General features: G+C 34.1%; 3 protein-coding genes across 5 annotated transcripts; 1 reads left to right on the forward strand and 2 right to left on the reverse strand.

Annotated features, from left to right (window-relative positions):
- The first annotated feature begins 17197 nt into the window (after positions 1-17197).
- On the forward strand, positions 17198-26246 carry LOC139871628 (uncharacterized). 2 transcript variants are annotated; one of them, XM_071859347.1, is made up of 18 exons: positions 17240-17322; positions 17461-17695; positions 18041-18172; positions 18683-18754; positions 18894-18964; positions 19049-19148; positions 19224-19322; positions 19408-19534; positions 19677-19810; positions 19938-19997; positions 20098-20315; positions 20657-21089; positions 21542-22453; positions 22918-23091; positions 23900-24417; positions 25095-25343; positions 25571-25693; positions 25790-26246. In XM_071859347.1, the coding sequence occupies exons 2-18, from the start codon at positions 17546-17548 to the stop codon at positions 25920-25922; spliced, it is 3705 nt and encodes a 1234-aa protein (XP_071715448.1). In that variant the 5' UTR covers positions 17240-17322; positions 17461-17545; the 3' UTR covers positions 25923-26246. The 2 variants fall into 2 exon arrangements, with proteins under 2 accessions (XP_071715447.1, XP_071715448.1); XM_071859346.1 differs by having other exon boundaries at positions 17198-17695.
- A 378-nt stretch (positions 26247-26624) lies between these two features.
- Positions 26625-29593, reverse strand: LOC139872391 (uncharacterized). 2 transcript variants are annotated; one of them, XM_071860255.1, is made up of 4 exons: positions 29038-29593; positions 28743-28910; positions 27218-27414; positions 26625-26852 (listed from the first exon to the last, which is right to left on the reverse strand). In XM_071860255.1, exons 1-3 carry the CDS (start codon positions 29500-29502, stop codon positions 27232-27234), a joined length of 816 nt encoding a protein of 271 aa, XP_071716356.1. In that variant the 5' UTR covers positions 29503-29593; the 3' UTR covers positions 26625-26852; positions 27218-27231. The 2 variants fall into 2 exon arrangements, with proteins under 2 accessions (XP_071716356.1, XP_071716355.1); XM_071860254.1 differs by lacking the exon at positions 26625-26852 and having other exon boundaries at positions 27029-27414; positions 29038-29592.
- A 1593-nt stretch (positions 29594-31186) lies between these two features.
- LOC139870010 (meiosis-specific protein ASY3-like) lies at positions 31187-39359 on the reverse strand. Its single transcript, XM_071857864.1, has 11 exons — positions 39221-39359; positions 38812-38877; positions 34675-36144; positions 34458-34581; positions 34266-34337; positions 33297-33348; positions 33060-33209; positions 32918-32976; positions 32374-32505; positions 31458-31549; positions 31187-31351 (listed from the first exon to the last, which is right to left on the reverse strand). Exons 2-11 carry the CDS (start codon positions 38842-38844, stop codon positions 31280-31282), a joined length of 2256 nt encoding a protein of 751 aa, XP_071713965.1. The 5' UTR covers positions 38845-38877; positions 39221-39359; the 3' UTR covers positions 31187-31279.
- Between the last annotated feature and the right edge of the window lie 32730 nt (positions 39360-72089).

Consider the following 72089-nt stretch of genomic DNA (forward strand, 5'->3'; position numbering starts at 1 on the left):
GGTTGAGGATTTTCTTTTACTTAACCGTTTTATTATTTCCCCCACCGGTTCTATTTCTTCATCCGGTTCCGATTCTTCTTCCGGTTCCGACTCTTCTTCCGGTTCCTCTTCGGGAACTTGTGAATCAGTCCACGAATCATTCCAATTTACATTTGACTCTTCATTATTATTAGGTGAGTCAATGGGACTTGTTCTAGAGGTAGACATCTATCACATAATATCAAACGCGTTAAGAGATTAATATATCACATAATATTCACATGTTAAAAATATATAGTTTCCAACAAAATTTGTTAAGCAATCATTTTTCAAGTAAACACGGTCGAAGTCCAGACTCACTAATGCATCCTAACAAACTCGATAAGACACACTAATGCAAAATTCTGGTTCTCTAAGACCAACGCTCGGATACCAACTGAAATGTCCCGTTCTTATTGATTAAAAACGTTCCATATTAATTGATTTCGTTGTGAGGTTTTGACCTCTATATGAGACGTTTTTCAAAGACTGCATTCATTTTAAAACAAACCATAACCTTTATTTCATCAATAAAGGTTTAAAAAGCTTTACGTAGATTATCAAATAATGATAATCTAAAATATCCTGTTTACACACGACCATTACATAATGGTTTACAATACAAATATGTTACAACAAAATAAGTTTCTTGAATGCAGTTTTTACACAATATCATACAAGCATGGACTCCAAATCTCGTCCTTATTTAAGTATGCGACAGTGGAAGCTCTTAATAATCACCTGAGAATAAACATACTTAAAACGTCAACAAAAAATGTTGGTGAGTTATAGGTTTAACCTATATATATCAAATCATAATAATAGACCACACGATTTCATATTTCAATACACATCCCATACATAGAGATAAAAATCATTCATATGGTGAACACTGTGATGACCCGGGAATTTCCGACCAAATTTAAACTTAATTCGTATTTGATTTCGACACGATAATCAAAGTCTATTAAACCGAGTCTCAAAATGTTGGAACTATTTTTCATGAATGCATTTCACCTTGACTTTTTCTGACGATTCACGAACAACTATTTATAAATAGGTATGTATATATTTAAATAAATATAAATATATATATGATTTGAAATATAATTTATGATGTAATTGTTAGAAAATAATTATGTAAAAAAAAATTATTATTTAAAATATATCTCTATATATAATTAAAGTATTTTAAAAATAAATACTTAAATAATTGTAATACTCATTTGATGTTTTGATTGATATTGAACAAGTTAAAATATAGTAGTTATTGTATAACTTCATTATTAAAATAAATATTAATATTAATATCTGTAATAATAATATTGTGTTATAAATATGCAATTTAATATTTTTAACTTATTATATTAACATTGTTATTAATATTATTATTATCATCTAATAATGTTAATATTGATAAAATTAGTATTTTTATTAGTATTATTAATAATATTATTATTATCATTATTATTAAATATCATTGTTATTAGTATTATCCTTAGTATCATTATGATATTATTTTTATTATTAATTCTATTATTATTATTATTAGTATTTTCATTAGTTTTAATATTATTAACTATATTAATATATTTATATTTATTTATTAATTAGATTAAAGGTTAAAAAGATTTATAGCAGATACATTGGATTCATTTCCTTTCACAATCAGATACTGTTTCCTTCCTCATGCTCTCGTGACTTGCTGTCGATCTCCACCTACTCTACAAAACATCTTATATCAATTCTTATTGTTACATTAATCGAGCACCTGCACGTTAATTATCCACTCCTGCTAATTCGAGAAATCAAAACTAAATTCAAAGAAACAAACCCTGTTCTTCTTTTTCGTAACCTGTTTTAATCAATCGATCGAATCCAAAACAATTGTCACAAACTAAGAATATAGGAAGGTCAGGAATCACGTATTTAAGTTATCTGTAAGTTTCCAGTTATCTATTCCTTCTATTGATTTTTAATTTCGAAGTCAAACCTGAAGAACAAAAAGTCAAACGATTCTTTTATGAACAAATTTGGGTAATCTGTTATGGTTTAGATTCAATTGATGATACGCGTGTATTATAATAGTGATTTAAAACAATTCTCAAGAAGACATTATGATCTAAAACTTCTTAGATTTTAAATTTGATTTTTTGTTCATATATATGAAGATAGGAACTGGGTACGATTAGTTTCAATAATTAAAGCTGTTAAGAATCAAATTTCTTCAATGATAAGGATAGATGTTACTTAAGGAAATTGTTTCAATCGAATCTGAGCAATAAACTGAATTATTCGATCGAGGTGTTCATCTCTGTTTGAATGGGATGAAGATGTATACAGAATTGGTTAAATAAATATGAATACGGGTTAAAAACAGAAATGTTTAAGTAGGGGAATGGTTAGGCAGTGGTGTCGGGTTTCGAGAGGTCACGGGTTCGAGTCCCTGGAGGGGCAGTTTTCTTTTTTAGACCGAATTTCATTGAAGGTAGCTTCATTTTTATTATTCTTATTATTATTATAATCATTATTATTAGTTTTATTATTATTAAGATTATAATTATTATTATTATTATAAATAAGTATTAGTAAGTAAAATCTATGAACATGGTTTTTAATAGAAAATAAGTATATAACTTGTTATATATAGATATTAGTAATAAATACAATATATATTGGTTATAATTTTCTGAATATATATATACATATTAGCATATATTTTTAAATGACATATTAACAAGCATATAAATATTTATTAATAATATAATACATTACGTTTTCATATAACTATATAATTTGTAATTACTTAAAATATTAACATATTTAAAATTTTGAATAATTAAACATATTAATATAATTATGTGTTAAAAATATTTTTACAGGTACTTACTATATTCTTATTAATAAATGTATTATGATAACTCAAGTATAAATATTCGTTATTAAAATTATTAATATAATGATATAATAAATATTATATAACCAAAACTTTTAATATGTAAATACTATGATATTAATATATAAACATATAAATTATTACTATAACATTTATATCACTAGTAATATATAAATATGCTCGGTTACGATTATATGTTTTAATATATATATATATATATATATATATATATATATATATATATATATATATATATATATATATATATACAAATGATATAGGTTCGTGAATCCGAGGCCAACCATATACTTGTTCAATGACGTTATATGTATTTTTACTACAAAATACAGTATAGTGAGTTCATTTAATCCTTTTTTACTCATTTCATTTTTGGGCTGAGAATACATGCAAATGCTTCATTAACTGTTTTACAATATTTATATGCGTGAGTTTCATTTGCTCCCTTTTTAAATGCTTTTGCAATATATATTTTTGGGACTGAGAATACATGCGATGCTTTTATAAATGTTTGACGAAATAGACACAAGTACTTAAAACTACATTCTATGGTTGGATTATTAAACCGAATATGCCCCTTTTTATTAAGTCTGGTAATCTAAGAATTAGGGAACAGACACCCTAATTGACGCGAACTCTAAAAATAGATCTATCGGGCCCAACAAGCCCCATCCAAAGTACCGGATGCTTTAGTACTTCGAAATTTATGTCATGTCCGAAGGAGGATCCCAGAATGATGGGGATATTCTATATGCATCTTGTTAAGGTCGGTTACCAGGTGTTCAATCCATATGAATGATTTTTGTCTCTATGCATGGGACGTATGTTTATGTGAAATGAAAATTTGAAATCTTGTGGTCTATTAAAATTATGAAATGATTATTTATGTTAAACTAATGAACTCACCAACCTTTTGGTTGACACTTTAAAGCATGTTTATTCTCAGGTATGAAAGAAATCTTCCGCTGTGCATTTGCTCACTTTAAAGATATTACTTGGAGTCATTCATGACATATTTCAAAAGACGTTGCATTCGAGTCGTCGAGTTCATCAAGATTATTATTAAGATAATTATAATTAGATATATTATGAAATGGTATGCATATCGTCAATTTTCGATGAAAGGAAGTTTGTCTTTTCAAAATGAATGCAATGTTTGTAAAATGTATCATATAGAGGTCAAGTACCTAGCGATGTAACCAATTATTGTGAATCGTTTGTAATCGATGTGGACTCTGTCCGGATGGATTAGGACGGGTCTTCACAAACACCTGGTAACCGACATTAACAAGATGCATATATAAGAATATCCCCATCATTCCGGGACACCCTTCGGATATGATATAAATTTCGAAGTACTAAAGCATCCGGTACTTTGGATGGGGTTTGTTAGGCCCAATAGATCTATCTTTAGGATTTGCGTCAATTAGGGTGTCTGTTCCCTAATTCTTAGATTACCAGACTTAATAAAAAGGGGCATATTCGATTTCGATAATTCAACCATAGAATGTAGTTTCACGTACTTGTGTCTATTTTGTAAATCATTTATAAAACTTGCATGTATTCTCATCCCAAAAATATTAGATTTTAAAAGTGGGACTATAACTCACTTTCACAGATTTTTACTTTGTCGGGAAGTAAGACTTGGCCACTGGTTGATTCATGAACCTATAACAATATATACATATATATCAAAGTATGTTCAAAATATATTTACAACACTTTTAATATATTTTGATGTTTTAAATTTATTAAGTCAGCTGTCCTCGTTAGTAACCTACAACTAGTTGTCCACAGTTAGATGTACATAAATAAATCGATAAATATTATCTTGAATCAATCCACGACCCAGTGTATACGTATCTCAGTATTGATCACAACTCAAACTATATATATTTTGGAATCAACCTCAACCCTGTATAGCTAACTCCAACATTCACATATAGAGTGTCTATGGTTGTTCCGAAATATATATAGATGTGTCGACATGATAGGTCGAAACATTGTATACGTGTCTATGGTATCTCAAGATTACATAATATACAATACAAGTTGATTAAGTTATGGTTGGAATAGATTTGTTACCAATTTTCACGTAGCTAAAATGAGAAAAATTATCCAATCTTGTTTTACCCATAACTTCTTCATTTTAAATCCGTTTTGAGTGAATCAAATTGCTATGGTTTCATATTGAACTCTATTTTATGAATCTAAACCTAAAAAGTATAGGTTTATAGTTGGAAAAATAAGTTACAAGTCGTTTTTGTAAAGGTAGTCATTTCAGTCGAAAGAACGACGTCTAGATGACCATTTTAGAAAACATACTTCCACTTTGAGTTTAACCATAATTTTTGGATATAGTTTCATGTTCATAATAAAAATCATTTTCTCAGAATAACAACTTTTAAATCAAAGTTTATCATAGTTTTTAATTAACTAACCCAAAACAGCCCGCGGTGTTACTACGACGGCGTAAATCCGGTTTTACGGTGTTTTTCGTGTTTCCAGGTTTTAAATCATTAAGTTAGCATATAATATAGATATAGAACATGTGTTTAGTTGATTTTAAAAGTCAAGTTAGAAGGATTAACTTTTGTTTGCGAACAAGTTTAGAATTAACTAAACTATGTTCTAGTGATTACAAGTTTAAACCTTCGAATAAGATAGCTTTATATGTATGAATCGAATGATGTTATGAACATCATTACTACCTTAAGTTCCTTGGATAAACCTACTGGAAAAGAGAAAAATGGATCTAGCTTCAACGGATCCTTGGATGGCTCGAAGTTCTTGAATCATGACACGAAAACAAGTTCAAGTAAGATCATCACTTGAAATAAGATTGTTATAGTTATAGAAATTGAACCAAAGTTTGAATATGATTATTACCTTGTATTAGAATGATAACCTACTGTAAGAAACAAATATTTCTTGAGGTTGGATGATCACCTTACAAGATTGGAAGTGAGCTAGCAAACTTGAAAGTATTTTTGATTTTATGTAACTAGAACTTGTAGAATTTATGAAGAACACTTAGAACTTGAAGATAGAACTTGAGAGAGATCAATTAGATGAAGAAAATTGAATAATGAAAGTGTTTGTAGGTGTTTTTGGTCGTTGGTGTATGGATTAGATATAAAGGATATGTAATTTTATTTTCATGTAAATAAGTCATGAATGATTACTCATATTTTTGTAATTTTATGAGATATTTCATGCTAGTTGCCAAATGATGGTTCCCACATGTGTTAGGTGACTCACATGGGCTGCTAAGAGCTGATCATTGTAGTGTATATACCAATAGTACATACATCTAAAAGCTGTGTATTGTACGAGTACGAATACGGGTGCATACGAGTAGAATTGTTGATGAAACTGAACGAGGATGTAATTGTAAGCATTTTTGTTAAGTAGAAGTATTTTGATAAGTGTATTGAAGTCTTTCAAAAGTGTATAAATACATATTAAAACACTACATGTATATACATTTTAACTGAGTCGTTAAGTTATCGTTAGTCGTTACATGTAAGTGTTGTTTTGAAACCTTTAGGTTAACGATCTTGTTAAATGTTGTTAACCCAATGTTTATAATATCAAATGAGATTTTAAATTATTATATTATCATGATATTATCATGTATGAATATCTCTTAATATGATATATATACATTAAATGTCTTTACAACGATAATCGTTACATATATGTCTCGTTTAAAAATCATTAAGTTAGTAGTCTTGTTTTTACATATGTAGTTCATTGTTAATATACTTAATGATATGTTTAATTATCATAGTATCATGTTAACTATATATATATCCATATATATGTCATCGTATAGTTTTTACAAGTTTTAACGTTCGTGAATCACCGGTCAACTTGGGTGGTCAATTGTCTATATGAAACATATTTCAATTAATCAAGTCTTAACAAGTTTGATTGCTTAACATGTTGGAAACATTTAATCATGTAAATATCAATCTCAATTAATATATATAAACATGGAAAAGTTCGGGTCACTACACTACATGCCTGTTGTATGGAGGCGGACTCGTGTGAACTTATATCTTCTTGGATTCTTTCCGGTAATCCTTTCACAAACGCGTCGATCTTCTCTTCCTCATCTTCGAACGCTCCCGGACACAATAGGCACAATTCTGTGAATCATCTTTCGTACGTGGTAATATCAAATCCTTGGGTTCGTAACCCTCTAAGTTCTGTCTTGAGCTTATTGACCTCGGTTCTGGGACGGTACTTCTCGTTCATCAAGTGCTTAAATGCTGACTACGGTAGTACATACACATCATCTTGTCCTACTTGCTCTAGATAGGTATTCCACCATGTTAACGCAGAACCTGTGAAGGTATGCGTAGCGTACTTCACTTTGTCCTCTTCGGTACACTTACTTATGGCAAACACCGATTCGACCTTCTCGGTCCACCGTTTCAATCTGATCGGTCCTTCGGTTCCATCAAATTCCAAAGGTTTGCAGGCAGTGAATTCTTTGTAGGTGCATCCTACACGATTTCCTGTACTGCTAGATCCAAGGTTATTGTTGGTATGTAGCGCAGCCTGTACTGCGGCTATGTTTGAAGCTAGAAAAGTACGGAATTCCTCTTCATTCATATTCACGGTGTGTCGAGTAGTCGGTGCCATTTTCTTCAAAATAGTCAAATGGAACAAGTTAATCATACAGAATATTAAGAGTAGTTAATAGTATTTCGTAGCATAATATGAACTCATTTATAAAAGCTTTTTCTTCATATTAGCGTTTTATAAGTTTAAATTCGGGTAGTACCTACCCGTTAAGTTCATACTTAGTAGCTAATATACAATTCAACTACTACAATTCTATATGAAAAACTGATTATAATAATATTTCGTGTTCAAACTTTTACACAATATTTTACAAACTTACAATACCGCTTATTTTACATATAGCATGAAATATAGCACACAATAAATTTGATACAAGATGGTTGTGAAGATAATTCTAGCTAGTACACAAGTCGTTCAGCAAATGCAATAAAGACACGTAATTCATACGTCCAGAAACAAGTCATGCATTCTGGTTTTACTAGGATTACTTCCCATCCTTGGTCTTGTGGAACATAACCGTTATGGCCGTTGATAAGACAGCGTGTTGTAACGTCGTCAAAGGGACAAGGGTTACGTAATGTCCAACAGTCCCGTAACAATCTAAAAACCTCATTTCTTACCCCAATTACCGACTCCGTCACTTGTGGGAACGTTTTGTTTAATAGTTGTAGCCCGATGTTCTTGTTCTCACTTTGGTGAGAAGCGAACATTACTAATCCGTAAGCATAGCATGCTTCTTTATGTTGCATGTTAGCCGCTTTTTCTAAATTATAAAGTCCTATATTCGGATACATTGAGTCAAAATAATTTCTTATCCCGTTGCATAAAATAGCATTTGGGTTCCCCGCAATATATGCGTCAAAGTAAACACATCGTAACTTATGGATTTCCCAATGTGATATCCCCCATTTTTCGAACGAAAGCCTTTTATAAACCAAGGCATTCTTGGAACGTTCTTCGAATGTCTTACAAACTGATCTCGCATTAAATAGTTGTGCCGAAGAATTCTGACCGACTCTAGATAAGATTTCATCAATCATGTCTCCGGGTAGGTCTCTTAAAATATTGGGTTGTCTATCCATTTTGTGTTTTTATACTGTAAAATAGACAAGATTTAGATTCATAAAAAAAATACTTATTAATACAAGCAATTTTTACATATATCATAAAGCATAAGCACACTATATTACATATATTACACCACACGAATACAACTATCTTATTCCGACTCGCTTGTTTCTTCTTCTTCGGTTTTGGTTCGTTTTGCCAAGTTTCTAGGGATATATGATGTTCCCCTAATACGAGCCGTCGTTTTCCACATTGGTTTACAAAAACCTGGTGGTTTAGAGGTTCCCGGGTCATTGTTACAACTTAAGGACTTCGGGGGTTGACGATACATATAAAGTTCATCGGGGTTGGAATTAGATTTCTCTATTTTTATGCCCTTTCCCTTATTATTTTCTTTTGCCTTTTTAAATTCAGTTGGGGTAATTTCTATAACATCATCGGAATTCTCGTCGGAATCCGATTCATCGGAGAATTGGTAATCCTCCCAATATTTTGCTTCCTTGGCGGAAACACCATTGACCATAATTAACCTTGGTCGGTTGGTTGAGGATTTTCTTTTACTTAACCGTTTTATTATTTCCCCCACCGGTTCTATTTCTTCATCCGGTTCCGATTCTTCTTCCGGTTCCAATTCTTCTTCCGGTTCCGACTCTTCTTCCGGTTCCTCTTCGGGAACTTGTGAATCAGTCAGCGAATCATTCCAATTTACATATGACTCTTCATTATTATTAGGTGAGTCAATGGGACTTGTTTTAGAGGTAGACATCTATCACATAATATCAAATGCGTTAAGAGATTAATATATCACATAATATTCACATGTTAAAAATATATAGTTTCCAACAAAATTTGTTAAGCAATCATTTTTCAAGTAAACACGGTCGAAGTCCAGACTCACTAATGCATCCTAACAAACTCGATAAGACACACTAATGCAAAATTCTGGTTCTCTAAGACCAACGCTCGGATACCAACTGAAATGTTCCGTTCTTATTGATTAAAAACGTTCCATATTAATTGATTTCGTTGCGAGGTTTTGACCTCTATATGAGACGTTTTTCAAAGACTGCATTCATTTTAAAACAAACCATAACCTTTATTTCATCAATAAAGGTTTAAAAAGCTTTACGTAGATTATCAAATAATGATAATCTAAAATATCCTGTTTACACACGACCATTACATAATGGTTTACAATACAAATATGTTACAACAAAATAAGTTTCTTGAATGCAGTTTTTACAAAATATCATACAAGCATGGACTCCAAATCTCGTCCTTATTTAAGTATGCGACAGCGGAAGCTCTTAATAATCACCTGAGAATAAACATGCTTAAAACGTCAACAAAAATGTTGGTGAGTTATAGGTTTAACCTATATATATCAAATCATAATAATAGACCACAAGATTTCATATTTCAATACACATCCCATACATAGAGATAAAAATCATTCATATGGTGAACACCTGGTAACCGACATTAACAAGATGCATATATAAGAATATCCCCATCATTCCGGGACACCCTTCGGATATGATATAAATTTCGAAGTACTAAAGCATCCGGTACTTTGGATGGGGTTTTTTAGGCCCAATAGATCTATCTTTAGGATTCGCGTCAATTAGGGGGTCTGTTCCCTAATTCTTAGATTACCAGACTTAATAAAAAGGGGCATATTCGATTTTGATAATTCAACCATAGAATGTAGTTTCACGTACTTGTGTCTATTTTGTAAATCATTTATAAAACCTGCATGTATTCTCATCCCAAAAATATTAGATTTTAAAAGTGGGACTATAACTCACTTTCACAGATTTTTACTTCGTCGGGAAGTAAGACTTGGCCACTGGTTGATTCAGAACCTATAACAATATATACATATATATCAAAGTATGTTCAAAATATATTTACAACACTTTTAATATATTTTGATGTTTTAAGTTTATTAAGTCAGCTGTCCTCGTTAGTAACCTACAACTAGTTGTCCACAGTTAGATGTACAGAAATAAATCGATAAATATTATCTTGAATCAATCCACGACCCAGTGTATACGTATCTCAGTATTGATCACAACTCAAACTATATATATTTTGGAATCAACCTCAACCCTGTATAGCTAACTCCAACATTCACATATAGAGTGTCTATGGTTGTTCCGAAATATATATAGATGTGTCGACATGATAGGTCGAAACATTGTATACGTGTCTATGGTATCTCAAGATTACATAATATACAATACAAGTTGATTAAGTTATGGTTGGAATAGATTTGTTACCAATTTTCACGTAGCTAAAACGAGAAAAATTATCCAATCTTGTTTTACACATAACTTCTTCATTTTAAATCCGTTTTGAGTGAATCAAATTGCTATGGTTTCATATTGAACTCTATTTTATGAATCTAAACAGAAAAAATATAGGTTTATAGTCGGAAAAATAAGTTACAAGTCGTTTTTGTAAAGGTAGTCATTTCAGTCGAAAGAACGACGTCTAGATGACCATTTTAGAAAACATACTTCCACTTTGAGTTTAACCATAATTTTTGGATATAGTTTCATGTTCATAATAAAAATAATTTTCCCAGAATAACAACTTTTAAATCAAAGTTTATCATAGTTTTTAATTAACTAACCCAAAACAGCCCGCGGTGTTACTACGACGGCGTAAATCCGGTTTTACGGTGTTTTTCGTGTTTCCAGGTTTTAAATCATTAAGTTAGCATATCATATAGATATAGAACATGTGTTTAGTTGATTTTAAAAGTCAAGTTAGAAGGATTAACTTTTATTTGTGAACAAGTTTAGAATTAACTAAACTATGTTCTAGTGATTACAAGTTTAAACCTTCGAATAAGATAGCTTTATATGTATGAATCGAATGATGTTATGAACATCATTACTACCTCAAGTTCCTTGGATAAACCTACTGGAAATGAGAAAAATAGATCTAGCTTCAAAGGATCCTTGGATGGCTTGAAAGTTCTTGAAGCAGAATCATGACACGAAACAATTTCAAGTAAGATTTCCACTCGAAATAAGATTGTTATAGTTATAGAAATTGAATTAAAGTTTGAATATGATTATTACCTTGTATTAGAAAGATAACCTACTGTAAGTAACAAAGGTTTCTTGATCTTGGATGATTACTTGGAATGGATTTAGAAAACTTGGAAGTAAACTTGCAATCTTGGAAGTATTCTTGATTTTATGAAACTAGAACTTTTGGAATTTATGAAGAACACTTAGAACTTGAAGATAGAACTTGAGAGAGATCAATTAGATGAAGAAAATTGAAGAATGAAAGTGTTTGTAGGTGTTTTTGGTCGTTGGTGTATGGATTAGATATAAAGGATATGTAATTTTGTTTTCATGTAAATAAGTCATGAATGATTACTCATATTTTTGTAATTTTATGAGATATTTCATGCTAGTTGCCAAATGATGGTTCCCAAATGTGTTAGGTGACTCACACGGGCTGCTAAGAGCTGATAATTGGAGTGTATATACCAATAGTACATACATCTAAAAGCTGTGTATTGTACGAGTACGAATACGGGTGCATACGAGTAGAATTGTTGATGAAACTGAACGAGGATGTAATTGTAAGCATTTTTGTTAAGTAGAAGTATTTTGATAAGTGTCTTGAAGTCTTTCAAAAGTGTATGAATACATATTAAAACACTACATGTATATACATTTTAACTGAGTCGTTAAGTCATCGTTAATCGTTACATGTAAGTGTTGTTTTGAAACCTTTAGGTTAACGATCTTGTTAAGTGTTGTTAACCCAATGTTTATAATATCAAATGAGATTTTAAATTATTATATTATCATGATATTATGATATATAATATATCTTAGTATGATGTATATACAGTTAAATGTCGTTACAACGATAATCGTTACATATATGTCTCGTTTCGAAATCATTAAGTTAGTAGTCTTATTTTTACATATGTATTTCATTGTTAATACACTTAATAATATATTTACTTATCATTTAATATAATTAACCAAGTGTATCAATATCTTAATATGATTCATATGTACCTAGTATGACGTTGTTATAACAATAATCGTTATATATATCGTTTTCGAGTTTCTTAAATTAATAGTCTCATTTTTATGTATATAACTCATTGTTAAAATACCTAATGAGATACATACTTATAATAAAATCATGTTAACTATATATATAACCATATATATGTCATTGTATAGTTTTTACAAGTTTTAACGTTCGTGAATCACCGGTCAACTTGGGTGGTCAATTGTCTATATGAAACCTATTTCAATTAATCAAGTCTTAACAAGTTTGATTGCTTAACATGTTGGAAACACTTAATCATGTAAATAACAATTTCATTTAATATATATATAAACATGGAAAAGTTCGGGTCACTACACACACACGAGAAGCACTTTCCCAGGAGGTCACCCATCCTGGTAGTGCTCTCGCCCAAGCACGCTTAACTACAACGTACTCGTACACCCGCTCTGCCTGTGGTCCCAAAATGCGCTGTGTCATTTAAGCTTGAGTATTACCTTATAATCCCATGATCACTCATGTCCATGGGCGATGTGGGATTTGCCTAGGGTGTTACACTGGAAGGGGTGCGCGGCGCGCTCTCATACATGTGTGCGTCGCACACAATGATCTGAACCGTCTCTGATCACAGTTTAATTACACACAACTTTCCACACTTCATGCACCTTATTTACACTTTTGTACAATAAATATTAGGGTGTTACAGGAGTATTCCTTGAAGTTCACTATCACGTTCATGTATGGGGTAACATGATACGAGGCACCCGAATCTAAAACCCAAGATTCGTCAAGAACCTCTTTTTGGTTCATCAACGCATCTTCGATCACCGTAGTCACATGCTCCCACCCGACTTATGACTCGGGCACTTTGACTTATAGTGACCAACTTGTTGACAATTCCAACACACCACGTTCTTGCTCCTTTATGGACTTCTTGACCCAACTCTTCTTCTACTAACACTTAAAACTAAACCCGAACTCCCATTCGAATCTTTCATACGAATATCTTCGCTAACATTCAAATCCTAGATTCCTTCAAAAGTAAGTTTAGTAGTTCCGGATGAACCACTAACTGACGTAACCGTACCGGCTCAACTATCGGACAATGAAGATAACAAAAACAACGCCTCAAGCTCATCACCGAATTTAATATTCACCGATTTCAACCGAGTTAAAATAGAATTAAATTCGTTAACATGATTCGCTGCCGAGGAACCCTCCATCATCTTATAATACACCAATTGCCGAATCAAGAAAACTTTGTTCAAAGCGGGTGACTTTTCATACATGTTGGATAACGCCGTAATCAATCCAACGGTTGTGGTTTGACCCACAATGTTGTAAGCAATGTTCTTGGCCAGAGAAAGTCGAACAACGCTTAGGGCTTGCCTATCCAACAACTCCCACTCGCCTTGAGTCATCTTTTCCGGTTTAACACCCTTCAACGGTTGGTAAAGCTTCTTTTGATAGAGCATATCTTCAATTCGCATCTTCTAAAAGCTAAAATCATTCCCATCAAATTTATTAATCTTCACATCACTTTTTCCCGCCATTGTTCCCATGAAATCAAACCGAGGCTCTGATACCACTTTTTAGGAATAAAACAGGTGAGCGCTAACAAGACTTGATAACCTTAGGTTATCAAACCCACTTACAATAAACGAATATTTGATGCATATGAAGAAACTAGCATAAACGATAAAGAAAAGGGAATTTAACGAGGTTATATGTAATCACGAATGATTACTTTAATCCTCGGCCACCAAAGAGAGTTATTTTATTGATAATTTTCGTGGATGCATGTATGGGTTACAATAAGATGTTTAAATAGGCAAAATTTAACAAGGAAACTACTTAACGAACGAGAAACAAGCTTCTAGACAATTCTGGCCCGTCTGCCACATTCTCGAGCCCACGACCATGCACCCCGTGGTCGCAAGGTGCTCTTCTCCTGACCTGATTAGAATTGCAATTTCGCGGCCACAATGTCTGTACTCGTGTTCGCGAGAATCAGTCATCAACACCTTTATTTATCGTTTTACGATTCCTTGTTTAACTAGCTTCGCACTCCTAACACATGATGCATGTTATTCTTCGAGCATTTTTTAGGGATTAGAAATTATGATTTAGGGGTTAGATTTAGAGTTTAGATTGAATTTTTAACACGAACGGTTTGGATTTAGGATTTGGGGTTTAGTGTTTTGGGTTTAAAGGCTTAATCCAAAACACTAAACATTAAACTCTAAATCGGGTTAAATTTTTTAAAAAAACTTCATAGAAGATGAATCAAAAAAACGTTCGAAGAATAACATGCATCACGATGAATGTTATTCGGAATAACATTTATTGATGAATGTTATTTTTTCGAGCGTGTTCTGGTTAAAATAATAACATTTATCACAATTTGTCTTTTTTAATTGTTCAGATTTTCACCTAATCTTTATGTTTGTAAAAATTTAAAAAAAGTGAAAAAATTAAATTTACTTCCCCCAAAAAAGTGCTTATCTCTTGATGACGACCCTATAGAAATGATATATGATATGATACGGAGTATATGATATAATCGATATAATTGTTTTGAATAATAATTAATTTTTAAACTTTATATATGGCTAAAGTTTTAAAACAAACTAATTTAGTAATTTGTAACTTCTTACTTAAATTAGCAATAATCATTAATAGAGTTACTTTTAGGTTTAATGTGACATGCTTCTAAAACACCCATTTGCCATTGTTTGCTTCTCCATATAATCCATATAAGGTATGTATGATAGAAGTATATGTATTTTTTCAAGAAAAACTGAAAAAGAAATATAATGAAGGAATTGCTTTCACATATTTGGCACATGACTTCATTTAACGAAAAAAGAGAGGGCAATTATACAGAAGGACGTCGAGCGTTTTTTCTGAAACTTCAGTGACGACTCAAGCAAAAAATAAGATTAAGGATGACATAAGTAATTTAGGTACAAGTTCAAGGACGATCGGTGTATAATTTTGTCCATTTTATATATGTCTTTTTTTAAAGGCAAAAGCACACACCAATCTAATACTAACACGAATATATACATCATGAAATGTTTTAAGCAGGACTCGAACTCTCAATCTCAAAATTGTAATGGTGACCTCAATACTGTCAAACTATTAGATGTTTGTTTTATGTGTGTCTTTTTAATTTATTACCAGATGTTTAAAACAAACTAATTTGGTAATTTGTGACGTCTTAATTAAATTAACAATAATCATTAATAGAGTTACTTCTAGGTTTAATTTGACATACTTCTAATTTCTTAAACACTTATCTTGGTATTGTTTTTTTCTCCACGTAAAGTATGTATGATATGAATCATATAGCATGTGGTACATGTATTCTTCTAAGAAAAACTGAACAAGAATTAAATGACGGAATTGTCCTCACATGTTTGGCACATGACTTCTTTTAACGAAAAAAGAGACGACAACTATACGGAAAGACGTCGAGCGCTATTTTATGAAAGTTCAGTGACGACCCAAATAAGAAAAAAAATTAAGAACGACGTGCGTCATTCGAGTACAAGTTCAATCACTTACAAAGGTAATAAGTACTATGTACTTTTGGTAGTACATACCCACTATTAATGAGTAGTACACTAATGGTAATAAGTACCATTTGTAAACTTATTTACTTTGGTAGTACATGGTAATAAGTACCATTTGTAATCTTATTTACTTTGGTAGTACATGGTAATAAGTACAATTTACATTTGGTAGTACAACTAAGGTAATCTTTCCACTCATATCTCTATAAATAGAGAGTTAGTCTCTTCATGAAAAATACACAAGTGATAGAGAATAATACACACATTAGAGAAACAAAATTTATGGTACTTGGCAAATCATTAAAGGAATTAGGTTGTGAAAACCTGAAAGCCTTCCATTCGTGATCGTTTTCCCCGACCGGTGATCTAAACGTCAATCCTAGTCGTTTCCGCTACTCGTATTCGGTATGTCTCGAATTTATATAACCGGAGTAGTTGTGTCCATTTTATATGTGTCTTTTTAATTAGGTATAAGCTTTAGCTAGTTCGTGAAACATCCCTATGTTCCCTACAATTAGACTATTTGTAGTGGTTAGGGGCGTGAGTTGCTTTTTATACTTTTTTAATGACTAAGACGTGTGGGTTGTTTTTGTAGAGTAGTGGTGGTGTGGGGTTTTGGTGTGTGTTATAAGTATTGTGATGATGTGTTAAAATATAATTGGGTTAAATATTAAAAAGAAGGTAAAAATAAGATTTTTAAAATAATAAAAATCAATAAAGTGGCAACTCACTCGGGTTGCCATACCCGTTGCAAGCAAGGAACGCCCCTAACAATGCCTTAATACACCACAAGTTGGTGTTGCTTGGATGCCACATAGGCAACCCACACCCTTTTTACAAACCGATACAACAAGTCTTATACAAATACAAATTCTACTTGTTAACTTAAAACCGAACGTAATGATTTTACTTTTTAATCAAGATTAAACTCAGATTTAGTTTAGATACCAGAAGTAATAAAAACATCTATCTAAAAAAGAATCTGGAATAATTCTGTACGTTTATCAGTTTATGCTTTTTTCCAGAAACAATATACACCACTAACAATTTATCCCAATCCCTCCAATTCCCATCTTCATCCTCCTCCTCACTGCTGTTTATCTCTGCCCTACTGTCGTTGATTCATCAATCAACCCCCCTCGTTTACAACGCCTCAATCACTTCTATTTTTCCTGCGTAATTTATAAAATTAGTGTTGATTAACATTAATCCATCGACTGTACGTTGTTACAGGTACCGATTTAAGTATCATCAGTTTCGATTTTGAATAATTGAAACAAAATTAGGTCAAAATCAGATATAAGATTCGGGTCGGATCATGTCGATACCGAAGGAACCGGAGCAGGTTATGAAACAAAGAGATGGATCCGTGTTAGGTAAAAAAACAATCCTCAAAAGCGATCATTTTCCTGGATGTCAAAATAAACGATTGCGTCCTCAAATTGACGGTGCTCCAAACTATCGTCAGGTAATATATATATCTATATTTCTATATCTGTATATAATATAATAATATGATATAATATAATGTACATGTAAATGTAAATGTAATGTAATTATCAGTTTCGTCTAAATTTATTTTATACTAATTTGGCAATCTGTCACACAGTTTTGATTGAATAAAATTGAAAATGAAAACACTGATAGTATAGGATGTGTAAATGAATTTTTGCAATTGTGTTCTCAATTCGAACAGTACTACTGAAAATTTGTAGTGATATTTGTCATGGTATTGTATGATATAGGCTATTTGTTTTGAATACGAGTTCAAGTGTTAGATGAGTTTCTAATGCATTTATTTTACGGTCATTAGGCTGATTCATTTCGTGTTCATGGTGTTGCGATACCGACTTTGGATGGGATTCGGAATGTTCTTAAGTATATTGGGGCCGAAATGGATGGGAAGCAAGCAAATGTTCTTTGGATTAACCTTCGGGAGGAACCGGTAATATGCTTATCTTTATAACAATGATATTTAAGCACTAATCTTTATTGTTGTTGTATGGTTCCTTTTGTTTATGGTAATGCAGTATATATGAACTACTATAGTAATCAGATGGAATATGAAGGATTATTAAAAATAAAAAGGTCGTGGATGTAAATGGTTGAATCTTGTTTTATTATTGCTATTATGTATGTATACATTGCTTAACAACCAAATATGTAAACATACATATTTATATGTATATTTATGTGTATATACTTGGTTATGTATGCACACACAGACACACATGCAGATTCACGTGCTTGTGTGTGTATTATGTAACATATACATATACATCTGTATAAGCGTCTACATCTTGATGCATACAGTGGATGTAAGTGCGTGTTTCCGTGTTTACGTCTGTAAATGTGCTGATATACACAGACATGTATATATAAGGGAGGACCTTTGCAATCTGCATCAATGTAGTCATTGTGACCTAAATTACAGTGCTAAAACTTCTTGAAACAGGTGGTTTATATCAATGGACGACCGTTTGTCTTGCGTGAGGTTGAGAGACCTTTCTCCAATCTTGAATACACGGTATGCTTATCTATTATCTCTGTTAACCATACCACAAGTTTGGACTTCACACACACATAATGGTACAACATATGTATATATAATACAATGCATGTACATGTCATTTGATTGTATGTCTACACTTTTATGTTATGAATAGGGTATCAACAGGGCAAGAGTGGAGCAAATGGAAGATCGACTGAGAGAAGACATATTACTAGAAGCTGCTAGGTATTGTTATTGTATATATATATTTTTTTAAATGTGTATTGACTTGTTTCCTTATGTTATCTGAATGGTTAACTGACTAAACAGATATGGAAATAAGATCCTAGTTACTGATGAATTACCAGATGGTCAGATGGTGGACCAGTGGGAACCGGTTACATCTGAGTCCGTGAAAACACCACTACAGGTTGGACCAGTTACTATTTTTTTCAACAGAAGCAATTGAAAATTCTATATCCATTTTTTAATTTCTTCATTGTAGGTGTATCTGGAACTACAAACTCAAAATTTTCTTGTTGACTATGAACGCGTCCCAATAACAGATGAAAAGTCACCCAAGGAGCAGGATTTTGATACGTTGGTAAGCTTGTATGTGTTAAAAATGTAAATAAATCTACATATTTTTATCTTGCTTACCATGTCGTTTATGTTATCATTTTTTATAGGTTGATCGAATTTCCAAAGCTGATCTCAAGACGGAGATCATTTTTAACTGCCAAATGGGGCGGGGACGTACTACCACAGGGATGGTGATTGCTACATTGATCTATTACAACCGAATTGGTGCTTCTGGTACTTTTTTTTATTTCTTTCAAGTACTTTCTCGATATCTTTCAAGTACATCTTATCATCCCTCAATCTTATAATTTCGAGTATAAAAGTAATAACTGCATATCTCGGTATACTTCATTTTTTGTTTATGTATTATTATTAGGCTTCCCAAGGATAAATTCAATTGGAAACGTGTCTTCGTGTGTCTCAAATGCTAGTGATAACATGCTAAGCACGGAGGAAGCACTTCTTAGAGGCGAATATACCGTCATAAGAAGCTTGATCCGTGTGTTAGAGGTAGTTGCTAAATAAAATTGCTTTTTTTTTTTTTTTTTTAAAGCTGCTAAATAAAATTATCCTTACAGTAGTTCTCTAGCTAAAACAGTTTCTTTGAATAATTTCTTGCTAATTGACATGCATTTAGGGCGGTGTTGAAGGCAAAAGACAAGTGGACAAAGTAATTGACAAGTGTGCCTCCATGCAGGTAACATATCTTATTGTTATTCTAGTATTTTAATCAATAACTCTTTGACAGTTAATTGTTGATTAGTAGTTTTAAGCCTGCATTTCTGGGTGTGTAACAGAATTTACGTGAAGCGATTGCTACATATCGGAATAATATTTTGCGTCAATCTGATGAGATGAAAAGGGAGGCGTTGCTATCTTTTTTCGTTGAGTACCTTGAACGATATTACTACCTTATTTGCTTTTCTGTATATCTCCATACAGCGAAGTCCAATGCTAATTATAATTTTTATCATTGGATGAAAGCAAGGCCCGAGTTATATACCATTATTCGCAGGTAATAATATATCTTTATGTAACATGTAAAGGTAACATACTTTAAGTCTTTTGATCAAGGTGACCAATTATTAAATGTTTTGATTTAGGGTAATCTGACCCGGTTACCTGGTCTAAACGATGACGTGGCAGCTGAAGTCATGGTAACTTTGACCATGTAAAACCTTTTTCCTCCTTTGATATGTCGTATTAAAACTGGTTAACTTACAAAGTAATCCTAAACTGGAACTTTAAAAGTTTGTTAAACAATACCCCAAATCAAAATAAAAGTGTGTTATCTTTCTAAGCAATATGAGCAAGTATTTGAAGTGTTGTATACTGAAAAGTAGTTGTGTATTGCAGGTTGTTGAGACGGGACCCAATGGGTGCGCTTGGTTATGCAAATTTAAAACCATTAAATAATATAAGAAGTAATAAATCTGGTGATCGTCACCCGTTTGAGATGGGCATTGTTGCTGTTTCAAGAACCGGGGAGGTTTTGGGAAGTCAAACCGTTCTAAAAAGCGATCATTGTCCTGGCTGTCAACAACCGAATTTACCTGAACGAGTAGAAGGTGCGCCCAATTTTAGAGAAATTCCTGGTTTTCCGGTTTATGGCGTTGCAAATCCAACCGTTGAAGGAATTAAATCCGTTATTCAACGAATCAGTAGCTCTAAGGAGGGTAGGCCTGTCCTTTGGCATAACATGAGAGAAGAACCAGTTATTTACATTAATGGAAAACCATTTGTGCTTCGCGAGGTTGAGAGACCTTACAAAAACATGCTTGAGTATACGGTATTGCGTTCGTCCTTATTACTGTATTAGTTAATTACAAATCTGCCCTGTGCTTTATTTTCCTCATTTAATTCTTGAAACTTAATATTTCAAAGTCAAAGTTCATAAATTTATAACTCGAAATCAAACTATCGTTTAGAATCATAAATATCAAACCCAAAATATACGAATACTAAATCGTTTAATTTTGTGCTCTTGATTATTATGAGTTCTATTGATATAGTTCTAAGGAAAATAAAATATTAAGAAAAAAGTAGAGATTAAAGATGACATTGGTATATTGTCAATGCTCAGTCATATTGAATTTGGACCAAAAGGGTTTGACTGTGATTATTTAACTGTAAAGTGACTAACTTCAGGATATTTGAAACCCTAGAGGCGATCTTTGGTAGTTTACTCCTTGATTTATATCACTTGTACTACAAGAATGTGATACTAAAATTTGTGTGTAGGGAATTGAACGTGAAAGAGTAGAGAGAATGGAGGCTCGATTAAAAGAAGATATTCTTAAAGAGTCCGAACGTTACGGTGGTGATATTATGGTTCTTCACGAAACCGAAGACGGAAAAATATACGATGCTTGGGAACACGTTACTACCAACGTAGTCCAAACCCCGTTAGAAGTGTTCAAATCCTTAGAAGCCGATGGTTTCCCTATTAAATATGCCCGTGTGCCTATAACAGATGGTAAAGCCCCTAAAAGTTCAGATTTTGACACTTTAGCCCTTAATATTTCATCAGCATCAAAAGATACCGCCTTTATATTTAACTGCCAAATGGGCCGAGGAAGAACAACTACCGGCACCGTAATCGCGTGTCTTGTGAAACTAAGAATTGATTACGGGAGACCGATTAGGTTTTTACTTGATGACATGGCATGTGGAGAAGAGTCGGATAATAATACATCAAGTGGCGATGAAAGTGGACCCGAGTGTGCATTGAAGGGTAGAAAACGGGTAGATGCAAGTCGTGTATTTGGTATAAACGACATTCTTTTATTGTGGAAGATAACGAGGTTTTTAGATAATGGCGTGGAATGCCGAGAAGCATTAGACGCGGTTATCGATAGATGTTCGGCATTGCAGAATATACGCCAAGCTGTACTAAAATATAGAAAATTATTTAACCAACAACATCACGAGCCACGAGAAAGAAGGGTGGCGTTGAATCGTGGGGCCGAGTATTTGGAACGTTATTTTCGGCTCATTGCTTTTGCAGCTTATCTTGGTAGTGAAGCGTTTGATGGTTTTTGTGAACAAGGTGCGTCGAAGATTACGTTTAAAACTTGGTTGCATCAGAGACCTGAAGTTCAGGCAATGAAATGGTCTATAAGATTGAGACCTGGACGATTTTTTTCAGTTCCAGTAAGTATATTCTGATTCAAGCATATTCTCAAGTAGTTTCCTAGTAAAGGCGGTATATTTGATGGGTTAGGTAATCTGGTATGAGTTCAAATGGGCTGAGTTGGTTACTTAGTTTGGGTTAATCCAACCACTTATCGTAAATTTCCAATATTTGCTCATAAACAATGTCATATATGATTGCACAAGTAATATGATTCTGATATTAATATACACTTGTTAAATATATGATGAATTTGGGGACATTATACTCGTTAAAATACATGTTGGGTGCCTTTTGGCCCTGTCAACTCTTTTGATATGTTTCCTTCTATGCCTGTCATATCGGGTTGTCTATTTGATCCTTAGAGAAAAAAACCCGACCCGAGTTGACCTGTCTAGAAGTGAATGGATTGAATTTGCCACCTCTTATCTCGGTAAGCTAACCATTGTACATCACTCTGAATATTTTTTTTTTTTATTTTCAGGAAGAACTGAGAGCTCCTCAAGAGGCTCAACACGGGGACGCCGTAATGGAGGCAATCGTCAAAGAACGCAATGGTTCGGTTTTGGGGAAGGGATCAATACTTAAGATGTACTTTTTCCCGGGTCAAAGAACTTCTAGCCATATTCAAATACATGGTGCTCCTCATGTTTACAAGGTAAATTGATTAGTTGAGATGTGATTGGACATATATAAATTAACTTGGAGAAATAAAGTTTGGAACCCAACATAAATCTCTAGTGTGTCCTAGATAGCCAGTTATAATTTTTTTTTTTGTGAAACATGTAATCCCACTGTTCACTCTCTTCGTAGCGAACAAAGCAGTGGCGGAGATTGGATTACTTTAGAGTTGGGTCACCATCATCTTAGTAATCAAACTAATGTAATGATTTTCTCCTGCGAGTCCACATTTGACTTTTGGGAGTCAAATAGGTCATTCATAGCTCCCAAGTTTGAAGCGTTAATATCTTTCGTTATATAGTTAAACCCTCTCAGATATATGGAACTTAACTTTACTAGTATGCTTAGCATTTGAGAGAAGTTTCGTTAGTAGGGTGCCTAGTTTAGGTAGCAAATAACAAACTTATATGCGAGTCCACTGGCTTTGATATTGCGTTTACTCGTCTATATCTGGCAAGATGGGCGGGGTTACATGAGAGGTTGGGTTAAACGGTATCATTTTTAGGAGGGGGTTATTTTGTTTATTTTTACTTATTAAAATTTACTAATTAACGCTATGTTTATGATTCGAAAAGAATTTCAATCTATATTTTTCAATACAACGATTAGGAGTTCGTATGCATTTACTATGGCTTAAGTTGACTTTCAACCTGTTCTTTTTCACTAATATATTTGATTTAACTTGTTAAACATATGTACCCATGCACTAGTAAGGTGGCTGATTATTTATTTATTTATTATTGTGTTTATTTATTATTTATGCATCGAAACTTGGTTGTTTTCAGGTGGATGGTTATCCAGTGTATAGCATGGCAACCCCAACAATTGCTGGTGCCAAGGAGATGCTAGCTTATTTAGGTGCCAAGCCCAAGTCGAATCCCGAAAACGGTCATCACAAAGTGATTGTAACCGATTTGCGTGAAGAAGCTGTTGTTTACATCAACGGCACACCTTTTGTTCTTAGAGAATTAAATAAACCTGTAGACACGCTCAAACACGTCGGGATCACTGGTTCAGTGGTCGAACACATGGAGGCTCGGCTAAAAGAGGATATTATTTCAGAGATTAAAAAATGTGGTGGCCGAATGCTTTTACACCGTGAAGAATATAATCCGGCATCAAACCAAGCGAGTGTTGTTGGATATTGGGAAAATATATTTGTAGGTGATGTGAAAACACCTACTGAAGTATATTCTGCTCTGAAAGATGATGAGTATGATATAGTGTACCACAGGATACCATTAACTCGAGAACGAGAACCCTTACCTTCTGATATCGACGCACTTCAATACCGTATTGACAAGTAAGTGTATTTTCAAACATTTTTTTGGTCCATAATAAATACCATACATAATACATACAGTATATAGAAAGAGTAACTGCAGAAAAATGCAATGTACCAACTTTTTAGCAATATATGCATTCTTTGAACCTCTAAATACAACATATGATTTGTTACCAAAGCTTGCGATATGTTGTACTCCCTCCGTCCCAAAAAGAATGTCACCTAAGAATTTTTGTTGAATTTAAGATAGGTTTCATAGATGTCAGTTTTGCCCTTATATTCAAACTTCAAAGTAAGTTTTGTCCTTATATTCAAAGTAAGTTTGACTGGATTTATTTGATAAATAAATGACTGAGAATAATAAATGAGAGTAAATTGGAGAGTTTAATGATATTTAGTAGTTAATTGTTGCAAGTGGACAATTATTTTGGGACAGATATAACTAGTAAGGTGGACGCTTATTATGGGACGAAGGGAGTATTAAATTTGTTATAATATGTTAAGTATAGTTGCATTATAACCATCACAAATTCTATATTTTGGTAAGACATGATAAATGATAAGGATGTTGCATTAGGCGGTTGAAAAAATACGATGCACGACTTTGTAAAAGCTGACTGGTAGCATTGTATCTTGTTGCAGTTTGCCAATCCTTGAAAAAAGTTTTCGTAACACTAAAGTGGCTTGTTTCGCAGTTGTGCAGGGTCTTATTTGTTTGTGTCACACACGGGATTTGGGGGTGTTGCGTATGCGATGGCTATCGTCTGTCTAAGACTTGAATCGGAAGGGAATTTAGCATCTGGTGATCATCATTTATTATCTTCTTCTGAAGATTCATATTTAGAGGCCCGTCAAAGGGGGGATTATCGTGACATACTTAGCCTTACCAGAGTTTTGGTGCATGGTCCTGAGAGCAAATCAGATGTTGACGTTGTTATAGAAAGGTATGTCTTAATAATTATATGGAGTTCCAGTTATCAGTATTTTATAAAAATATATATTTGGATAAATAGAGTTTTTACATTATTAAAGGGCAACATTATCAACCCCTTCATTCGACTCTCATTTTTTAAAAAGAAACATTTTTCGTTCACATAAAGGTTGGATTTGTTCATGTTATCTATCTATTGATGAGTCATTACAGTTTTTATATTTATTTTTGTAAAAAAAGGTGTGCTGGAGCTGGGCATCTTCGAGATGATATTTACTTCTACAGCAAGGAACTTGAGAAGTTTGAAGGTAAAGATGATGAGCATCATGCATACATCATGGATATGGGTATCAAAGCATTAAGGTCAGTTTTTAGAAGGGCAGAGTCGTAATTACCTCTTATATTTTCATCTGGAGCCTTTGAACATTTTCTTAACCTTTTTACGTTGTACATGTGCAGACGATACTTTTTGCTGATCATGTATAGATCGTACCTATACTGTACATCTGCTGCCGAGACAAAGTTCACAACTTGGATGGCGGGCAGGCCTGAACTAGGTCATCTTTGTAACAACCTCAGGATCGATAAATAATGTTGCATATGTAAATGTCTGTAACACACCTTTATTTGTGCATAGTGAGCGATGTTTATAGTCTACCAACCGAGTCGCTGGCCCAAATATTAATGATGCATCATTCATTTGGCAATATGCTGATGATATTGTATCTAGTGCTAAGGTCAGGTAGGACTTTTTATAGGTTATAGATGTGTAGGATTTGCACAAAATTTGTGTTTTCAAGATTCTTGTTGGTTTAGTAGCTTTGATTAGGTTAAATTATATCTGTAACTTATAAAATAAGAGTCCGTCGAGATGTTGCGGTTGCTCATTTGTTGGATATATTATTTTATTATTGCACTTGTTCAGAGTCAACAGTATTTTATCTTGTAAAACAATATATTCTTCATTCTGTTTATAATTTATTCACACGTTTTTTTTTTCAACAACTCTAAAAGGCTTTAAAATGTCGAAGAGGAGATTAGAGGTTAAAATTCTCATTGTTTTGCTATAACTCCATATGCAACTTACAATTTATTGCAAATCTCTTTGATCTAAATCAAGGGGATCTTATTTCGCCTAAAAGAAGCAATATATAAGAATTTTATTGATCTAATCAATATAGAGTATTTTTTTTAACGATAGCTATATAAGGTTATCATTAACACGTTTAGATCCTTCTACATAGCAGTTGCATATTTACTTTACTTTTAAGTGACAACTATATAAGGTTATCATTAGCACGTTTAGATCCTTTTACATAACAGTTGCATAGTTACTTTATAAAGTACTTTAAAGGGACAGTTATTAACATGTTTAGATCCTTTTACGTAGCAGGTGATCTTACATACTTTTTCAGAAACGGACGTCTGAGAAGTATCAATGGGCAAGGCTCAGCAGAGTCATGGTAAACAATGAGTTGCTCGTTGCGCCAGTTTTAAATGACTACACGAAAATCAACCAACTCTGCCACCGAAAAAGGAAAGTTTCGATGACCCGTTTAGGTCGTGTACATAATACATCTGAACAAAAATACTTGTCATTTGCAGGTAACATGAAAAGCGAAAAACTTTTCGGTTTACCATTTATACTTCAGTAAAATTATCTATTTGTCCTGGTTAACATATCAAAGAAACCACAGGATAAAGATTGTTCACAAAATTTCTTAATTTATTTGTCACTATCAAAAGAGACTGAAAAATTGGACCAACTGAAAAATAATTTTGTTAGTTACATACATAACATTACATCCAAGAGTAGCCGTGCAGCTTAACAAATGAATAGCTACTGACCCGTAAATTGAATTTAAAAGTACACAAAAAAGGACTAACCAGAACGGATAGTGTCATAGTTTTTGGGCTACTTCTCGAATGCAGAAAAGGTTCATTTTTATCTCTTTGGAAATCCGGCCTTCAACAAGTTGAACAGGCAGCCACATTTTTGGCTCCACTTCAACCATGTATGAAAGAGTCGTGATATATGGTTGACCAACTAAGGAACCACTCTGCTCAAGAGTACCGGCGGTGGACTGCACCATCAAAAGTCGAAACACATTTAAGTTTGTAACAGAAACATTAGCATATAAAATAAAAAAGAATCGCAGTTGATTACGTGCTATGGCCTATGGGTTCATAAAAAGCAGTCAAATGCTACATCCTCAAAATGCAGTAAAATAAAATTACATTAAATACAAAAGGGGGTTTAAATGAAAGATGTGGCCACCATGTATGAAGCTAATAGATGCGAATTCATCACTCCTAAGCTCCTGCTCCTTGAGCATGCAGTTTCAGAAGACAAAATGTCTACGGCTTCTACAATGTTTAATGAAATGACATCCTAGCCAATAAATTTATCAATCTAAGACATAAGAGTTTTCATGCCACATCTTATGTTACATAAAATATTGTAATTTCACAGATATTTAGATGCACATTTACTATTTGGAAAGAAATAAAACCAAACACTTTACCCCATATGACTTGTTTATCTATTATTCTTGTTTTAGTTACATTCTGTTCGATCGTGAAATATTCATCATCCTTACGAAGAGTTACAATTAGCAATTCGTAAAGGATCAAACCGGGTAGTTTTTTATACGCAACTACAACACTTGTGAATGAGAGTTCATCACTTGTTTGTTGGATCTTTCGTCTAACTATCCTAAGCCTAACAGTTCATCTTGCAGTCGAGTAAACTCTCTCTAACTTCCTTTGCTTATCTCCTATTCTTTATCACTATGTACATGAATTCATAATGGACCAAAACTTCCAACTTTTAGCTCTATACATAGTTTAATCATCTTTCAAGGGCTTCATATGACCCCAGTTCTTGCATCATAACTTATGGTCATCACTCTTGGTTATTTGTACCATTATACTTGATAAATATATCCCTCCTTTGAGCACAACAAAGATATGTCATCAAATTATTACATTTTCACCTCGATACATCACTTCATTGCATTCATATCTCTATCTTATTAGTTAGGGATAAGTATGCCTTTATACAATCTCTATCACGTTTTCATTCAACAGGCCTTTATATTAGCCTTACCTTGCCACTATTAATCAATAGGTTCTCTAATGTAATACACACTTTCAACCTTGAATATATTGATGTAATATATTCAAAATATGTTACATCATACGGTAGACTCGGTTAGAACATATACCTCAATAAATTTATGACAGAAGATGAAGGTAATCCAAAATCAACTAGATATGTGTAAATTTACTAAACACATCATGCCTGAACAGTAAAGTATTTATAGGATTTAATGAGGTATATAGTAATTATAGATTATAGATTATATACAGAGGGTGAAACGGAAACTGGTGACTAAAGGCAAGGCCTAACCTGCTCAATACACCATTTTCCTTCAAAAAGTTCAAAATCACCTTCAATCATCTTAAACTCTATCACACGTCTTTCACCATACGGTAGACTTTCAAAATCTTTTTCATAACAATCAACAACTCCTTTAGCATTAAATTTCAATCCAAATGCTAGTTTCTGCTGCCCAATCTGTAATCCCAAATTAGGGCACGAATAAATATAACTCCCATACTTGTAACCTTACAATGTAAATAAGTTAAAAAACTATTAATCAATCAATCATACCAGCATACAATCATATATCACGTTTATATACCTGAAGAAGACGAGCAAAGTTTTCTCTCTTATCAAGCACTTGACTAACAACAAGACTAGGTATAAAATCCGCCAACCGTTCATAATCAGTCAAAATCCCCCAAATTCGTTCTACACTAGCGTCAATCACCACCGTTGACCTAATTCTCCGTCGATTCTTACTCAATTTCTCAATCTCAACCTCAATTCCATCATCATCGCCGGAATCACGTTCATTGATCTCACAATCGCTGCTATCAGTCAACGAATCTCGGTTAGACGATGATGATAATACAACAAATGATGATTGAAACGGAGGTATTGAAGTAGAAGTGGGAGCTAGGGTTAATCCAAATGTTAGTGGTAGTGATTGTGGACTGTATACGTATATCGGAGTGTATCTAAATGTGGTGGTTTGTGTACGTATATCGGTGATATAATTGATCGGTGTATTTATTATAATCGTGTTTGCCGGACTTCGTGCCATTTCCGGCGATAGTAACCGTCCGTATGTATCGATTTACTCATCAGTACTAGTAGTAGAATATAGATATAGATACATTACGTTACGAGTATATTATATGGCTGGAAATGGATGGATATTCAGTTTAGTTTATACACGTGTCTTTTGGAGCACCCGGGGTAGAGTTTGAAAATGTTTTTTACGCTACATTAGCGAGAGGATAACGTAGCTGCAGTAAGCGCACAATTTTATTTTTGGATAAAAATGACTCGAATACAATTTTTCTTAAAGTTTTATGACAGAACAATTTTTTTTAGGAAAAAAAAAAAAAAATACAATATTTGCCCGCACATGACCATGTTCCGACTCCTACTTACCAGTTTTTCCGGAGCAGTTAACACTATTCGAAAATGTCCGAACGCAGCACATATTCGAACTCGGATATGTTCGAATTTCATTTAAACATGACCAAGAAATAGGTTGGCGACCCGGGTACCATCTCCGAACATAGTCATGTTCGGACTCGAATAAGTAACTTTTTAATGACCAATAATTATTTTTTAACTCCACGTACCACGTTCGAACGTAACATAACAAACCTATAATATACTAATATCTTACGAGTCTGGACGGTATCTTGTTCAAGCTCGTTCAAATCTGGTAGATAGGGTCGGTAAATAAACTCAGTCATAAAAAGTTTACTTCTTCGAGTCTGAACATGGCCATGCTAAGACATGTATGGACAAAGTACAAGAATCGACAACCTAATTATGGGTTACATGTTACGATTGGAATCCGAACAATCCGAGTCTAAACATGTTATGAATAGGCTAATGGCTACGTAAAGGTGTTATTTGGTGACATTGTAGGAAAAACCAGGCCAAAATGATCATGTGCGGACGAATAGTGTATTTGTCAAAAACTTTACTTTTAAGAGTGTTTCTTTTCATTTTACATTTTCAATATATTTTTAAGATAACAATGAAAGGGGTTTTAACATATATCCCCCTCTTAAATTCTAAAATTACATATATACTCAATTAAAGAGAATAATATCATATAAACCCATTTTAAACATTTAAAATCACATATTTAACATTATTTACTTATTTATTTATTTATTTTTATTTCTTTTTTATTTTTAAGTTTATTTTTATCTTTTTATTTATTTTTATTTTTTTATATTTTGGCCGGAAGTTTCCACGGAAGCAATCTCGCAATCTCTCTACGTGGAGTAGAGAGAGATGACTTATTCTTGCTGTGGGTGGAGAATTTTTTCTCGACTCATAGCTAGATAAACGACTTCTCTTCTACTCTAGGGTAGAGGAATGATTGTCTACATCTAACCTCCTCATACCTCGCATGTGCGGAATTGAGTTTTATTATTGTTGTAAATAGCCAATCAACTTAAAGATTTTTCGTTTCCATACAGCAGGTAGACATAGAATTCAAAGGGGATTAGGCCACAAAAACGCTCAGATGTGATCAATTATTTGTATCGGTATTGTATAGTTACACAAAAACAATTCACAAGTCTCAATAATGATGTTTTGTTATGTTAACTATACTAAATGTAACCCTACCATCGAAAGAGAAAATACCAACAAATTATATGATAACCAAACTGACCGTTACAAAATATAAAAAATCATAATTTGCATAGCTTACGTAGTTGCACAAACGAGTCTTCTAAACATAGTGCCTAAAAACTAAAGAAGTATTGTAAAAACTATCAAGAACCGAACAGTAATAGTGTAATACAGAGTATATGCTAGTAGTTTAAAGATGGGTAAATAGTATTTCAACTGAGTAAACCTTCTTTTAGGCATACAGCTATGCCATATTTGAGTTTATGCATTTGCACCTTTGCCACCTGCAATATAAATATATATGCACAGATAAAATAGTCAACCATGCCATAAGAATACTCCCTAGTAGTAAAATGGGTCAACTTTTTTAAGGGAGGAACAGAAACTGACCCTGTGAACATCTGCAAGTCTTGTTTGGGCATCATTAAGCTGTTTCTCTATAGATTCTTCAGTTTGCTTGATTAACTTTTTGTGTGACAGCCCTGACAACATATATGTCAAATCCTCAATAATCAGTAATATGCCTTTTCATCTTCATGTTTATAACTAATAGCAACAAGATAGTTTCAATTTTGAGAAGGGGGATGATTTTAACACATCCTTTTTTGATCCTCACACACCTATTTTAACCTTTTACTCTTCTAATAATACTCCATTTCTTTAAATTGGTGTGTGAGGATCAAAAAAGTGTGTGTGAGAATCATCCCCCTTTTGAGAAAGGAAGCTGGTCAACAAACAGTTGGAAAGTATCTGGAACTAAATTTTTATCTTGCAAGATTAGTTGTTTTATATGATTACAAATTGGTGTCAAACAGTTTAATATCAATACTGGAACTTCAAACTGGAACATCAATGTATTTTCAAGCTGAAAAAGAACTTTCCTTTGGATACTGGAAAAATATCAGGTGACCAATACTTATTTGATCTTTCCAAATGATTATTGTTTATGTCTGCATCCCTGGGGAGTCAAGAACTATATCCTAAAATAGAGGTAGGAAGACGGGCAAATTGGGTGACAGACTAACGGGTCAAAAGGTTCAGGTTAAACAGTGTCATCATTATGACATGCTGGGGTGACACAACGGTTAGATTTCATTTCCTAAATAGCAAGCATGCTAATCATGATTTCAAACAATCTAATTATAAAAAGGGGGTTGCATTATTTGACCCGTTTGTATTACACCTAAACCCAAATCAACCCATTGGTAAGTAAATTGGTCGAAATCGCAATCTATATAAAGTACTAAGTTTAATCAGGCTAACTGTCATAGTGTCAAAATAAAAGGTTGGAAACAGAAAATCATACTTTGTTTCTCTACCACTCCTCTAACTTGGATCTGATGTGCCTCTAACCCTTCAAGTGTGCTTTGACACTTCTCAAGGTGCCGCTCCGCTTCTTTAAATTTCTCGTATATGCGCTTCAGCTGCTCTTGTTGCTCTGTAATAATTCAGAACACAACATATGGAGTAGAATATAAATTAACTTGAACTATCATATTTAATGTGGTGATTGGACAGTTGAATAATGATCCATGATGGTCCAAGTTCAAAAACAAATAACTTTGTTTCAGTTCAAAACGAATTGGGTTGACCCGAAACTCTTTACGTCCAGATAATTCATCTTTTTTAAGCAATCTAGTTTTTTGAATAAACTGATTTATGATGTTTTAAGCATTAAAGACTCGTTTTAACCCATTGAAAAAAATATGTAATCCAATTCAACACTCATACAGTCATACGTACATGGGTCAGAATTTCCACCTCTACATCAAATGATCTGATTTATCACCGCACATAATGGAAAACAGAAAGTCTGATGATCATTTAATTTTTTGTGTTGATATTATTACCTTGGTATTGGTTTTCTGTATGCATTATTTTGTATTTACCAAGGCTTGTTAGCTTTCCACTGAAACAGAATAACAAAAACAAAGTATATGAATTCAATTTCTCAAAAAATGAAAACAATGTAAAGTGTAAAAGGCTACCCACATGTCATTTTGAATCTTGGATTCCGCATTTTGCAATTGTGTGTGTATGTTTTCGGATACAGACAACAATATTGCAGCAGATTGTTTATTGGTGACTGAATGTATCCTGCTTTGTACTCTTTCTAGGGCCAAGGCAAAAAGTTTGACAGCACTACAAAAACATATAAAAATAATTAACAAAATAGTATAGCATAATTAAAAGGAGGAAAAAGATACACGTATTTAGCTAGCAGAATACCCTGCAAGCCCATCCTGTTCTGAAGTATCAAACTTTTCATTATCTCCCTTCCCTGTCCATTTACAGGAGACAAACAAAACAAGACTTAAATAGAAAAATAATGATTATTTTTATTTTATGAGGCAGATGTGGAAACATATAAGCAAAATGTGACAATTCACACCATATGACATACGTACAACAATTTAAAGCTATATTAAAATATCTATAGCTACTATACTCCATAATGAGCATGGACCACATTATGTACTAATTGTGAGATCGCATAGTCCTGCAATATAAGTCCAAGAGTTCATCCTTTTCTAAAACCAATTGGTATTAGAGGGACTTCCCCTTAGACTTATATACATACATTTGTTTTTGTCTCCCTCCTATGTGGGATAGGTTTGCACCCCAACACTAATTGCGCATAGTTTCATCTGTAATACAGTTGCTACTAATTGCGCATAGCTTCATCTATATATCCTGTTAATTTGATACTCCATAATGAGCATGGACCACATTATGTACTTGTATTATAATCTAATGAGCAGATAAACACAAGGTTGTAAATATAAAAGAAAACCATATACATAAACATAAACTTTAAGTCTAGAAACATAAACTTTAAGTCTAGAAACATAAACATAATCAAGATTCTAATTTAAATTTAGGTTTGAACGTTGACCAACTTTGACTGTGATCAATTTTGACTGACTAAATCCAACTTTGACCATCTAAATCTGATTTTGACCCATTCACCTGCATTGACCGATTATTTAGACTGATTTTGGAAAATCATAATCGGCCTGATTCTAAATGGAATCAATTAGGGATTGATCGAGATTTTTACAACCACAGATAAACAGCATTTCACGAATCACGGTTGATAGTTTTCACTATCAGTGACTTTCAATATGCTTATTAACTTGTAGTGCATAGTGATGCATAAACATAGTACATGGTTTTAACAAATGAAGCCATTATTACCTTTAATGGGTGAATCATCTTCAGAGCTCTCATAATCCTCCTCTTGATAGGGTGATTCAGATACAACTGGACCTAGATTTACATAGAAGAAAAATCCTCAACAGTACTGAACTAAGGGTTTTTATCAATTCAGTTACAGTAAATGACATTCTAATAACAAAATAACTACATAACATTATAAGTAAACATTACCTGTCATGGGTGAATCATCTTCTGAACTCTCAGAATGCAACTCTTTACTCGGAGATCTAGAACGTCTATTTTCTTTGTGACCTGGTTTATTGACAGGAGAGTCTACAAGGTCTGCTGCAAGATTCTAAGAATACAAAGACTGTGATAAGCAAACCAGTAATCTCGTAGCTACTTATATACTAAGATTGTATTGATAGTAAGATACCGACTAGTGTACCTTTGGGATTGCATTGCAGTGGCTTTTTCTGAAAGATCCTTTGCTGTAGGAGCTACGGCTTCGTTTTGTTCTAGAGGAAGTCTTAGACAGGCTATGAACATCAAGGTCTTCTTGGTTGCTTTTGAACAATGATATAGGGGATGCTAACTTAGTAGCTGTTTTCAACTCAAATGCTGGGCTATTCAGATCACATTGTGGGTCTGCACTTTTTGTAAAGGAGTGTTTGGCAAAAGAATCTTGATCCACAATGTGGGGTAACACTGTTCCCATATTAGGTTCATATTGGTGGTGGTTCTTTTCTTTCATATCAATATTTGGCTTAACTATTTCACTCTCTCGTGTTCTGTATTCAAACAATGATACATTTGATGCAGCAGATTTTGTTTTTCTCCCATCAGTAGCTTGCTGACTTTTATCTTTATGAACCCCTTCCACAACGCATGTTTTTGCTTGCCTGGCTCCAGATACCTCTCTTTCCTTCCTCTTAAGTGTTTTGAAACATTGATTTACATCTGTGCTGGGTCGCTTCGACCAAGACTCCACAAAAGAGAATACATTCTCGTCTAATTGAACTTGTTTAGACTGATCGAGTGAAGCTTGTTTTGTTTGCGCAACTCTTGTAACTTGAGGTTTCAGTGAAGCTTGTTTTGTAGGCGCAATTTTCTTAGTCTGACGGGTCAAAGACCTAGTTAGAGGTCTCTTGAGTTTATCATCGAGACTTCCTGAATTGGTTTCTATTGTATCCAAAGGTGGTCTATGAATGGAAACGGGACTGTCATTTTTACAGGCTGTGCTCTTCGATCTTGAATTGTTTGCAGTCATTTCAAGAGTCTCCGAATTATGTTGTTTCTCCTTAGGTAAAACAGATTTTAGTAATTCCCGGACTTTCAATCTTAACGCTAAGTTGCTAATGTTGCCCCTTTCACTTGTTTTCTGCTCTCTTATTTCTTCATCTGGAACAGGTACTTTTGGTGGAGTTGCGTATGAGGACCGTTGGTTTCCTTCCTCTCTTTCAGAAGTGTTATTATTTAGTTTCTTTTCATTACCATTGGTGGCTTTCATAATCGACATTTGGTTTGCAAAATACGAACCAGGCTCCATTCCTGTAGTCCTAATACAACTAGGTTGCAGGGGCACATTGCTAGCAGACGGCGGACTTAAGACTTTTGGATGACCATTTGCGTTCATATATGATCTGTTCTGATTGGAAGTTTCTGTGCCGACCAGTGGAGGCTCGTTCTGCTTTCCCAAATCTGAAGACATGACTTCTTTTTCTATCTGTTTCCTTTCAGCAGGAATACCTTTTGCTGATGTCACATTCCCTGAAGTTTGCAACTCATTCACAGTTGCAGTGCCAGTTTTACTCTTCAATTTGACAGAGGAATCAACCACAACTCCTATAGACATCTTCCTTGATTGGCTACATGGTTGATAAATGCTACCAAAACTCCTATTCCCACTCATATGATCCTGGCGTCACAACTTTAATCTCTAATAAGCCTCAATAGTTGTCTAAACTTCAATAAACAATATAATTCATTGCAATAGCAATTTGATTTCAGTTTTCAGTGAATCAGAAACACACTAATACACACACACAACACAAAGAAGACAATATCGCATTATAATGGTTAGTAGTGAAGTTAAAACAAGTAATGTGTAATTTATGGAACAATTTAACCAAATTCCAACCAATTGTTGTCAAGAGATAAACAGAATTCTGGTGGCTCAAGAGATAAACAGAATTCTGGTGGCTCAAAGTAACAAGTGATGGATCTATGCAGGACCCAACCAAGCAGAGATCATACTTAATTACTACTGGTGGCTCAAATGATAATCATGATTCAGAGGGGATGGTTATGAAAACCTATAGTACTAGAAAGAGGAAGGGTAAAGTGAACCAGCCGATTGATGTTGGGGATGGTCCTTCTAAAGAAAAGAAGAGTGCTCAGTTTGTTCCTTATGCCGGTGATTCTTCTATTCCTGTTAATGAAAAAATACTCCCTGAAGTAATTAAAAAACACAAGGGTAACAGGAAGAAAGGTGGGTATGGTAAGAATTCTGCTATAACTGATCATTCTATTGATGATATTGTAGTTAATAATGATGATATTATTGCTAAATCTATTGGTGAAACAATTGCTGTTGCTAAGCCGACTGTTTCTGCTAGTCCTGTTGTATTCTTTAAGAGTTCAACAGATAGTAGTTATAATGAGGTTGATGTAAACCTAGTGGCTGCTGCTGAGAATGCTGTTAAGTTATTTAAGAATGATGGTTTTAGAGAGTCAATTATTGTTCCTGATGATTTCTCCCAATTTACATTGGGTGGCAATGTAACATTAATGAATATGCAGGATAATAATAGTGGTGATAATGATAATGTTGTTCCTGGGATTAAATCTGTAACAAAAGAGGGAGTTGAGACTAGTGATGGGCAAGGCAATACAGATAATAAAACCCCAAGAGCATGGGTAAATCCAAACGTCACTTTTGCTGACTTCTTAAAACAAAACAAAGATGAAGAGGAATTAAAAATGGAATTCATTCCACCTGTTTTAATGTCTAATGGTCAAAAGAGAGTTGTTTTCTCCGCTGAGGAGGTTAAGAAGGGCGGTAGTGCATTTTCTCTTCAATTATATGGGTATTTTATTGGAACTTCTATGGATTATAGGGTTGTTAATGCCCATCTAAGGAGAATGTGGTGGAGGTATGACCTTAAAGAAATCGTCAAAACAGCTGCAGGATTTTATTTATGCAAATTTAAAAGTGAAAAGGGTATGAAGGAGGTGCTTGAGAGTGGTCCATGGTTAGTTAATAATGTTCCTTTTTTCGTGAATCAGTGGGAACCTGGGGTTTGGCTTGAAAAAATTGAACCTGAAAAAGTCCCAATTTGGATTTGTATTCACAATATTCCAATTGAACTATGGAGTGGCAAAAGTATAGGTAAACTTGTTAGTGGTATTGGTAGGCCTATGTTGATGGACAAAGTTACTTCAGAGAGATGTTTGAGTAAAAGTGGAAGACTAGGGTTTGCTAGAGTTTTGACTGAAGTCAATGCAAATGATGACCTTCCTAGCTTTGTCGAATTTTCCTATCCTGTGATTGGTTCTTTTCCAGCCAAAGTGGGTAAACTTGAGGTGACCTATCAATGGAAACCGCCTTCATGCACTCATTGCAAAGTGTTTGGCCACTCTTTTAATACTTGTAAAATTAGGCCTAAAACAGAAGATGAAGTATCGGCACAAGTGTTAAAAGACGCTTTGAAAATCAACAATGATGGTGAAACAGTTGATTTAAATAACCAGTGTGTTGAGGACGGCTTTAAAGTTGTTGGTAAGAAAGGAAGGGTTTTTCAGAAGTTGAATTTTGATAATAATAAAAGTCAAAGGCAGTCAACCGAAGCAAAAGGTATCAAGCAAAATGCAGTTAAGAATAATTATGGTATTAAAGACAATATTTATGTGGAGGAAACAGATTGGAATGTGGAGTCCCAGAAAAGTCAAAATCATAATGTTTTGAGGAAAGGAGATAAAGGGAATGGCATTGATGGTGAAGGTAATAATAAGACATATTCTAAAGATAGAATTGAAACAAACAATCCTTTTTATGTATTAGTAGATGATGAGGGTAATACTGATGGTAATACTGATGAGATTATAATTGAAGAATCTATAAATGATAAATTTGATGATAGGTGGAACTTACGGAATTCAGAAAAAAAGAAACTAAAAAGTTATTTGGATAAACATAATCCTCCAGGAAAAGAAGTAATCGATCAATGGCAACCACACGAGTTCAAGTATTTTAGGACTCAATGGATTGCTGCTGGATTTGGTAACTTTGATAAAGATGGCATGGTTATTGGCGATTGATGTTAGTTTGATAATAATGCTCCGAAATTAGGGTATTCATCTTGTTAGTTTCTTACTTTATGTCTAGTATAGGTCCTCGAGTTTCACTCAAATTAGTGTTACTCGTATTGTAATCCTCTTTGTATCATTTCCTTATCAATAAAATTAGCTTGCTTTTCAAAAAAAAAAAAAAAAAAAAAGAGATAAACAGAATCCATACGCAAACCCTAATTTCATATCAACAATCTGAAATGTTAAATGATTAAGTGAATCCGTGAATACTTACATCGTGTAAACGCCGTTGTCTTTGCATCTCCATTGTTTTACCTCAGCTCAATTACTCCAGATTTAGCTAAACAATATAACCACATAGTACAAAAAAATCATCAGGTTACTCCTAAAATACGAATCGTACAGGACAGTATAAACCGATTCCTGAATAAACAATTGCATATTAACATCCAACGGATTCTGTTAACTGTAATGAATTTAACAATCAAATTCTAAATTGATGACGCAATTGTGATACACAGTAACGTATTTACGATTATGAAGGTTTAGATTGCAGTGCTAACAAGCTTATACAACTACGAATTGAATGATAATTACGAAATCAACGATGTACCACAATTTAGAGGGCTTATGTATATAACACAATGAAATTAATCGATCGATGTAGATATGAAAGAACTGACCTACTTAATTGATTAAGCTCGCTGTTTGAAACCGTTTGAGCCATTTGCTTGAATGATTCTGTATGTGTGATTATGAGTGAATACAAGTTACTGAAAGAAATTGAAATATTAGAATAATAAGAATTTGAATTTGAATTTTTCGGGGATTGGAATTGAAGGTGGGAATGTATAGTGATGAAATTTCAAATGGCGCACAAGTTTTTTTTCAGGGGAGATTGTGTGATCTTGTGATGTGGACGTTTTCAGATGGTACATTTTCTATAATTTGATCATTTGATATTTTTCACAAACCCCAATATATCTATGTATTTGATCATTTAGATTAGACCACTCTTAATCATTTGATCTTGTGTGATGTTGTGATGTGACGCCACATCAGCACCTTCTTCTCATCATTAATCAACCATTAAATACTAACAACCATGACATATTATAGAGTGTTATGAAAGTTTTGTGCTCATTTTGTACATATGTAAAGTTCAGGGGTCAAATATGTAATTTATTAGTTAACCGACAGATTAGCGGTTTTAGATATTTATAGAGTTTGTTAAGAGTGTTTTAGTCAGTTAGCTTAATTCATACAGATCTGAATGTAATTTGCGTTCGATCAATAACAGTTTTCATTACAAATTTACATATTACGCTTCCGTTCATATGGTATCAGAGCATCATGGAGCCGTGATCCTGTGTTCTTCGTCGATTTTGCTCTGCAAGTTACGATTAGGTCAAAATTGATTTGTGCCTTTTGTTCAAATTGCAGTAATTGAAGGTTTTCGATTGCGAAATCATGGCGGTTACAGATGTTAATGTCGATGCACAACAAAATACTGTTAACGATCCACTTTACCTGGCTAATTCTGATCATCCAGGTATGACTCTCACTAATACGCCATTTAACGGTGGTAATTTCCTTGGTTGGAGTCGTACGATCAAAATGGCTTTAGGTGCTAAACTCAAATTAGGGTTTATAGATGGTACGTTAGCAAAACCTGCTATTATTGATGCTAATTTTCAAAGGTGGACAAGGTGTGACTATATGGTCACTTGTTGGATATTGAACTCTATGGTGGCTGAGTTATCTGAGTCCTTTCTGTATGCTACATCTGCTTGTGGTTTATGGAAGGAATTGCAGGAAAGGTATGGTCAAAGTAATGCTCCTTTGATTTATCAAGTTGAGCGTGAGCTAAGTAAAGTTACTCAAGGGAGTTTGAGTGTTGTTGCTTATTATAACAAGCTGAAGAGGTTTTGGGATGAACTTCATAGTTTGAATGGCATTCCTGTGTGCAGTTGTGGTAAGATGAGAGAGTGTACTTGTGGAATAACTGAGAAGTTTCTTGAGATTGATAATAGGTCCAAGCTCATGCAGTTTTTAATGAAACTGAATGACGAGTTTGAACCAGTTAGGAGTCAGATTCTTTCTATGGATCCACTACCTAATATCAACAAAGCATATTACATTGTTCAACAAGTTGAAAGGCAGAAACAAGTCACTCATCATGATTGTGATCCAACTGCTTTCTTTGCTAATCATCATAATAAGAATAGTTCTACTGTTGGCTACAAAAGGTTTGTTAGAGAAAGTAAAGATGATAAGAAGTGTACCTTCTGTCATCAAGAAGGTCATGTTTTTGAGCAATGCTTTGAAAGGATTGGATATCCTAATTGGTACAAATGGAAGAAGGGAAAGAAAAGTGGAAAAGTAGCTGCACAAGTCACTACTGACTATGGAGGTTATATGCAGAGGGATACTCATTTTAACCTAGAGTGTGAAAATGAAATTGGTAATGAAAGGGTGGATTTAGATCAGAACCTTGTCAATGCAGTGTGTCAAGAGATGATGAAGATGTTTAAGGGAAAACACATTGAAGCTGATACTGCAAGCACCTCAAAGCAGTATTCAGGTACATCTTTCAATGTTACACTCAAGAAACTGACACATGCTCATAATGATTTCAATTTTGAAAAAGATTGGATTGTGGATACTGGAGCTTCAGATCATATGTCACCTAACATTCATTTGTTTCAGACCATTACTAACCTCAAAAGACCTATAAAAATCAAATTACCTGATGGTAATTCTAAATGGGTTACAAAAGTGGGTCAAATTCAAATCACTCATAATCTTGTCCTTTCAGAAGTATTTTTTGTGCCAGAGTTCAAGGTTAACCTTTTATCTGTTGGAAAATTATTGAAAGCTCAATTTCTAATAGCTATATTCTTTCCAACTTGGTTTGTTTTCCAGGACCCTTCAATTAAGCGAGTCATTGCTGCTGGAGAAGGGTTCAACAACTTGTTCATATGCAAACCTACTTCTATTGCTCCTTCAAAATCTTCCTTTGTCGTTTTGTCAAGTTTTGTGAATAGTGTTGTGGTGAATAAAACTCATGATGTATCAGTTGAGACTTTTCATTCTAGGCTTGGTCATTCTTCAGTTTCTAAACTGATTCATGTAACTGATCGTACAAAGGCAAACATTTCTGAGTTTTATTGTGATACTTGTCTTGTTGCTAAATCACATAGATTACCTTTTCCATTAAGTCAAACCAAGTCAACTACTCCTTTTCATTTGATTCATGTTGACCTATGGGGACCTTACAAAGTTCCTTCTTTAAATGGTGCACACTATTTTTTCAGCATTGTGGATGATTACACAAGATGTACATGGACTTTTCTAGTTCATTCTAAAGATACAATCTGTGCTCTTTTGTCTGACTTCTATCAGTATGTCATTACTCATTTTGACACGAAAATTAAGTTCATTAGGTCTGATAATGGGTCTGAAATTATGAACAATACATGTTTGGCTTGGTTTAAGTCAAAGGGAAATGGAGTTGTGGAAAGAAAACACAGACACTTGCTTGATACTGCAAGATCATCGAAGATACATGCTAATTTGCCAAAGAAATTCTGGGGTGAACGTGTTCTTGCAGCTACTTATTTGATCAACAAGATGCCAATGAAAGTTTTGGATTGGAAGACACCATTTGAAATGTTACACAAAGTTCCACCTTCTTATGATCATTTGAGAACTGTAGGGTGTCTTTGTTATGCTCATAATAATAAGCCACACAAAGATAAACTTGAAGCAAAGGGAATTAGATGTATTTTACTGGGTTATCCACCTGGTCAAAAAGGTTACAAATTGTACTCTTTAGATACAGGGGAAGTATTTTGTAGCAGGGATGTTACTTTTAAGGAAGATGTATTTCCTTTTAAACACAAGATATCTGCAACACAAGAATGGAAACAATCTATGCCACTCATGAATGAAGATGATGATTCCAGTGATAGAGTCTTGAATGTGATGACCCGGGAATTTCCGACCAAATTTAAACTTGAATCTTATATGGTTTCGATACGATAAGCAAAGTATGTAATGTTGATTCTTAAAAATTTGAACTTTGTCCATGTATTTATTTTAACCTTCGACCATTACCGACGATTCACGAACAAATTATTGTTAATGAATATGTGTGTGTATATATATATATATATATATATATATATATATATATATATATATATATATATATATATATATATATATATATATATATATATAATTATAAATAAAAGTGTATGTGATAATGGGAACTAATAAGATACAACTTAATCATTTAAAATGGAAATAAAAAGAAATATACAAAGTAATTAAGTTGTTTTATTCTTATTATAAACAGTGTTATCAGCACTATTAATATTACTACAAATTATAAACTAAAATTTATACATTTGATTTGTTATGTTATTTTTATTATTAATATTAAAATTATCCATGTTAATATCATTATTATTATTATTATAATTAATAATAAAACTATAATCTTTGTTATTATGACCATTATTAGTATCATTATAAATTTAATTAATTATTAAGGTTATTATTATTAACTTGATTATTAAAATTATCATTTTCTTATTTTCATTATTCTTATTAGTATTATTATGATTATGATCTTAATATCATTAATATTATTATTATTATTTTCTTTATTTATTATTATTATTATTAGTTTTGTTATTATTATTAATATTAATGATAAATATTAAAGTTGTATTATGAATAATATTATAGCTCATGTAAAATATTGATATAACTAACTAAGCAGATATATAGATGTATCATATTGATACATACAGACTTCATAAATAAAAATATATAAAACAGATTCATAAATCAAATAAATAAATATATACATATTTATATACAGCACCAATGATATTCTGTTTTCAATCAATATCAAGCTGTAGTAATTGACACTTTATGATCCAGCTCGTACAAATCATGACTAAATTCACAGAAAGAATCCAATAATCGATTAAACATATCTGTTGTAATATTTTGTTTATCCACCTGCTACAATATATTTGTACTTATTGTCTCCAAAGTTGTTACCCATCTACATCACTTATACTAAGGACAAATCGATCATATCATCTTTATTAAATTTCAACCAAACGATATCTATCATTGTATAATGTTATACCATTCCATCATTTGAAACAAAAACTTGGAAACCACCATCATCCTTTATCCCATTGCCATCGACTATCAAGAACAATCTGTTGCTATTCAATCATTAAGAACCACCAAGAACCACCATGAATACCACAACTGATAATGCTAAAAACGAACATATATTTCATAGCATTATTCCTCAAGAAATACAAGCTTTTAGTTGCAATTGTCCTATTTACAAGTGATATTCGTTTAAATAATAAAAGGTGAAGACAAAAGACAGATTCGACGAATTGAAGACGCAAACGACCAAAAAGCTCAAAAGTACAAAATACAATCAAAGAGGTTCCAATTATTGATAAGAAATGTCTCGAAATTAAAGAGTACAAGATTCAAAACACAAAGTACAAGATATTAAATTGTACGCAAGGACGTTCGAAAATCCGGAACCGGGACCAGAGTCAACTCTCAACGCTCGACGCAACGGACTAAAAATTACAAGTCAACTATGCACATAAATATAATATAATATTTAAATAATTCTTATAATTATTTATATATTATATTTATTTAATTAAAACGTCGACAAACAAGAAAACAAGAATTTTGAGCTGTCACCTACCACCATGCGATCGCATGGCTTGGAGGCACAAAAGCCATGCGATCGCATGGTCAACTTTTTCAGTTCACAGGCCTATAAATTTCAAGCTTTGGTGCACCATATATCCATCAATCTCTCTCTATCTATACGTAAATATTTATATTTATATTATAATTTAAATTTTAATTTTAATTTTAATTCTAATAATAAGGGTATGTTAGCGAATGTTGTAAGGGTGTAAGTCGAAATTCTGTCCGTGTAACGCTACGCTATTTTTAATCATTGTAAGTTATGTTCAACCTTTTTACATTAATGTCTCGTAGCTAAGTTATTATTATGCTTATTTAAATTGAAGTAATCATGATGTTGGGCTAATTACTAAAATTGGGTAATTGGGCTTTGTACCATAATTGGGATTTGGACAAAAGAACGACACTTGTGGAAATTAGACTATGGGCTATTAATGGGCTTTATATTTGTTTAACTAAATGATAGTTTGTTAATTTTAATATAAAGATTTACAATTGGACGTCCCTATAAATAACCATATACACTCTATCGGACACGATGGGCGGGATATTTATTTGTACGAATAATCGTTCATTTAACCGAACACGGGAATGGATTAATAGCCACTAGAATTATTAAAACAGGGGTGAAATTATATACAAGGACACTTGGTGTAATTGTTAATAAAGTATTAAAACCTTGGGTTACACGCAGTCGATAACCTGGTGTAATTATTAAACAAAGTATTAAAATCTTGTTACAGTTTATGTCCCCAATTAGTTGGAATATTTGACTTCGGGTATAAGAATAATTTGACGAGGATACTCGCACTTTATAATTATGACTGATGGACTATTATGGACAAAAACCAGACGGACATATTAAATAATCCAGGACAAAGGACAATTAACCCATGGGCATAAAACTAAAATCAACACGTCAAACATCATGATTACGGAAGTTTAAATAAGCATAATTTTTTTATTTCATATTTAATTTCCTTTATTTTACATTTAATTGCACTTCTAATTATCGCACTTTTATTTATTGTCATTGTATTTAATTGCACTTTTAATTATGGTACTTTTTAATTATCGCAATTTTATTTTATCGCACTTTTATTTATCGCAATTTCATTATCGTTATTTACTTTACGCTTTAAATTTAGTCTTTTATTTATTTTTAATATTTTACATTAGGTTTTAACTGCGACTAAAGTTTTAAAAATCGACAAACCGGTCATTAAACGGTAAAAACCCCCTTTATAATAATAATATTACTTATATATATTTGTATTTTTATAAAATAAAACTAATATAGCGTTAAGCTTTGTTTAAAGATTTTTCCCTGTGGAACGAACCGGACTTACTAAAAACTACACTACTGTACGATTAGGTACACTGCCTATAAGTGTTGTAGCAAGGTTTAAGTATATCCATTCTATAAATAAATAAATATCTTGTGTAAAATTGTATCGTATTTAATAGTTTTTCCTAGTAAAATATAAGCTATTTCATATACACCTCGCATAACATCAACAACCTCGAACTCTTTCATTTTCTTTCTGTCGTGTAAACCAACCCGAGACCCTAATCACAATATTCAACCCCCATCACCATGTACAATCATCGAACACCAAAGGTTGCTACTGCCATTCCTATATCCGATACTTCCGGTTCAATCGTAACTCAAAAACCCCATTATCACGTCACCATTGTCACGGTGTTACTTCTATTTATTCAACCACCATAATTATCTTCATCTAAACCCATTAGCTATTACCGCTACTTAAGTTGCTTCTTCTTGTGATAAACCACCACCTTTCCACACCATAAACCTACACTTGTAAACCGAAACCCAAAACACCATTTGTGCTTTAGTTCTTCTAATATTTTTTGTTGTTGTTTTTATTGAACTCCAACACCCACCACCCTTGAAACGTTTCATGCTTCCTTCATTCTGTTTCTTTTCATTACCGAACACAAGCCCAAAAATTGATTAAATAACCCAATTGTTAGATAGTTAGGACATAATGATTTGAATTGCTTTTGGGCATGTTTTCTTTTACACTTGGCCGACAATCTTTAACAACTAAACACCCCATTTATTATAAATAATTCGGTAGTGGATTACAAAAGGGAAGGTTACAGCTAGGTGTTGCTTTTGTTAATTTTCTTTTTGGACGAACACCCCTTTTGACTTATTTGAGTGGGCCGCAAACACCATGCTGAATCTGGGCCACTACACTGCATGTTTTCATTTCGGTTTATACCATCAACATGATTATTTCGTTCATTTGCGAACTACTGCTCTTTTTTTCTTCTGTGAAACATGACTGAAATAATATTTACAGTATAGTAAGTGATCGATGGTGATTACTGTATTGATGTTGATGATCAAGAGGAATAATGACGAGTAAGATTAGATTATGATTATGATGACAATTTGATGACGATGATGAGTTAGTATAGTTTAGATGATTATAATTTTATGTGATGGTGGTACGAGAAATAAGGTCAAGGAATGATGATACCGATGGCGGAACCGATGCTGATACGATAATGATAGTATTATGATGTTAGAATGCATGATGATATTAAATGGTGAAGGATGATACTGGTTCACGATGTTAGTGTCTCTGATCGAATTAGATAAATGAAGAAGAAGAAACAATGGAGAGATAGGTTATATGCTTTATACCCATGAATTAGGATGACGATACTTGAAAATGGATGATAAAAGAATTTTAGGAACTAAGTATAATAGAAAATATGAAGTGGAGCATTGGTTTGGGTGTTGTTGGTGTTTCGAGAGGTCGCAGGTTCGAATCCCATTTGGAGCATTCTTTTTAGACAAAGCTTTATGGGTATACACAATTATTATTTTTTTATTATTATTATTAGTATTATTATTAGAATTATGCGTATTATTAATTATTGTTATGATTATTATTATTATGATTGTTAGAATTATAATTATCATCACCAATGTCATATTTATATTCATAAGTATTAAAGACGTTATTATCATTAAAATAAGTATTATGAGTATTATTAAAAACTATTATCTTTATTATCATTTTTTACAAAAATTATCATTTTTATTATTATTATTAAAATTATTATTATTATTATCATTTCTATTAAAAGTATCATTATAACTAAAATTATCAAAGTTATCATTTTTATTAAACCTATTTTTATTTTTTATTTATTAAAACTTAACATTTTAGGTAAAGTTATTATCTTTATTAAAATTATCATTTTTTAAATTAACATTTATGTTATTATTATTATTACTATTATTATTAAAAAATTTATTGATTTTATTATTAATATCATTTTTATCAATATTAACATTATTATTAGTATTAGCAATATTATTATTATTATAAGTATCGTTAATGTTAATATTATTTCTATTATTAATATTATAACAAATAAATATTAATTATATCAAAATAGATTTAATACATATAACATAACTATATTAGTATTTTTATAATAATATAAAAATATTAGTATTTTTATAATAACTAATAATTATCTATCTAAAGTAAATAAAGTAAATATATCTAACTAAATTATTAAGGAATCCTACAAATTATTAAATATAATAATTATATCACTAAGAATAATACATAAATTTGTTCGATTTCAATTATGTGTGTTAATATATATACTTGATATAGGTTCGTGAATCCGAGGTCAACCCTATACTTGTTCAATGTCGTTCTATGTATTTTTACTACAAAATACATTAGGTGAGTTTCATTTGCTCCCTTTTACTCTTTACATTTTTGGGCTGAGAATACATGTAAATGCTTTATTAACTGTTTTACAATATTTATATGCGTGAGTTCATTTAATTTCCTTTTACTCTTTACATTTTTGGAACTGAGAATACATGCGCTATTTTTACAACTACTTTATTAAATGCTTTTGAAATATATTTAGAACTGAGAATACATGAAATGCTTTTATAACTGTTTTACGAAATAGACACGAGTAAATGAAACTACATTCTATGGTTGAATTATCGAAATCGAATATGCCCCTTTTTATTTAGTCTGGTAATCTAAGAATTAGGGAACAGACACCCTAATTGACACGAATCCTAAAGATAGATCTATCGGGCCCAACAAGCCCCATCCAAAGTACCGGATGCTTTAGTACTTCGAAATTTATATCATGTCCGAAGGAGGATCCCGGAATGATGGGGATATTCTTTTATACATATTGTGAATGTCGATTACCAGGTGTTCAATCCATATGAATGATATTTTTGTCTCTATGCATGGGACGTATATTTATGAGAAACGAATATCTTGTGGTCTATTAAAATGATGGAAATATTTATTTATGTTAAACTAATGAACTCACCAACCTTTTGGTTGACACTTTAAAGCATGTTTATTCTCAGGTATGAAAGAAATCTTCCGTTGTGCATTTGCTCATTTTAAGGATATTATTTGGAGTCATTCATGGCATATTTCAAAAGACGTTGCATTCGAGTCGTTGAGTTCTTCAAGATTATTATTAAGTCAAATATAGTTGGATGTATTATGAAATGGTATGCATAATATCAACTTTCGATGAAAAGAAAGTTTGTCTTTTAAAAACGAATGCAATGTTTGTAAAATATATCATATAGAGGTCAAATACCTCGTGATGTAATCAACTATTGTGAATCGTTTATAATCGATATGGACTTCGTCCGGATGGATTAGGACGGGTCGCTTCAGTTGGTATCAGAGTGGTGGTCTTAGCGAACCGGGTCTTGCATTAGTGTGTCTAACTGATAGTCGTTAGGATGCATTAGTGAGTCTGGACTTCGACCGTATCTGCATGTCAAAAGTTTTGCTTATCATTTTTGTCAGAAATCATCTGCTTATCATCCTTAGAAAATTACCTGCTCACTATTCTTAGTCTAGACACGTTTTACTGCATTGACTGCATGAATAGTGTATAGACAAAATTCATATCTTAGCGTATCTGACAATTCATATCTTAGCGTATCTGTTACTGTAGACCTTGCCTGATATCTCTCGTAAATTTCTCCTTAATTTAAAGGATCCTGGTACTATATATAACTATGCAATTTATGCATTGAGAATACCATCCAACCATTATTTGCTGTCACTAAACTCTTCATACCAAAAACCTTTCCTGAGATCGCGTAAGATGGCCTCTACGAATCGACCAAGTTCCTCTGACTCCGAAGACAGCGTGACAGGAGCACACCAACCAATCAACTACCGTGATTACTGGAGAAAATGGGGGTGGGTTCGCGACATACTCACCCTATGGAGAAAGGAAGAAGGTACTCCATATCATGAATCGAATCTACCACCTAACCTTGGAGTACTCGACCCGCTCACCGGCGAACCTGTTCGCAACACCGTTTATACCCTTTTTGCCAAAAAATTTCATCTTGAGACTACCATTAACGGAACAAGAGAAGATATCCAATCTCTACCCTACACTGATAACCAACCAGGGTTAGTAGAAGAAGTAAAAGAACTCCGAGCTCGAGTGTTAACTTTAGAGAGCACGGTACACAGTTTGCAAGCACCAGCAGTATCACCAACACCAGTCACATCACCAACCTTAGCACCAACAGCACTAGTACCACCAACAACAACATCCGCATCACCAGCTTCGACATCTCATTCTGTACCTCGAGTATAATCATCGTTCCACATGACGTTCTACATCATTTATCTTCGTTCGACATGATGATTATGTAAATTCTAATGTTTTAGAGATTATATATTCTTGTTCAAACGGTAAATCAAATGAGTTTAATATCATATTGACTCATTAAATCTATAATTACATCTGAAGAAAATATATATTTAAGTATGTTTTCATAAAGATTGTAATAAAAAATTCTTTTGTACAAACTGTTAATGGTAAAAAATATTTTAACGGGTAGGTAATACCCGAGGAATATTTAAATTTCACATTAATAAGTTACATTGTACGTTCTTCGAATCTGTTTCAACAGTCATATACTATCCTACTTGCATCCACCGATATACAAATCCATTCACCACAGAATAACCATATTCATCCAATTTCATATTTGGATTTTGATTTATCAGAATCCAACAAGTGGCATAATGAAGAAAACATTTGACAAAATAAAATTTGTTAGAAACAAACAAATTAACTATGAGTAATTTTGTTAAGAATCCACGCTAACTGTTCCTAGCTAATTATTCCTAGCTAACTGATTACATTTTATTTATCACAATTTACATTCTCTCAATTTTATTTATCGTCATTTAATTCCTGTTATTTACTTTACGCACATTATTTATCGTCATTTAATTTCTGTTATTTATTTTTATGCACTTTAAATATCGGGACACGTATACAAGGTTTTGACATATTATATCGACACATCTATATATATTATTTGGAATCACCATAGACACTCTATATGCAGTAATGATCGAGTTCTCTATACAGGGTTGAGGTTGATTCTCAAATAATATATATACTTTGAGTTGTGATCGAGTTTGAGACATGTACACGGGTCACGATACATATTAATTAATTCGAATATTATGTATTAAACTGTATATGAATTATTGGACTGTGAATGTGGACTATCGACTGTGGACTAATAATATTGGACAATTAAAATGAATTAAAATATTGATTATAACATATGAAACTAAACATTTCTTCAAGTTTGCCACTTGAATTCATCTTAAACTTCATTTGTATCTCGACGATTACAATCTGCGTTCAAATATTTCATGATTCTTGAAACCTCTCAATTAAGAAACAACTGAGAAGATGAACCAACCGCACTTCATCTATGGAAGAAAAGATTGACGCATATAGTGATGCACCTGAAAACTCCTGGACCCTAAGTAAAAGTTTAACACGTGTCTGTTCTAGCTCCTTTGGCATTGTTATTACCGAACATAACATTTCAACTCTTTTTGAAATTAGTCAATTTTGTCACAGCTCCAGCAAGTCAATTTCAACTTTTCATTCGAAGTAGCCTTACTATAATCCTGATAAATACGATTACCCTTTTGATACCGGAGAATTCTTTTATATTCCATTATATTACCAGTAGACGTATCAACAACCTCGTTGCTTCTTGGCTTAAATCTCTTTGACAAATCCTTATATTTATTCATTGAAATCCTATCATATACTCATCCGCGTCTTGTAACGAAAACTGCCATACCAATTACCGGAAATCAACAATCAGTACTTTGAAAACTCACAGTATATCTACATCAACAGTTATGGGTATAACAGTTATCTCTTAGAATTATGATCTTTCATTCTGGAATTCTGAAAAGCACTCAGTCTACAAATCAATACTCTGAATGTAGAAAAAGCTGAATGAAGCAGCAGAAATCGTAGACAATCGTAAACGACCTTAATCATCGGAAGTTTGATGATAAAGAATGGTATGATGGAAAAGCTCAGAAAAAAATTGGAACTGAAAAAAAAAACAGATTAAACAACCCATGAAGGAGATCAAGGCCAAATACAAGGACCATACCATATATTCAAAGAATTCAGGTAATTCTGGATCCGATGAAACCTTCAACGAATATCTTGTTCCGTACTCATGTTAAAATCTTGCGGAAAACCTTTCTTCATCAACCATCGAAATTAGCAATTCCAAAATTTCATCATAAATACCTTCGATATTTCTGAAGATATTTTCATAAATATTCTCGTCCGAAATTATATACCTCTCCGTGCTTCCTGTGTATCATTATATTGGAAACATTCAATAGAAAATTTAGTACCGAAAAGCAGATTATGCGAAACTATGAAGAAAACTGTGGACAAATCACAAAGAATAAGTTTGACTTCAAAGAATCCAAATAATTCATTGCCTGCTGAAGTCTTTAGCGAATATCTTGCTCCTTACTCTAGACCCTTGCGGACAATAGTCTCCATCATCCTCTGATCTTAGATATTCAAAGATATTATCGTACCTTTCATTATAAATATCCTCCATATTTCTGAAGATATTTTCATAACTATTCTTATCTGAAATCATTAATCTCTTCATGCTATCAGTGTTACATCATATAGAAACTGTTAGTTTCTATATTCTGTAAACCTTCGAGTTTAAAATAGGAATGTTATTGAAGTAATGTTGGGAACTGATGCATGAGTTAGTATAATATAATGACACTTGATCAACGTGATTTGTAACATCCTTGAATCGGGCCTAGTTGAAATGGTCTATTTTGCCGTTGTGTGGTTTTATATGTTTTTATTTTAATTAACATTTATTGTTATTTGATGACGTGGTTAGGACCAGTTTGTGACAAGGGTCATAGAACAGGTTTGTTTATTTAATTTGGACTTCGTTTGGGTTGCCAAATGATGTACGAAAGATATCAGCTAACTGATAAATACCCGTGTGTTGTGATGTATGAGTTTTAAGACTCATAAGTGTTTGGTGGGAGGGTTATTCTTCCATTTTCTAGAAAATTCCCCAAACCCACCCGTTCACTCACCTCTCCATCCTATCAAACCCTAATCATCAAAACTTGTTCTTGAGCTCAAATTGATCTTGGAATCTTGTTCCTTGTTGTCTACTGATTCTAACAAGGTAAGAAACATGTGTTTTTGTGTTCAATTCATGGTTAAATTCATAGTTTTGTGTAAGTTTTGTAAAAAGCTTGATTTTGTGTCAAAATCCATGGGTTTGATGTTGTTATGGTCAAAACTTTGTGGGTTTATAGTCTATAACATGTAGTAATTGAGTTGTGGTAAGTTTTGATGTCGAAAACGAGCTCTAGATCGAGTTTTGGTGAATTTAGCTTGAAGTCCGTAGCCTTTGTTCAGTTTCTGATGAAGATGAACACAGTCGGCCGACTGTCGGTCGACAGTCGACCGACTGAGGGTTGAACCGGCCGATTAACGAAGACAACCGACCGACTGAGATTTGCATTCGGCCGATTGATGTAATACCAATTGAGTCGACCGACTGAGAAGGTCAGTCGACCGACTGAGTGTCCAGGGCAGAATATTTTACCTAAGTGTTGAGTTTTAGCCGTTATGCTGCCCGTTTGAATTTTGATGATTTTGATGTAAATTTTGAAATTTTGAAAGTGCACAAGTGTTAAGGAGAAAAATTTTAGCGGACAGCTTTTCTGACAAAAATTTTTATATTGTGTTATTTGGTGTTAACGGACAGAAACTAACTTGTGTATATGTTTTCTCAGGAGAAAGAGAAGGTTCAGTGATTAGATAGCTGAATACCTTCTCGTTTGCTGGTATTTGGTGAGTGGGACTAACTGGAGAATATAGTATATTGTAGCATGTTATATTATGATTGCCATGCTTGTTAGATATACTTATTGTTGTGATTAGTTAGTACCTTGTGATGACTGCATGTTAGTTGATGCTTGTCTGCTGGAGCCCAGTGCGTCCCTATCTTGTGGTAGCCTAATTCGATAGGAGAGATCAACCTGCGGGTTGGGTTCCTCATGTGGTAGCCTATTTGCATCCGTGTAGTATATGTTTGAATGACGCGTACGTCGCGTGTGGATGATTTATGCAGCACGGTATGTAGGAGGAACTTCCGGTAAACCCCAGCCCGATCAACTGGAGGTTAATGGTTTGGCCGAACCGCCGGAGTCTCTGTAGACTGCACTACTGGGTGATGTTTGTGTGTTAGACTATGTGACATGATTAGTATAACACTTATGTATGCTATGTCCTGTAGTTAGTCGTACTCACTTAGCTTCGTGCTAATTCCCCTCCATCTCCTCCCTGCAGGTTATTAGCTTTTGTAGATTATGCTTTTGGGGAGAAGACGGGCATGAAGATGTTATGTTTGACAGGAGTCAACTCTGATGTTGTCTTGCTTTATGAAAACAATAATCTTTTTGTAAATATGTCTTCTCTGTATAAACAAGTATTTTGTAATGACACGTGACACAGGTTGTATTAACAATAGTTAATGTGGATATCGGATTAAATTAATATTATGCTTTCGCCACGTATTTAAAAAAAAAAAATCAGCGGTGTCACATGATTATATTACAGTAAGTCATGCTGAATTTCTAATGGAACGTGATGACTCACAGACCCTAACGTCATCATGTGCCATGTTATATAACTCTTTCATTCTACTTAACTCCTGAACAAATTAAGAAAATGTATTCTTGATGGTTCTATCTTCCGTGATGTTGATAAATTTGAAAATCAAATCGTGCTATCACGTTCCTTCCTGCTTAGAACATTATAATCGTTCAAAACTCTATATCTACAAATTCTGGACCATTATTCGCTTGACTTGAAGTCGGGAAAAGAAAACAAAAGCATAGAGCTTTGAAATATAAGGGAGAATATAAAGCCTAATAACAACACATAAATTACAAACCGTGTATATCAATGTTTATCGCAACATAAAGACACTGGAGAATTAAAAACATTATAATCCCAAGGGTGAAGTAGAAGAAAGCAGATTCCTCTGATAGAAGTTGGAAAAGGAGAATGATTGTTGCGATAGTAAGGATGAGGACAAGGATCAGAACTGGGTTAAGCATTTTCACAATCTTTTGGGTGTACGAATTAAGAAAGAAAGTATAAGAATGGTGAAATTAATGGAACGGAAGAGTTTAATTTATAATGAAAATATCAGACAGAGTAATCGAGGCAGATCATGGTATTTAATTATAGAGATCTTAATTTCCTTACTCACCGAAGAATCAAATCTTTTCGATTTCGAAGATTTTCTATAAATCCCTTGAATTCCGGAATTCAACCCTGTTTACGTCAAAAGCTAAAGAAAATCTTATTTTCTTCAATTCACTCTTTTACGATAGCTTCATTCGTATTCTTAGAATAATCGAATTATTTTATCATTTTAAACCTCTAATTATCAACTCATATTGGTCATAAAAACATTTTTATTGTTAGCCATGACCACCTCACTCAAATTTCGGGACGAAATTTCTTTAACGGGTAGGTACTGTGATGACCGGGAATTTCCGACCAAATTTAAACTTGAATCTTATATGGTTTCGATACGATAAGCAAAGTATGTAATGTTGATTCTTAAAAATTTGAACTTTGTCCATGTATTTATTTTAACCTTCGACCATTACCGACGATTCACGAACAAATTATTGTTAATGAATATGTGTATATATACTTTTATTTATAATTATATATATATATATATATATATATATATATATATATATATATATATATATATAAAAGTGTATGTGATAATGGGAACTAATAAGATACAACTTAATCATTTAAATTGGAAATAAAAAGAAATATACAAAGTAATTAAGTTGTTTTATTCTTATTATAAACAGTGTTATCAACACTATTAATATTACTACAAATTATAAACTAAAATTTATACATTTGATTTGTTATGTTATTTTTATTATTAATATTAAAATTATCCATGTTAATATCATTATTATTATAATTAATAATAAAACTATAATCTTTGTTATTATGACCATTATTAGTATCATTATAAATTTAATTAATTATTAAGGTTATTATTATTAACTTGATTATTAAAATTATCATTTTCTTATTTTCATTATTCTTATTAGTATTATTATGATTATGATCTTAATATCATTAATATTATTATTTTCTTTATTAATTATTATTATTATTATTAGCTTTGTTATTATTATTAATATTAATGATAAATATTAAAGTTGTATTATGAATAATATTATAGCTCATGTAAAATATTGATATAACTAACTAAGCAGATATATAGATGTATCATATTGATACATACAGACTTCATAAATAAAAATATATAAAACAGATTCATAAATTAAATAAATAAATATATACATATTTATATACAGCACCAATGATATTCTGTTTTCAATCAATATCAAGCTGTAGTAATTGACACTTTATGATCCAGCTCGTACAAATCATGACTAAATTCACAGAAAGCATCCAATAATCGATTAAACATATCTATTGTAATATTTTGTTTATCCACCTGCTACAATATATTTGTACTTATTGTCTCCAAAGTTGTTACCCATCTACATCACTTATACTAAGGACAAATCGATCATATCATCTCTATTAAATTTCAACCAAACGATATCTATCATTGTATAATGTTATACCATTCCATCATTTGAAACAAAAACTTGGAAACCACCATCATCCTTTATCCCATTGCCATCGACTATCAAGAACAATCTGTTGCTATTCAATCATTAAGAACCACCAAGAACCACCGACTACCACAAACTCGAACTCTTTCATTTTCTTTCTGTCGTGTAATCCAACTCGAGACTCTAATCACAATATTCAACCCCCATCACCATGTACAATCATCGAACACCAAAGGTTGCTACTGCCATTCCTATATCCGATACTTTCGGTTCAATCGTAACTCAAAAACCCCATTATCACGTCACCATTGTCACGGTGTTACTTCTATTTCTTCAACCACCATAATTATCTTCATCTAAACCCATTAGCTATTACCGCTACTTAAGTTGCTTCTTCTTGTGATAAACCACCACCTTTCCACACCATAAACCCACACTTGTAAACCGAAACCCAAAACACCATTTGTGCTTTAGTTCTTCTAATATTTTTTTTGTTGTTTTTATTGAACTCCAACACCCACCACCCTTGAAACGTTTCATGCTTCCTTCATTCTGTTTCTTTTCATTACCGAACACAAGCCCAAAAATTGATTAAATAACCCAATTGTTAGATAGTTAGGACATAATGATTTGAATTACTTTTGGGCATGTTTTCTTTTACACTTGGCCGACAATCTTTAAAAACTAAACACCCCATTTATTATAAATAATTCGGTAGTGGATTACAAAAGGGAAGGTTACAGCTAGGTGTTGCTTTTGTTAATTTTCTTTTTGGACGAACACCCCTTTTGACTTATTTGAGTGGGCCGTAAACACCATGCTAAATCTGGGCCACTACACTGCATGTTTTCATTTCGGTTTATACCATCAACATGATTATTTTGTTCATTTGCGAACTACTGCTCTTTTTTTATTCTGTGAAACACGACTGAAATAATATTTACAGTATAGTAAGTGATCGATGGTGATTACTGTATTGATGTTGATGATCAAGAGGAATAATGACGAGTAAGATTAGATTATGATTATGATGACAATTTGATGATGATGATGAGTTAGTATAGTTTAGATGATTATAATTTTATGTGATGGTGGTACGAGAAATAAGGTCAAGGAATGATGATACCGATGGCGGAACCGATGCTGATACGATAATGATAGTATTATGATGTTAGAATGCATGATGATATTAAATGGTGAAGGATGATATTGATTCACGATGTTAGTGTCTCTGATCGAATTAGATAAATGAAGAAGAAGAAACAATGGAGAGATAGGTTATATGCTTTATACCCATGAATTAGGATGATGATACTTGAAAATGGATGATAAAAGAATTTTAGGAACTAAGTATAATAGAAAATATGAAGTGGAGCATTGGTTTGGGTGTTGTTGGTGTTTCGAGAGGTCGCATGTTCGAACCTCATTTGGAGCATTCTTTTTAGACAAAGCTTTATGGGTATACACAATTATTTTTTTTTATTATTATTATTAGTATTATTATTAGAATTATGCGTATTATTAATTATTGTTATGATTATTATTATTATGATTGTTAGAATTATAATTATCATCACCAATGTCATATTTATATTCATAAGTATTAAAGACGTTATTATCATTAAAATAAGTATTATGAGTATTATTAAAAACTATTATCTTTATTATCATTTTTTACAAAAATTATCATTTTTATTATTATTATTATTAAAATTATTATTATTATTATCATTTCTATTAAAAGTATCATTATAACTAAAATTATCAAAGTTATCATTTTTATTAAACCTATTTTTTTTTATTTATTAAAACTTAACATTTTAGGTAAAGTTATTATCTTTATTAAAATTATCATTTTTTAAATTAACATTTATGTTATTATTATTATTATTATTATTATTATTATTATTATTATTATTATTATTATTATTATTATTATTATTATTACTACTATTATTATTAAAAATTTTATTGATTTTATTATTAATATCATTTTTATCAATATTAACATTATTATTAGTATTAGCAATATTATTATTATTATAAGTATCGTTAATGTTAATTTTATTTCTATTATTAATATTATAACAAATAAATATTAATTATATCAAAATAGATTTAATACATATAACATAACTATATTAGTATTTTTATAATAATATAACTATATTAGTATTTTTATAATAACTAATAATTATCTATCTAAAGTAAATAAAGTAAATATATCTAACTAAATTATTAAGGAATCCTACAAATTATTAAATATAATAATTATATCACTAAGAATAATACATAAATTTGTTCGATTTCAATTATGTGTGTTAATATATATACTTGATATAGGTTCGTGAATCCGAGGTCAACCTTATACTTGTTCAATGTCGTTCTATGTATTTTTACTACAAAATACATTAGGTGAGTTTCATTTGCTCCCTTTTACTCTTTACATTTTTGGGCTGAGAATACATGCAAATGCTTTATTAACTGTTTTACAATATTTATATGCGTGAGTTCATTTAATTTCCTTTTACTCTTTACATTTTTGGGACTGAGAATACATGCGCTATTTTTACAACTGCTTTATTAAATGCTTTTGAAATATATTTAGAACTGAGAATACATGAAATGCTTTTATAACTGTTTTACGAAATAGACACGAGTAAATGAAACTACATTCTATGGTTGAATTATCGAAATCGAATATGCCCCTTTTTATTTAGTCTGGTAATCTAAGAATTAGGGAACAAACACCCTAATTGACGCGAATCCTAAAGATAGATCTATCGAGCCCAACAAGCCCCATCCAAAGTACCGGATGCTTTAGTACTTCGAAATTTATATCATGTCCGAAGGAGGATCCCGGAATGATGGGGATATTCTTTTATACATATTGTGAATGTCGATTACCAGGTGCTCAATCCATATGAATGATATTTTTGTCTCTATGTATGGGACGTATATTTATGAGAAATGAATATCTTGTGGTCTATTAAAATGATGAAAATGTTTATTTATGTTAAACTAATGAACTCACCAACCTTTTGGTTGACACTTTAAAGCATGTTTATTCTCAGGTATGAAAGAAATCTTCCGTTGTGCATTTGCTCATTTTAAGGATATTATTTGGAGTCATTCATGGCATATTTCAAAAGACGTTGCATTTGAGTTGTTGAGTTCTTCAAGATTATTATTAAGTCAAATATAGTTGGATGTATTATGAAATGGTATGCATAATATCAACTTTCGATGAAAAGAAAGTTTGTCTTTTAAAAACGAATGCAATGTTTGTAAAATATATCATATAGAGGTCAAATACCTCGTGATGTAATCAACTATTGTGAATCGTTTATAATCGATATGGACTTCGTCCAGATGGATTAGGACGGTTCGCTTCATTGAACACCCCTGTGCAATCAGATTCACACATCAATGAAGATATTTCACAAGATAAACCACCTTTTACTGAAAATGCTATACAATCTGAATCACCTATTCCCATTAACATTGTACCTTTAAGAAGATCTGGGAGAACAACTGTGCCATCAAAGTGGTTACAAGATTATATTGTACCACATAAGCAGGTTAATAATGTCACTAAACCCGTTCTTTACCCTTTATTTTCTCAAGATGAGTTTGCAGAGTATCCTAAGGAGTATGTTGTTTCTTTATATCACGTTCTATCATCTATTGATCCTTGTTCTTATAAACAAGCTGCTTTAGATCCAAGATGGGTTGAAGCAATGAATAAAGAGCTTAGTGCTTTGGAACATAATGATACTTGGCAGTTAACTAACTTGCCTTCTACTCACAAAGCTATCACTTCAAAGTGGGTTTTCAAGACAAAATACAATCCAGATGGAACCATTGAAAGGTTAAAAGATAAACTGGTAATAAGAGGTTTCAATCAAAAAGAAGGTATTGATTACAAGCATACATTCTCTCCTGTTGCCAAAGCTGCCACTGTCAGAGTGGTTATTGCCATTGCTACAACTAAAGAATGGCCTTTGCATCAATTAGATATCAATAATGCATTTTTGCATGGATTTGTTGATGAAGAGATTTATATGAAACCTCCAGAAGGGTATACCAAAGCTTTACCAGGTCAAGTGTGTAAGTTAAATAAATCCCTCTATGGTCTTAAACAAGCATCTAGGCAATGGAATCAAGAATTAACTAAGTACTTAGTATCATTGGGTTATGTACAGTCCAAACATGATTATTCTTTGTTTGTCAAGGATAAAGATGGTCAATTCACTGTTGCTCTTGTTTATGTGGATGATATATTGGTAACTGGTAATTCAAAAATTGAAATTCAGCAGTTAAAAGCTGCTTTAGATGCTAAGTTCACCATTAAAGACTTGGGACTAGCAAGATATTTTTTGGTTATTGAGTTATGTACAACTGCAAAAGGTACATACCTTCATCAAAGGAAATATATTCTTGATTTGTTAAAGGATGCAGGGTTAACTGCTAGCAAACCAACTTCTTCTCCTTTGCCTATCAATTTGAAAATGAGCTTGAATAAAGGTACTCCTTTAAAGTCAGCAGAATCATATCGAAGATTGATTGGTAGACTGTTATATTTGTCCATGACTAGGCCAGATATTTCATATTCTGTTCAGCACCTTAGTCAGTTTTTTTCTGCACCCACTAATGTACATTTTCAAGCTGCAGTGCATCTTCTTAGATACCTAAAGGGCACTATTTCCAAAGGGTTATTCTACCCAGTTCAGCCTGTTCTCAAACTTGCAGGTTTTTCTGATGCGGATTGGGCATCTTGTTTAATGACAAGAAAATCACTCACAGGCTATTGCATTTTCCTGGGTCATTCTTTGATCTCTTGGAAAACAAAAAAACAAGTCACAGTGTCCAGATCTTCCACAGAGGCAGAATATATGAGTATGGCCACCACCACTTGTGAGCTTATTTGGCTTACTTATTTGCTCAAGGATTTGCACATTGATGTTCAGGTTCCAATTACCTTATTTTGTGATAACAAAGCTGCTCAACAAATTGCTGCTAATCCGTGTTTTCATGAGAGAACCAAGCACTTGGATATTGACTGTCATCTTACAAGAGACAAAGTGCAAGATGGTTTTCTACAAACTGCTTATATACCTTCTCATTTACAACTAGCTGACATCATGACAAAGGTTTTGGGTCAGCCACAACACTCTTTTCTAGCTAGCAAGTTGGGTTTTGAAGACCTTACAACTTGAGGGGAGGATATAGAGTGTTATGAAAGGTTTGTGCTCATTTTGTACATATGTAAAGTTCAGGGGTCAAATATGTAATTTATTAGTTAACCGACAGATTAGCGGTTTTAGATATTTATAGAGTTTGTTAAGAGTGTTTTAGTCAGTTAGCTTAATTCATACAGATCTGAATGTAATTTGCGTTCGATCAATAACAGTTTTCATTACAAATTTACATATTACGCTTCCGTTCATACATACTCATCACACACTTCCTCACACCCACTAAATTAATTCATTATTTACTGGTACAAGTTTAAAAGCATTATGTACAACAAAAAATTGCTTTGCTTCCATGATCGATTTTGTCATCCAACTTCATTTTGGAGCACTAGTGATCAAGGGCTAAGCAAGGGCTAAATGCTAGTATTGGGATCCTTGAAGGGCAAAGGTCATTCACGGGTAGAGGACGGAACCAATACTACCACTCTCAGAGGTATTAATAATTGTGTTCTTTTTGAATATATATATGAAATATATGAGTGTTCATGAGTATTTTAATGATATTATGTCTAACTGTTGAGATTTAGGGTTTTGATTTTTGTTTGTTTGTATTGCTACTTCTGTATTTTCTTCTTGATATAATATGGTTGCTTATGCGTTTTTTCTCCAATTATTGTAATCTAGGGTTTTTAAAATCGAAGAATTGATTTTACTGGTGTTTAAGGTTTGTGTTATGGCTATACGTTTCTCCTACTATTATCTGTATTTGTCTTTTTTTTAATTTGATTATTGTTGATGTTATGTTCGTGTGATAGGATTTTTTTCGTCTCAACAGAATCTAAGGTTAGTTTTATGTTCTGATTAAGTTTTAATTCCCTCTGATCAAGTTCGAGTTTTCTATTGTCGAACTAATATAAGAAATTACTTCTTGTTTATTTTAGGTTTAATGATTATAAGAAATGCATGTATTTGGCTATGCATTTTTGTGACTTTGAGTATGAACTTTTGCAATTTTGGCTGCTCGTTTTTACTACTTTGCCATGTTGTCACATTTTGTACTTGTAATCCAACTGTTTGATTAAATGCTTATATAAATACATAACTATATCAGGAGCTTAAAATATGTATGCATTTTTCTTTGCAGACTGGAGGAGATATCAGATCTTAAAATATACTGAAACTTGCAATTTTAATAAAGATGGTGGTGATCCTAAAAAGTTAAAGTAAGCATTTTAGTTAATACTTTTTAGTTTTTACTATCTCTCTGAAACATTTTTCTTTGTTTCTTTCTACTATTAAACGACATCGAAAGTTACCTGTAGTAGGAAGTTACCTGTAGTAGGCAATCGATATCGATTTAATCAAGTGCCAAAGTAAGTATTGTACTTGCAATAACAATTGGTAGAGGTCTGATCTGAGGTTCATGATCATATTATGATCATATTCCGGGCGCTTATGTTTCTACAAGATCCGGGATCGGCTAATTAGGAATCATCTCTTGTTTAGTTTACTCGTCTATTTCTTTTGTCACATGTAATTATTGTCGGGTTTTTGTGTTATCATGTTAGGTCTCTCGTTGTGGTTTGATTCATCGTTGTAATTTTCTCGTTGTACACTTCTCGTGATTAATATAATGCTTGCTTTACAAAACAAAAAGAGTATTTTTCGACCTCAATTCTATATTTTGGTTTTAATCGCATATGTATTCTTTTGATTTGATAATATTAAGGTTTTTGCTTGATTTCGTATTCAACTAAAGTCGTTTTTCTACTGTAGCGATTTTGTCCATATTTCAGGTTATAATTTCTATGTAAGATTTTATTTTTTCGAGTTTTGTTATTCTAAATTACTAAGAATTTTATCACTTTCTTTTTTGTATAGGTGGTTTAGCTATTCATTTTGAGTGTTGTATTTGGATTTGGATGGTGGTGATGATTGATTTTTGAAGATCTGAAACTATTTATATTAGTACATAAACAATTAAAAGGTATGCAAAATTTCCTTTAATTAGTTTATATCTTTTGAAAATCTTTGAGAATTTTTATTTATAATAAGTGTGCTTTCAGTAGGATTATGTGTGATAAATAAAGTACTCTTTTCCTATATTCTCATTAATTATGGAGTATTTGATTATTTGGATATGTAATTGCGTTAGAATTTTAATATGGTATGGATCAATTGTATTTTGATTATTAGTTTGCTGTTTTGGACGTTTTGGTGTTGTGTTGCTATGTTTATGCTAGCGTTTTATTCATTAGTTGAGTTACATATGTCATTATTGATACACTATTTAGTTTGATGGATATTTCTTATTTTTCATCTTTTGTTTTGTTTGAATATTTGATATGAAATCTTATATAGTTGTGGATGTGCTTTTACTCAACGGGTCTACCTGAGAATTGAGAATCCATTGTTGTACTCCATGATTAATATACCAAAATCGCTAAAATTAAGTTATAATGATACCGCAACCCGCATGCGCACCTCATATGCATGCGGGCGCTTAATAGTGTGCGTAGGCGTGTGCTTGTGTGCGCTATGCGGTATGCGGATTGTATCTGATTCCTTTGTTCTCGGTACAGCGGTTGCTTAGCTGTCAAGTAAATATCTTTTCCATAATTATATCCGTGATTCGGGGGAGTCAGTTATGGATGAGATTATCATGATCTGGGACGGTTCTAGAATTAGGGTTTGCCTATAAATACAAACCCTAATCATCATTCACCGGACACAGCATATTACGTAACCATCACCTACGACACAAAAGCATCATTCGGCATCTTTTCAAGGTTAACAGGTTAGTCTTTCGTAAGCTAGTACCTACGACCTTATTTGGGGCCTCTTGATCGACGACCGTTATCGGAGGTGGACTTAATCACTTGGCCACCCCGCCGACATCATCATGTCGGCCAGGTTTATTCACGGTAGCCGGACAGGAGAGCCACGTTCTAAGATCCTTAAACCCCTCTTTATGTATTGAGCAGGCATATTAAACCTCACGGTTAAAATATGCATGATCAAGTGGTGCTTTCATTGAGAGTCGAATTAATTCAAGACTGTTTAATTGCTTTTTCTTTTAAGGTTTTGAATTGTATGACTCGTTATTTACAAAATTTTTGAATTTTTTCTTTAACAGTATCATGACTTCCGAGGAATCATCGGAACATACCCAAACAGATGTTCAGAACGCACCGTCTGGTAGTCAACAGACACCGGTTATGACTACGGGGGCCGCTATTCAGGCGGGGTACACGATGTACCCTCCACCTATATCCGGCGAACCCTTTCAAAGGTACAAGCCGATATATTCAGACGGGGTTACACCGCCAAGAGCAAACTCACCAGTCACAACCACGCGGCTGGACTTTTCGTCAGTAGATCTAAGGGTCATCTTTGCAGGCACTAGCGGTGGAACAACGGGGCCGCATGTGGTTTGCTGTGGCCAGGTACCTATTTACAGTACCACTGTTTCAATACCTCTGCATACGCAGAGCATTCAGCAGAATTCGTCATTTACACCGTTGCAACCACGGCAACCACCGCGCCCAGTTTCACAATTTTTAACTCCTGCGGATGCGCATGCGTTACTTAATAGTTGGGTATTTGGTGTCATCCCAGATGCAAACTCTCATTGGGCGCCGATAACAGCGCAGCAGCAAAGCACAGCGCATACAGTTGGGCTTTTAAGTGTGTATCCTCAAGTTTCGCAGATATCTGCGCCACAGGTTTTGCTTCCTTTATAGCCACCTGTGTACTCTGCGTCTTCAAGTTATCCCTCTTTTCCAACGCAGCAGCCTTGGTTATATCCGCAGACGCAGGGTCAACCTTGGCAAAATGTTCAAGGGCAGGCAAATCTTGCAAGTCAATTCATGCAGGCCGCACCTCCTGATATGGTTCACTTATTTTCACAACCTGACTTTGTTCAGGACATGATGAAGCGTTTCTTTGCAAACTTGAAAGGGGATCCTGTTAAACCACCCTTCGAGCTACCGACTACCTTTGACAAGTTTCCTCCGCATATATCCGCATACCCATTTCCATCAGCACCAAAGATACCTAGCACGTTGGGTACTTACAATGGCCTGACCGATCTAGATGATTTTTTATAGCGTTTCGAAGGCGCAATGCGCACTCAAGGCTGGGTGGATCCGGTTGCGTGTCAGATATTTCCTATGACACTACAGGGTATTGCTCGTGAGTGGTTTAATAAGTTGCCGGCGGGTAGTATTGCCGGGTTTATGGATCTGCGGACAAAGTTTTTGCTGCAATATCAGAATCAGAGACCACGCAAGCGCACTCACATTGAATGCCATGACATCGTGCAGAAGTCCAAGGAATCTTTGGGCAAATTTCTCACAAGGTATACTAATGAGTGCCTGCGTATACCAGATCTCAAACCAGAGCAACAGATTTCCGGACTCATACATGGTATAAACTCAGAACGTCATCCAACACTGGTAAGGCGTCTGCGCCATACAGTCCCAACAACTTATGCTGAGGCGCTTAATGAATGCCACGACTATATGCGGAGTGGTGAAGATAATGACATCCCAACAGCTAGCTCACGCAACGAGAGGAAGGACGATGATGATCGTTCGCGCGATCAAAATCGTGGTAACAACTCTCGCGGAAGGTATCCTAGCGGTGGTCCTATCAGGAATGATAAAGGGAAATCAAGTGGCAATTATCGAAACAATAATCAGCGCGACATCAATAATCAGAACTATGCGCTGCTCAAAAGTTTGTCCAAAACGCCCAAGGAAATTTTGACAACGGAGCCAGTATGCGCGACCTTCGCGGTTCCAACTCCGCTTACAGAATTTGGCAAGCGGGACAAAACAAAGTATTGTGAATTTCATGACGATTATGGTCACGACACCAATCGGTGTAAAAACTTGATGGAACGGGTTCTGGAAGCGCTTCGCGCGGACAAATTGGATCATCTAAAACCACCTAAAAAGGACAAGGGAAAAGCCGCAGAAGAGGCTTCGAAGTCTAAGACTTTCGCGTGGCAGAAAGTTGACAAAGCAAAAAATGCCGACTTAACCATTAACATGGTTGACGCAGAGAAAATCAGCCAGCGGAGAAAGTACAACGATCACCAGGATTGGGAGCTTCTCCCAATCACTTTCCCTCCTGTAATGTCAATTGATTCTATTAAGGAGCCCATTATCATCAAGTGTCGCATCCCCGATTGCGGAATTCAGGTTAAGCGCAAGCATGTTGACACTGGCAGCAGTGTCGATATTATGTATGAGCATTGTTATCGTTTCCTTCCAGCAGAAGTCAAAGCGCAGTTACGCCAGCCTGATATTACGCTATCAGGGTTTTTCGGAGAATACTCGTGGCCGCTAGGCCGAATAGAATTAATGATAGAGCTTGCGGATGACAGGAACCCGCAGATGATCAGGCATGAATTGGTCGATTTTTATGTGGTTCGTTCAACTTCACGATATAACGCACTGCTAGGGAGAAACTTCATACGGCGTTTCAACATCATCCCATCGGTAGTGCATGGTTTGATTAAGTTTCCCACAGTAGGAGGCATTGCCACAGTTGCGTCACATCAAGCAACCGAGCTGTGTGGCTCTGTCGCGTCTGTAAGCGCTCCTAGCGTAGGAGAGCAACTTGCAAACTGTGCAGTAATAGCAAACCGCTTGCATCCGGATAAGCGAATTAAAATCGGCGCAGGCTTGTCAGCCGAAACGAAGGGCAAGTTGCATGGAATACTATCAGCTAACGCAGATATTTTCGCATGGCGCGAGTCAGACAAGACCGGGGTTCCGCGGGATATTGCAGAACATAAGTTAAATGTTAATCCATCATTGACACCCGTTAGGCAAAAGAAGCGGCATATGGCCCTAGACCGCAGTGATTGGTTGTACGCAGAGGTGGACAACCTTGTCAAAGCAAACATTCTGCGGGAAGTGTGTTATCAGACATGGGTTGCAAATCCTGTGTTGGTAAAAAAGGCTGACGGTAACTGGCGAATGTGCATTGATTTCAAAGACATTAATAAGGCATGTCCTAAGGACAACTACCCTCTCCCAGAGATAGACTGGAAGGTAGAATCACTGTCGGGATTTAGGTACAAGTGTTTTTTGGACGCATACAAGGGTTATCACCAGATCTTAATGGTTGCGGAAGATGAGGACAAGACTGCTTTTCATACGCCGCAGGGTATTTATTGTTACACGAAGATGCCTTTCAGTTTAAAGAATGCGGGCGCGACCCATCAGCGTGTAATTGACGCAGCATTCAAGCACCAAATTGGTAGAAATCTTGAAGCGTACGTCGACGACTTGGTAATTAAAAGTAACACCGAAGAAGACATGCTCGCGGACATCCTGGAAACGTTTGCATCTCTGCGCAGGATCAACATGAAGCTTAACCCGCTTAAATGTAGTTTTGGGGAAGAGGAAGGCAAGTTTTTAGGTCATGTGGTGACAGCGCGGGGTATCAAGGCCAATCCCAAAAAGATTGAAGCCATTGATAATTTTCCATCTCCGAAGACAAAGAAAGATGTGCAGAGTCTAACGGGGAAGCTTGCGGCTATCACACGGTTTCTGTCGAAAGCCGCAGAACGACAGTTACCATTCTTCAATACTTTGAAAAATTGTTTGAAGAAAAAAGACTTCGTATGGACTCAGGAAGCAGAATCAGCCTTTTAGGAGATGAAAACGGTGCTTGCAGAATTACCAACACTTACTGCGCCAGTATCAGGAGAAACGCTAACGCTGTACCTCGCGGCATCGAAGGAAGCTGTCAGCTCAGTCCTCATCGCGGATCGCGGAAAGGTAATCCATTAATTTACATGCTTTATTTATATCGCAGAAATTTAACGACTGAGGTTTTTCTCAGACGCAAATGCCGGTCTACATCGTAAGCAAGGAGCTGACATCAAGCGAAGTAAACTACTCACCAATAGAAAAGCTTGTATATGCGCTGGTCCATACGACGCGGCGTTTGCGCCGATATTTTCAAGCACATCCAATCGTGGTTCTAACTGATCAACCAATCAAACAGGTTGGTAAACGTCTACTTTGCGGCAATGACCGGGGTTACCGCATTGACTAACGCAATCATTTTTCTTTCAGGTGTTATACAAGCCTGAGATTTCTGGCCGAATGGCTAAGTGGGCAGTTGAATTAGGTGAACATGAAATAAATTTCTCTTCGCGCAGTGCGGTTAAGGGTCAAATACTTGCTGATTACCTAGCAGAATTACCTGCGGATGTCGAGGCGTCAGCAGAACATCAGGATCTACCTGCACCAACTTTGTCACCATGGGAATTGTACACCGATGGTGCGTGCAGCGCATCTGGTGCAGGTGCGGGTATAATTTTAACAGGCCCAGATGGCAAAGAGCATACATACGCACTGCGGTTTAATTTTGCTGTTACGAACAACGAAGCAGAGTATGAGGCTCTGTTAGCAGGTATGCGCATTGCGCATAGGTTAAATGTTAAAATTTTGCATGCATATGTGGATTCAAAGCTAGTATGCAGTCAGGTCAGCGGAGATTTCGAAGCGCATGACATAGCCATACAGCAATATCTATCGCTTGTTCACAACCTCGCTGACCAATTTGAATCTTTTCAAATCTCCCACGTAATGCGTGGGCAAAATAAGAAGGCGGATGCGCTAAGCAAACTGGCTGCCTTGGCTTTTGATCATATGGGGAAGAAAGTTCTAATAGAAGGACTCAATGCGAAATCCATTGTTATGATGCCTTTAGTGGCACCAGTTGAGGAATCAAGCTCAACATGGATGACACCCATTGTGACTTTTCTGCGGGATGGCACATCTCCTGCGGATTCCGCTGATGCAAAGAAAGTCCGCGTTAAGGCACCGCTATATGCCCTTGAGGGTGACGTCCTATATCGAAAGAATTATTTGGGACCGCACTTAAGGTGCATTGGCTCGAAAGAGGTAGAGGAAGTTGTACGCGAGGTGCATGAAGGTGCATGCGCACTCCATTCGGGGCACAGGTCCATTGTGTCAAAAATAATGCGGCTAGGATATTATTGGCCCACCATGTACGCGGATACTGCGTGCATAGTTAAGCAATGTGAATCATGCCAAATACATGCACCTATTAGCAGAGCACCTGCGCATCCAATGATACCAGTCTCCTCACCGTGGCCATTCTGCAAATGGGCAATCGACATAGTCGGACCATTCCCAAAAGGCCGAGGTAATTTTATCATTTATTTTCTAAACATGTTACTCACATCAGTACCTTACGCACATTCTGCACACGCAGGAAACATCAAATTCTTGATTGTTGCAATCGACTATTTCACAAAGTGGGTCGAAGCGAGACCGCTGGCAGCAATCTCAGGAAAAAGGGTGCGAAATTTTGTATGGGAAGACATCGTCTGTCGATTTAGTATACCAAACGAAATTGTTAGCGATAACGGTACGCAGTTCGCGGGTGGCCCTTTTCGCAGCTGGTGCGCGGAGCTTAATATTAAGCAAACTTTTACATCTGTTGCGCATCCGCAGGCGAATGGCCAGTGCGAAGTCACCAACCGGGATATAGTAGCTGGAATCAAAGCTAGGTTGGGTCATGGTCGCGTTGGTTGGGTGGATGAACTACCGAAGGTTTTATGGGCGCATAGAACAACACCCAAAGCAAGCACTGGTGAGACCCCGTTCAGTTTGGTCTATGGATCAGAAGCTGTTGCACCCGCAGAAAATGGGGTACCAACGTTCCGCATACAAAATTTTGATGAGCAAAATAACTCTGAAGCTTTGCGGGAAAATCTTAATTTGCTGGAAGAGCGCAGACTCTCTGCGGCTGTCAACGAAGCAAATAACAAGAAAAAAATTGCAAAGTACTATAATCAGCGTGTGCGTTCGCGCTCTTACAAGTGCGGTGACTTGGTTTGGTGTCAGAACGACGCAAGTCATGCGAAGGATACTGGGAAACTGGGCCCCCGTTGGGAAGGTCCATACAGGGTAGCGAAGGCAAACAATACCGGGGCGTACCATCTCGAGATATTAGATGGAAAACCTGTGAAACGCACTTGGCATGCGACGTTATTGAAAAAATGTTATATGTAGCTAGGTGGACCTGATCACTCCAGTTTATTGAAGCACATTATTTTTTCTATGTAATTTCCGTCCGTTTGGATGTGTCGCGGTTGTAATTGTGATTAATGCCAATTAAATATTTACTCGCGCATACTTTTGTTGTTTAAATCTTTTTTGTATGCGGTTCCTGCCTACTTAAGGGGTGTCCTCTAGCCCCCGTGCGGCAGAAGCCTGTTTGGTTACAAGGCTAGACGCTAACGGCAGGCAAAGGGAATTGGTTTTCCCCTAGCCAAGCGCCACGCAGACTAGATGGCTGCAAAGTCGACTTAAAAAATTACAAGCATTGGTTTGCTTGTGCGTAATTACTCTCGCATTGGTTTGCTTGAGGAACTCTTAAGCATAAAGACATTGGCTTGTTTTTAGTTGCGTTGCTTACCATACAGCTACCGTGCACCTCTAGTACATGACAAAGCAAAAACGCAGTAGCTTCTGAGTCTAAATTGTTAAAGGTAAATTGTTAAAGTATTGGTTTATTTTACGCAGTACCATCTGCATACGCATGAGTTTTGGTTAACTATGCGCATGGGCATCCGGTTCACCTTTTGTTTTGATTCGCGATATATAAACAAATAAACACACTACGCATGCATAACAGAAATATATATACATCAAATTAAGTTGTTACACAAATGGTAATTGTTTTAAACGCCTGCCCATCACGGGACCTATGGCTCAAAAATTGTATTTACAATTGCCTGCCTAAGCATAGGACTTACGGCGCAAACTATTACAACAAACTAAAACTCCTCTTTGAGGAACCCATCAATCGACATATTAGGGTCCGTGGCAAACGCATTAATTAGGGGGATCGGGATGGCAGTGATGGCTTCTTCTGCTTCCATGAGCACCGCAGCCGTACCCTCCTTCAATTTTTTCAGCACGACGTCGGGGTACGGCGGTGTGAGCCCGCAGGCTTGGATCACCTCTAGCACTGCCTTGTTGATTTCGTGGTCTTTAACTGCATCAACATAGGCGTTGAACTTGTCGGACACAGGCTCGGAATCCATTACTTTCTGCGCAATGGTAGGAAGAGCGGTGCGGAGTTTTGTCAAGTCCGCCTCCGCTAGCTCGCGACCTGTAACCGCGTCATCCTTTTCCCTCGTCACCTTTTCCAGCTCCACCCGCAGACGCTCCGCCTCCCCCTTGGACTGGTCAACCGCCCCAACCAGCTCGCGGTTTTTCTTTCTCTCTTCAATCAGTGCAGTTTTGGTTTCTGCCTCGGTTAACTCCACCGCCTTGCGCGCTTCTTCTGTGGCGTCCCTGTCTTTCTTCACCTGATCAACCCCCGCTTGCAGCAGCCCTAGCTCTGTTTCTTTCTGCAAGGCCACTTGATACAAGTTAGTGGAACGGCGGGCTTGATCCGCAACCATGCCAAAAAAG

This window comes from Rutidosis leptorrhynchoides, chromosome 10 (genome assembly GCF_046630445.1).
Source record: "Rutidosis leptorrhynchoides isolate AG116_Rl617_1_P2 chromosome 10, CSIRO_AGI_Rlap_v1, whole genome shotgun sequence".
NCBI lineage: Eukaryota > Viridiplantae > Streptophyta > Magnoliopsida > Asterales > Asteraceae > Rutidosis > Rutidosis leptorrhynchoides.

Bases quoted from the DNA above. Each gene is read 5' to 3' on its own strand.
- LOC139871628 (XM_071859346.1), top strand. From the start codon at position 17,546: ATGTCGATACCGAAGGAACCGGAGCAGGTTATGAAACAAAGAGATGGA. The intron at 18,173-18,682 runs GTAATATGCTTA...TTCTTGAAACAG, and splicing joins TTAACCTTCGGGAGGAACCG to GTGGTTTATATCAATGGACG. The intron at 19,811-19,937 runs GTAGTTGCTAAA...ACATGCATTTAG, and splicing joins GCTTGATCCGTGTGTTAGAG to GGCGGTGTTGAAGGCAAAAG.
- LOC139872391 (XM_071860255.1), bottom strand. From the start codon at position 29,502: ATGGCACGAAGTCCGGCAAACACGATTATAATAAATACACCGATCAAT. The intron at 28,911-29,037 runs GTATATAAACGT...TTGGGATTACAG, and splicing joins ACTTTGCTCGTCTTCTTCAG to ATTGGGCAGCAGAAACTAGC. The intron at 27,415-28,742 runs GTTAGGCCTTGC...TTGATGGTGCAG, and splicing joins GAAAATGGTGTATTGAGCAG to TCCACCGCCGGTACTCTTGA.
- LOC139870010 (XM_071857864.1), bottom strand. From the start codon at position 38,844: ATGGAGATGCAAAGACAACGGCGTTTACACGAT. The intron at 32,977-33,059 runs GTGGGTAGCCTT...ATTCTGTTTCAG, and splicing joins TCCAAGATTCAAAATGACAT to TGGAAAGCTAACAAGCCTTG. The intron at 31,352-31,457 runs GTCAGTTTCTGT...TTTATATTGCAG, and splicing joins GACTTGCAGATGTTCACAGG to GTGGCAAAGGTGCAAATGCA.